A 68217-nucleotide genomic window follows, 5' to 3' on the forward strand; every position below is an offset into this window, starting at 1 on the left:
TTTCACATCCAGCGCCTGACGCCGAATAGGAGAGGAGGGCGATTCAACTTCCCCGGTCAGACATGTCCGGATCCTCTGATAGCGCTTTCCCGGAGAGCGTCCGCAGTCGACAATTCAGATTCTCCGGACAGCTTAGCTCGTCAGACACTCGCGATTCGCCGGATCCATTTCCGCCCAAAATTTTTTGCTCCTCTTGATTTTAATAGGCATGAATGATTTTTTCATAATTCCGGAATAATGGAATCTGTGATATTAATTCATGCAAAATAAATGGGTTTTGGTGGGAGCTCGACATATGTGACTTTATGATTGATTGATTGATTGTTTGCTTTGATTATCATACATGATTGATTTACCCTACTCTCTAACATACATGCGATTATTCCTAAATTGTGCACTAACCCTCTCTATTGATAGCTCATGATGGCTCGTTGCCCAGGTATGTACCCATTTTCCTTTAATCGTTGTTTATGCATGTCTCGACTTTTATATGTGCATGATCATTCATGATATTCATTGATTTACTCGTCAATTGCCACGTCAGTTTCATTTTATTAGTAGAGACCCATTTCTAGGGACTTAGAGGGGTGCTACGGTTTTTACCGTACCTTCCCAATAAGTAACCTGACCCCCGAACCCGATCCGATTTTTCACAAACCACATTTTCCAAAATAAGGAGTCACACTTAAGGTTTTTCTTTCTTATTTTATTTACCTTTTAAAAAATAAAACAAAATTAAGTGGCGACTCCAAGTTATTTTCAAATAATCAATAAAAATCATTTTTTCGAATAAAAATCGAGCTCGCCATCGAATGGAAAACGTATGAGCCGAAATACGGGGTCCACATTATTATAAATATTTTACTAGAAAAAAATTAAAATATTTAATTTTTCTAAATAAAAAAAATAATATATTGATTATTTTTTACTTTTTAATATTTAATAGAAATAAAATACTATAAAAACAAACAACTTAATATTTAATACTATTAAATATTAAATTTTTATTTAAAATTAAGTAAAAAAATAAACGCCCCCTCAAAATTTTTTATCTTCTCAAAGTTTTATAGTTTTTCCCATTGATCTTTTCAAAATTTTAATATGAGCTATCGTTTTCACATACATTTTGAGTTATAGATGGGATTCATACCTAATAAATTTTGTAACTTAGTCAAATGTTTCTGTTAAATTTTTATATTTTTTATATTTTTATTTTATAAATTATACGTGTCGAGAGGATTCAATGTCGGCTCAGAGACTTCAATGCCATTGCCACCACGGCCATTCGTCCAACTGACGCACCCTTGAAGGCCACCTGCCAGTACCATTTTCCGATGCCCACCTTCAGGCTTCACCCTTTAATTAATATAGAATGTTCCATGATCCATTTCCTCCATTTAAAACGACGTCGTTTAGTCAACATTGCCATTCACTCCCGTCGCCATTGTTGCACCCTCCAGGCCTCCGCTATAGAGGTGTGTGCCTCGCATGGGACATCAGAAATCTAGCATGCCACCCACCCCACCCCTTACGATGCACCCCTCCTTCCTCAGCACGCCACGCCATAATTCCCCTTCCCCATTCTAGCCACGTGGCATTCCACTGACCGGACACAGAGGCCCACGATAAATCCGGGGGAATCATCTCTACAGTTGAAAAAGGCGCGAGTATCCCCAAACTACCCCTCATCTCAGATTTGGCATCAACTCCAAAGCCCATTAAATGTGAGTGGCATTTTCGCAGTTTTTTTGACACCCATAGGGCAAAATCCTCACTCCCCTTCTTGAACACTCGGTTCAGAGCCACGCTTCTCTAGCTTCTTCTTCACTCGTTTTATACATCGATTCTCTCTGCTTTTACGAAAGAGCTAAAGCGATTCATCCTTCGCAGGTAAGCGAAAGGCTCTTCTTCCTCTCTGGAACCGGAATTTTCCCGAGAAAACTGAATATTTATCTTTCTTGGGGTGATCGGCTCCGTTTTTCTAGTCTAGGTTGGTTGTGTTTGTCCATGAATTTCTCATTTGACTGAACTTTGCGGTTGCTTGATCGCGTGTTCATGGAGTTTGATATGTGGTTTATGGTAGCTTGATCTTGAGCTTGCTGTAAATTGAATTCATCGTACATGAAGGAGATGCCCTTGCTTGCATCTGGATTTGGTCGCTGGTTCGTCGTTTGTTGCAATCGACGAATTAGGGTTTGTGTAGGACTGTAGTTTCTGATTGTTCTGGAGTTTCATACTTTTGTGACGATCATTGAATTACCGAGTAAAATTGGAGTTTTGTGTCATGAAAAATGTGAGGAAGATGATCATTTGTTCTCTTTATATCACGTGTTATTAGGGGAAGAAAAAGAAGAGGCGACCGAGCTCAATATTAATTTGCATAAAGTCGTTTTGATCTAAAAATGAAGGCCAAGAGAGTCGATTATTATATTAATTTTCTTTTATTACGTTGTCAACTCCAATATACCTTTCCTAGATTTTGATTCTTATTGGGACTTTTGAGTAAATATCAGGGCCTGCTAAGGGAAGGCAATTGCAGAAGCTCTCAGATTCCTTCTATTTCTCTAATGAGAGTTTCAGTGTTTTTTTAGCATTAGTATATTCACATTTTGCATATTGAAGATGCTATGACCCTGCTGTAGCGATGCTCTGTATCACCTATGTGTCACGATTATTTTTTATCATTTGAATTGTAATTGCTCACTCTATCTTCAAATCCTATTGACAATTATGCTTTTGATGTATTTTGGTTCTGGATAGAATGTTATTGTTGATGCTGGTATGATTTGATGTAATTTTCGCATCCATGTAAAAGCTTTTGGTTGTTTCTTTGCATCAATCACGCTTTTTAACACTGGAAAATTCCACATTGAATTTCTGATCATGTCACTAATAATATTTCTTTGTGATTTCAGGTCCTGTTTTGAAAACGAATGGTATATATAGTCATATAAAAATATACGATGGGGGATTCTGAGGGAGGCTTTTCAAACCCATCAATTCTGGAAAACCTAGTATATGGGGTTGTTGGTGCAGTCGTCTTTGGCGTACTTGTGCCTTCATTGTTTTCCATAATTCTGGTGGGAAAGAAAAAGGTGAAACAAAGAGGGGTTCCAGTAGAAGTTGGTGATGAGCTGGGCTTTGCAATGCGCAACAGTAGATATACTGAACTGGTTGAAGTTCCTTGGGAAGGAGCAACAACTATTGCCGCTCTATTCGAGCAATCTTGTGGAAAGCATTCACGAGATCCATTTCTTGGAACAAGAAAGCTAATCAATAGGGAATTTATCACAGCTGGTGATGGAAAGAAGTTTGAGAAGGTACACTTGGGAGAGTATCAATGGGAAACATATGAAGAGATTTTTAACCGTGCTTGCAACTTTGCATCTGGACTTATTAAATTAGGCCATAATGTAGATAGCCATGTTGCCATTTTTTCTGACACTCAGGCAGAATGGCTCATTGCCTTTCAGGTAGCCTTACTGATTGTGATCTTTTTTAGTACTTTTCTCTGCTATGTGGTTTAAACATGTGAATGCAGACATAATGCTACCCTTATGTGTTTCTAAAATCAGGGGTGCTTCCGGCAGAATATCACCATTGTTACCATCTACGCTTCCCTGGGGGAGGATGCACTTATCCACTCACTGAATGAGGTGGGAATATCATTTTCATGTCTATTTTTATAATATTAATTTAGATAGGATTTAGATCTTAACACATGAATAATTGCATTTTGGACACTATAACTCAGATCATGGATAATCTTCACTCCTTTTTTACAGACCCAAATATCGACCTTGATCTGTGATTCTAAGCAACTGAAAAAGTTGGCTTCGATAAGTTCACGCTTGGAAATGATAAAAAATGTTATTTACTTTGATAATGCCGCAAGTGATTCTGACTTCTCTGGAGATATGAGCAATTGGACAGTCTCAACTTTTTCTGAAGTTGAGAAACTTGGGAAAGAAAATCCTGTTCATCCAAGACTGCCTTCCAAGACTGACATTGCTGTTGTCATGTATACAAGCGGCAGTACCGGTCTGCCAAAGGTTTGTTCTAGATTTTAGTTTCAGTGTCTTGCATATTAGTTATTTACATATTCCAAGCATCAACTCAAATATAAAACATTGTGAGCTTGCTAATTGGCCTTGTGTTGAGCAACTATGAACTTACACTCATGTCTACCAATGCCCAAATAAAAGGGCATCAGATGTGTTGAGTATATGCTTATGCAGCTGTCATTGGAATTTCATTGAACTGAAAAGGAAACATGATTATCTTAATAACTACATCTTTGTGAGTTTTAATGTATATGCTCACATTGATGCTTCTAGGCCACTGCTGACTTGTGAATATTTGCTTACATGAATGTTGCATTGGTAATTGTACTCTTAACATGGTGCTATGTGTGACAATCTAGGGAGTTATGATGACTCATGGGAATATTGTAGCTACCGCAGCAGCAGTTATGACAGTGATACCAGAACTGGGTAGCAAAGATATTTACTTGGCATACCTGCCTCTAGCTCATGTTTTTGAACTGGCAGCTGAGGTACAGTTCCATTGAATTCTTCTGGTTTCCTGCAGTAGTGACAATTACTCTAATAAGTGTAAATATATTATGGTTTCCAGACTGTGATGATGTCTGCGGGTTGTGCAATTGGTTATGGTTCAGCCTTGACTTTGACAGACACGTCTAATAAAATTCAGAAAGGAACAAAAGGAGACGCTTCTATGTTGAAGCCCACTCTCATGGCAACAGTTCCAGCTATTTTAGATCGTGTTCGAGATGGAGTTCTGAAACAGGTTTGATCCGCATCGACATAATTTGTTCTCATAGTTGGTTTTGTGGCTTGGTGTTTGATGCATCTCTGTAGGTTTGAGGAAAGTAGATAAACTATTAGTTCCACTCTTACCTAATTATTTTCTCATGCTACAGGTTGAGGCCAAGGGAGGTTTAGCAAAGAAACTTTTCAACATTGGATATAAGCGACGACTGGCAGCTGTAGAAGGAAGTTGTTTTGGAGCTTGGGGACTGGAGAGAGTTTTCTGGGATGCCATTGTTTTCAAAAAGATCCGCTCTTTACTTGGGGGACACATCCGATTCATGCTCTGTGGTGGAGCTCCTTTATCTGGAGATACACAACGGTTTATCAACATCTGCATGGGGGCTCCTAATGGTTCTGTCATCTGAATTAGCTTGGTAGTTGGAAGATTTTTTCTGTTTTCTTCTTTTTTTGTTTATATTAATGTGGATGTTGGGATGGGGTTCCTATTGATAATGATGGTGAAAGGTTTAAGTTTCAGGCTAAATTTAAGAGTAAGATGTGCATTGGAGGAGCTCAATAGTCAAAATGATTCTAATTGTTCTCGATTTTGGTAGAGCCTTATAAAAATGGAAATGATTGAATGTAGACATTTCTAGAAAATTTTATGAAAAGATATTTTTGTTAGACAATCTATTTTCCTAAAAGTTTAAGCTTGTAGGATTTGGGCTTATAATGTATATCATGTATTCCAACACTCTCCCTCATGTGCGACCTGATACCACACAGGTCTGCAAACAAACAAACCACAAACAGCCTCTTTTGGGCTTCATAAAGTGGGGAAATAAACATGGGGTGAGGTTCAAATACATGACCTCCCACCAAATGAGGCTTTGATACCATGTTAGACAACTAATTTTCCTAAAAGGTTTTGTCTAACATTTCTACTTGGGGTAATTAAATTGATAACTTGTTACTTCTCCCCCCCCCCCCCCCCCCCCCCCGCCTGCAAAAAAAAAAAAAAAAGGAAAAAGAAAAAGCAAAGCTTGTGACAAATTATGCTGTCAGGCCATGTGGTCTCTGAACTATTTTAGGATGTCTGTCTCTGACATGATTTTTCTGGGTGCCATGCTAGTTAATAATTAAATGTAAATGGTCACTTGACAAAGACTCATGAATTTGTATCTAAAAGGAGCATTATTTTATGGTTCAGTGTGATGGAAGCTATCTAGAAGTTTAGACCTATACTAGGTAATTGTCTACCTCTAACAATGGGTATGTGGTTTATATTCTGTATGAATGCTCTTAGGGCTCCTATCGGTCAAGGATATGGTTTGACAGAAACATGTGCTGGAGCTACTTTTACAGAGCCAGATGACCCAAATGTGGGGCATGTTGGACCGCCCCTTCCTTGTGCCTATATCAAGGTATGCCATGGTGCTAATTATGATGAAAAAGATGACTGCGTTTCACTATCAGATAACTGTAAATTTCTTAAAGAAGATTATGATTGTCTTTTGGTACCTCTGAATGAGTGGACTTGGATTGCCTATTATTTCCTTTGTAAGTGGTTCCGGTTTGATGAAAACTTGATAATTTCAAGGAAATCAACAGCTTTTAGCAACTTCACTGAACAAAAATTGTACGTTATGTAGATTAGGTTACTCAGTTCCATTACACGCACAATCATGTGCTTGTATATATCGCAAAATGGGAAAAATATTTTTTATTTTACAAATTCCTATATATTTCTTTATGATGGAACTCTGAAATCACCCCCTACTACTTTTTTGTAAAACAAGTGAAACCTAAAAATTGTTTTTATGGTTCCTGCTATATTCATGAATATCTTAAAAACAAAAAACATTTTGGTGTTTATCAGGTGCATTAAACAGAAGTTATATATTTTGAAAACTTATCAAAACGAAAAAAAGAAGTTATATATTTTGAAAGCTACACTGATGCTTTTGTTTAATTTAATTGATTATATATATATAAAAGAAGAAAATACACTTGGAATCTATGCTATCAGCATTTTTAGTTTTTGTACGCATTCAAGCACAGTAGTGTTTCCAGTTAGAATAATTCGAGGATTGAGAACCATTTTTCTCAATGGACATGTTTGGTTTGACATTGCAGCTTGTTTCTTGGGAAGAAGGTGGGTATAAGACATCTGACAAACCAATGCCCCGAGGAGAGGTTGTAGTCGGGGGGTATAGTATAACTGCTGGCTACTTTAACAATGAAGAAAAAACAAAGGAGGCGTACAAGGTAATAAGTAACTTCTTTTTGTGGATAGGTGCCTGTGTTGGCATTTGTATTTACTTTTTGTGTATTTATATATATATATATATGTGTGTGTATGGGCATTTGTATTTACTTTTTGTGTATTTATATATATATATATATAGATGTGTGTGTATGTATATATACATACACAATACATATATACTTTCTTATAGTGCAACACTTCAACTTGTGAATAGCTGCGTTGGTGACATATCATCTGCCACAGGTTGATGAGAGGGGCATGCGCTGGTTTTATACTGGTGACATTGGACAGTTTCAACCTAATGGTTGCCTTGAAATAATTGACAGGAAGAAGGATATTGTTAAACTACAGCATGGAGAATATATCTCCCTTGGGAAGGTTTGTACTGGATTTGACTAGTACTTCTTGATTGAGGATACCCCTCCCTTTTTGGAAGTCACTCTTTATGTTTGTCCATGCTTTGCAGGTTGAGGCAGCACTGATGGGAAGTAACTATGTGGATAACATAATGGCATACGCAGATCCCTTGCACAATTATTGTGTAGCTCTGGTGGTCCCTTCACATCAGGTCCTCGAGAAGTGGGCTGAAGCAGCTGGCATCAAATACAAAGATTTTTCTGAGTTGTGTAACAAAGAAGAAACAGTTGGTGAAGTTCAACAATCCCTTTCCAAGGTTAGTCCATTTTCACTGAACCATGGGGATGTGTTCTGGAAACAGCATCATGAGTCCAGAGTTTTCATCCCTTTTTAACATAGATTTCAGAGACGTTGAACCCCCATTACTGTTTTTAGAGGAGGGCATGTGGACCTATACTGACAACTATAGTTCTGCTATTGTCCAGAGTAAAAAAGATAAGATTGTTTTGGCAGAAAATTGTTTCCGTTTTATGCCCTTGATGGGCTGGTCTAGTTCACTTGTATCATGCCATTAGTTGAAATGCATCAGCATCCATATTTATTATTTACCACCAGAGTGATACAACTCTCACCTGTAGCGTGGAGTTGGTGAAACATACTTCTTCCTATCTTTTGATATAGACAGGTCCTTTATGGGAAAACAATTTTCATGTCTATTGGATAATTCTTAATGGTTTTTCCAGGTGTAATTTGTAAAGGATATCAAGGGTGATGATTATAATGTATGCTGAAAAATATAACATAAGCACATTGTTTTCTGATTCAGTAAGTTTGTTGCCGAGTGCTGTTTTGTGATTCTGCAAATTCTTTATCACACTTATGTCCATGCAGGTGGCAAAAGCAGCAAAACTCGACAAGTTTGAAACCCCTGCAAAGATCAAGTTGGTGGCAGAGCAATGGACACCCGAGTCTGGGTTAGTTACTGCTGCTCTCAAATTAAAGAGGGAACAAATTAAGACCAAGTTCAAGGATGACCTTGTAAAGTTGTATGAACGAAGCATGTAATGGCTTGATGAGTTTTGCCACCTTTATTTACTTTAGTATTTCTCTGAAAACTGATATTTGTCACACTGAAGTACTTCCTTTCCCATAAAATGACTTATTTGTATGCTTGTACCATTGCCTCTCGTTGAAGCTTGTTTTTCAATGCTAGTTGGTTCACTCTAAATCTGTGTTTGATACAAGTTTAACAATGGGATTTCAAAATTTTCCTGATCAACTTCAATCGCACCCTTCTCGTGGTGGGAATGGGAGCCTTGATTCCTTCACTGTGCTGCACACTGGTCTGCAAATACGAAGTTCATTTTTGCTCGGATGAACTTGGGCTCAGTGAAACAGGCATTGCAGACAATGATGGCCGGAGGAGAAGATACAAAGCAGGACCCAAGAATGGAACCAGTGATAAGGGAAGAAGCCAAGAACCTTTGTCATACCTGCAAAGAGACTAAGTGAATATCGTGCCAAAGATTTGCTAAATTTATGTAAGTATTATGCACTTGGTTCTGGTAACTTACCATTTTCGAGCAGTCATATCATTGTACACCCAGAAAGGAGCGAATGCAGACAGCAGAGTGAAATCAAGGCTCGTGATATGAATCTACCATATAGCAGTTCAATTTGGGTAAGTTTCAGTTGATTGCAAAATCACTCCATTTATCAAATCATGCACATACACAAACAAGCCTATCGATGAAGAAAATATACACTAGACCTCAAATCTGCTGAATGATTAAACCTTGACAATACTTACAAATTTGCTTTCCCTGTAGTACTGGTAAAACTCCTTCCAGTCGTCCCCGCTAGCTAGTCCTGCATAAATTATAATTCCTAGTCCTGCAGCCAGCGATATCTGATGTGTAATGGCGTTAACTTGCATTTTCTCAAGTAGAGAAATCTATTTCAGAGACAGATTCATGATTCATGATATAGTATAGTGTTGGAGCCCCTAGTTTCAACAGGTCTTTTCTTAACAGCCCCTAGTATAGTTCAGATCTTTCCCCAAAAGGCATTGAATAGGCAACCTATTTGCTTTTCAAATCAATTCAACTGTGAAATGGCTAGAAGTAATTAAACAGAATCTCAAGCATCATATTGAATGTTGACATGAGGGTGTCTTCTCAGGTATGATGTGCTTTATGGTGTTACAAGTAATAATTACTTAAAAAGGGTCTAACAAGGGAGACAGTTCCATTTTCAGTGAACAGTTTCTTACCCCAGCAGTTATTTTGGATTCGAGAAAATTTAATGGCCATCTTCTGAGCTCGGTTTCTTCAACTGGAGGTGGTGGTGGACGCCAAAGGACAAAGTAAGGAAGAAGAGCATATACGCCCCCGAAAAATGAAAATGTCAGGAATGGCCAGACAGGGACTTTGCTTTTTGAGCTGCAGATATTAGGATTGGAATCAGGTATACAACTCCATAACTTCAACAGACATTCATATGAATGTTTTTAAGAACAGTTGTAAAAAAGTAGTTTTTGGTAAGCGTTTAAAAAATCTTTATTAATTATTTTTGGAATAAATTTGTACGAAAAGTGAAAGTATCATACACTAAATATAGAATGCAATTTTTAGAAGTATTTTTTATATTTTTAATTATTATTTAAAATATAATTCAAAACACTTAAACTTTGTGCTAAAAATTATCTGTTTTCACAATAAATTATTTTTTGCCAAGTTTGTAAAATGTGTTTTTTGAGTTACAAAACTTTTTTATTTTATTTTAAGGAAAATAAAACTGTTTTCAATAACAATTTCCTGAATAAAGTGTCCTATGCTTCATGACCAAAAATGAAAATATCCATGATATTTTCAACATTTCCATTGAAATATCAAATATCCATAGGTTGGGGCACTGATATTGAAGAAGGGGTCCGATATTTTGCTCATATCTGATTATCCTCCGGTATAAATATCATATAGAATTTTGAATATTTCACTCATATATGAATATCCTCCTACACAAATATATATGGAATTTCAAATGTGACACAAAGAGAAATCTAGTAATTTCTTATTCATAATAAGTACTCGTAAAATCCAATCATTCTTTTCTTCAAAACTGATATTTTCATTTATAAAGAACCTTTCCACAAGAAGGTAGTTGGACAACAAGTACTCGGCTTGCTTCTTTGGCTGTTGCCCTTACACAATTGCAGTCCAAAATAAAGCCCATTCTAAACTGACCCTATCATTTTGCTAGAGAAAACATGTATCAATCAACAGATTAGGGGGTCATGGGATTAATGATCAGTGTGCGGAAGGTACCTTCTACCGGTTGGAAGCAGTAGCATGCTATACACCAAGGGCCACAAACCCATGATGTACCACAGAGACACAAGCACATCATTCATCCTGAACCCATCATCTCCCTTCAAGTTCAGCAGCTTTTTCAAGAAATACACATCCCTTGACTGACAGAGGCACAAAACAGCGTGTTACAGTCTTCTTAGAGTGATCAAATTGTGGGGAAGAAAAACGAAAAATAACATATGGAGCAGGTATATTCATTTCCTCCATCAATTATACCTCAATGTGTCCCATATAAAATAACTGGTACCATAGAAGTATGACTAGAATTTGAAATGGGTTTCTAGCCCTAGTGCTCATCAGGATTTTCCAAATTAATGAATAAGCACAAGAAGAAGAAGAAGAAAACCATATCCCATCAAATTAAACAAACACAAAAGCAAAACAAAAGCACTTCTCTATAGTATGAAATGGTTGCAGTCCATGGTACCGGAGTCTGGTCAGGAGTGAGGTTGAAAACATAGTAGATGAGTCCAACCCACAACACGAAAAGCAGAGCCGATGTTGTCCAGTCTCCTCCATCCCCACCATCTCCGTTCTCACTCTCCGATTTAGCTCCTTTTTCAGCAGCTGGGTCTTCTGGATTCTGAGTGTTGAAGGAGCTCTGACAGATTTGAAGGCCACCCCTTCTCTGAAATGTAGAAATTGGGTGTTTGGGTTTGCTGAGAATTGGAGGGTTTGGGTTTAGGTTTGGGGTTCTGATAAATGAGATTCTGGAGTTGGGGTTGCGGGTTTTGAGAGAAAGGAATGGGAGAGCAGAGAAGTTGCAGGAGATGAGGGTGGTGCTGGCCAACATGCTGGGCCAAGGGTATGGTGAAATTCACACAATATTGATATATACAGAGTGGTCACTGGTGGCCCATCTAAACGGTGTCGTTTCAGCAACGGTCAAAACCACCAAAAGTAGTTGGAATTTGGAAAAAAATCCTCTCCCTGCACTATCTTGCATTGGGCTTCAAGCAGATAAGATTTTAAGAGCTCTCTTTCTCTCCACAGTGGCATCCATGGCCGAAGCTTATAGAATGTTCCACACAGCTCTGACACTCACACTCCCTCCTTCTTTCTCTCAAACCCCATCTCGTCACTCTAAGCCCATCCCCCGGAGACACCCAATTCGGTGCTCAATATCCACCACCGACACCACCAAAACCTCCGTGACCCAGAAGATCCCCTGGGGCTGCGGGGTGGATTCGTTGGAAAACGCAGCCTTGCTGCAGAAATGGTTGTCGGACTCGGGCCTCCCGCCCCAGAAAATGGGTATTGAAAGAGTTGAAGTCGGGGAGAGGGGGTTAGTTGCTCTCAAGAACATCAGGAAGGGGGAGAAACTGCTCTTTGTGCCTCCCTCACTCGTCATTACTGCAGACTCGGTCAGTTTTTCTAGCAAAATTGCTGTGTTTCTTCTTGGGAAAATTTATGAACGTGGATTCTGCAATGTCACACTGCCAATTGCGTCATATATTTTTGGTAGAAATCTACCTTTTGTAGAGTGAAAGGAAGAGTGGTATTGAGTGAATTGAATAGGGTTTTTATGCTCTCTTCTCAAGTTTCTGCAATCTAAATTCCTTAATTAAAGGTCCCAATTCAAGGTCCACAGTTTGGTTGCTTCATATGCAAATAGGTTTGGCATTCAATTTAAATTTTGCAGTCCTACATCCACAGAAACCATTCCCTAGTGAAACAAACTGAATTCCACAGAGATGGTGTTCCAAATTGAAGGCAATTCCATGCACTAAACAAGTCTAAGAAAATTGTAACAATAGTTTCAAATTTATTTATGGGGTTTGGTATTGTAATGCCAGGAGTGGAGCTGCACAGAGGCTGGTGAAGTGTTGAAACGGAGTTCAGTACCAGATTGGCCATTGCTGGCAACCTACCTCATTGGTGAAGCAAGCCTCATGCAATCTTCAAGATGGAGCAATTATATCTCTGCCTTGCCTCGGCAGCCCTATTCACTTCTATACTGGTAAGCTTTTGGTCCTTCACTGCTTGGGGTCAAGTTGGCAGGACATTTCAGGAGTTTTTCTTGTCTTATCATGGAAAGGGTCTACTCTCAGTTCTTTTCCCTACAGCGTTTCTATATCATTTCAGGACACGTGCTGAACTAGATAAGTATTTAGAAGCCTCGCAGATAAGAGAGCGTGCAATTGAAAGGATTAATGATGTTACTGGAACGTATGGTTTGTTCTCCTCATTTTGTTTGCATTTTTTAAGCCTTGTGGTTTCCATGTTTGTGCTATTCTGATGATTGCAAAGCTTATGTTATGCTGTGGATGTGGTCTCATAACTTAGTAATTGTTGAAAACGGATTTCAACATCTTGCAGATACAATGATTTAAGGCTCAGGATATTTTCCAAGCATCCCCATTTATTTCCTGAAGAGGTACTTATTTTATATTACATGACAATGGCTCTTAACACTTGAGCAAGTTAGGACAAAAAACTCCAATCTTCTTGACCTAGTCAAGGACTCAAAATTGATACTTTAGAAATTCCTAGTGTTTTTTACTTCCTGATAAAGTTTTGGGTTTACATTGCCCACTTTTGGAGCTGTCCTTACAAGACAAGGTAGCTCCTTCATAGATCGCCCTAATCTCACCAAAAGTCAGAAGTAAGAATGTCTCTATGACAAATATTATAAATTAGTTGATCCTTATTCCTTCTTATATTTCTTCCTTTCTTAAATTCCACCTGTGGATCTTTTCTTTTCTTTTTGGTCCTTAAATTTGCCCATGAGATTTGTATAAAATCTTCCTTAGCTTTTGGTCCAGTATGCATGATATGTTGTTCATCCTATTCAGCAAGTTCGGATAATGCCTATATGTATCAATCATTTTGTTTTATTTTGCAATATTTAACTTACAGGTATTCAATATGGAGACTTTCAAATGGTCATTTGGCATTCTTTTCTCACGATTGGTGAGTAGACTTCTTTAGTAGTTTCATGATCAGTCTTTTGCATTTATATAAATGTAACCACACCAACTGTAAAAATTTGTTATCCAAATGAAGTCATCACCCCAATGTTTAAAAAATGCCACAGTATATTGAAATCCTAAAATCCCTTGCAATCTGCTTTACTCCTTGTACTAATCCTTGCACCCTTGACCTTGAGAACATTTCCCACATGCTTAACCATGGAGCTAGAAAAAGGATCATTCTAGAATCCCTTATTTAATTAGTTTTAAGGAAAGCAATTAAATTTATCTCTAGATATATTGAGGTAAAAAATGAATATGGCAATCCTTGATTGTTATCCAACTTCTCTCTCATTTGATAACTCCCATCCTCATTTTCTTTGAAGCTTAAATTTGGGTGTTCAAAATGGACCTTTGAAACAAATAATTGCTTCTAAGAACATGTAATACTGATGACTTTTTCCTTAAATAGGTTCGTTTGCCCTCAATGGATGAAAAGATTGCCTTGGTTCCCTGGGCAGATATGCTGAATCATAGTTGTGAGGTATCCATTATCTCCTTTCAGGATATCTGTTGTTAGAAGCATTTTCTCCTTTTTACATTAAGATATGTAATTTAAACTCTAACTATGTACCCTTTTTTAATTAAACTGTTCCAGGTTGAAACTTTTTTGGATTATGACAAATCATCACAGGGAGTTGTCTTTACAACTGACCGGACATATCAGCCAAGTGAACAGGTAAAGAAAATATTATTATTCTCAGGATTTCAACTAAACAAGACATTACAAATTTCAAAGGTTTCTTCTCAGAAGGCAATACAGAAAAAATTTCCAGAATGTTTCTGCTGTTTTATATGCATACACGTCTTTAGAGAATCTCTAGGAAAATTAAGAGGTTTTCTGAAGAAGACTTTTTTTTGGCTATTTGTATAATTGATGTATGAATCTTCATGGAGTACATGCAAAAGTTCCAAGTTGCTGCAGCTAACTGCAGGCAAGAACCCCTTGAAGCCAAATGTATTTGCACTTTGGTATGGTATGGTATAGAATAGAGGCTATATATCTTCATTTTTTTCTTCTTTGACTTGCAGAAAAGAAAATTTGTCCAAATTGACTAGTCCCTGTTGATTGTGAATCTTTAGCATTTGTATTATCATTGACAGTATTTGACCAACTGTAAACCCTCTGGTTACATCACTTTATATGCAGGTTTTTATATCATATGGCAAGAAATCTAATGGAGAGTTGTTGCTATCATATGGATTCGTTCCAAGGGAAGGCACCAACCCTAATGATAAAGTTGAGTTGCTGTTGTCACTTAAGAAATCTGATAAATGTTATAAGGAGAAGTCGGAAGCTATGAAGAAGCATGGATTGTCAACGTGAGTGACTGATAGTTGATCCCTTAATGGAGTCTTCTTAAGTTGGTTTTCAGCAGTGTTAGATTTATATTTGGTCATTGAACCATTTTGAACTCATATTCTATTAAATCATAAAAAAACTGTATAGCTTTGGCAAGAGTATGGTAGAATTCTCAAGTTGTTTCATCTTATTCCTAATTTTACTGAATTTTCAGACAAGATTCAATGGCCTGGTTACCCATCATTACCCCCTGAGAATGTTGAATCCTCATATATGAATATATAATATGCACCTCCCTCTTTTGAAAAATGATATTTTCTGTTTATTCTCTTTTCTGGCAGATCTCAATGTTTCCCTATACAGATCACTGGTTGGCCTTTGGAGTTAATGGCCTATGCTTATTTAGTAGTCAGCCCCCCAAGTATGAGCCAACATTTTGAAGAGGTTTGACAGTAATTAACTTCTTACTGTGAAATTTGGTTTTTTGATATCTTATGAGGTATCTCACAGATCTTCATTCCAGATTGCTGCTGTGGCATCAAATAAAACTACATCCAAAAAGGATATCAGGTATCCTGAACTAGAGGAACAAGCACTGCAATTTATACTGGATAGTTGTGAAGCAAGCATATCAAAGTACAGCAAGTTCCTGCAGGTAAAGGAATTTCTCTTGTAAGAAGTTATTTAAACCTGCAATTTGTTTTTGTTGATTTACTGGCATGAAGTCAGATCCAATTAGCCAACTTGCTTCAACTACCATGTTCTCAAATCATACTGAGAATTTGAACTTATAATTCTTCCTCCCTTAACCCTTCAGGAAAGTGGGTCTATGGATTTGGATGTAACATCTCCAAAGCAGCTAAACAGAAGAGCGTTTTTAAAACAGCTAGCTGTAGATTTGTGTACCAGTGAGCGGAGGATACTATTCCGCACCCAATATGTAAGGATACATCATACATCTCTTTTGTGTTTGCTGGTTGATTATTTCTCTGAGCTTCTGCCACACATCATACAACCATTACTCAACTACCTCCAACTTTAGGTTCCCTGCCGGGGAATCCGAAATTTCATCAATAGTCTGCTTCTGCATACAGTTTACTAGTATTATGGCTTCTCTCCCTTTAGTGCTTTTCAGATTGTATGGCTAGCAATCACAGTACTCCACATTATGGTACACAGTTCTCCATCTGATTATGCTTATGTGAATTGTTACCAGATACTCAGGAGGAGATTAAGAGACATAAGAAGTGGTGAACTGAGAGCTCTCAGAATCTTCGATGGCTTCAGGAAGCTCTTCAAATGAGTCTTTCAGGGTCTCAGACAACAAAACCCTCTTGTGATTCCCACGAAGGAACTTGGATCTGTGAAAGCTAATTCAATAGAAATGTGTTCCTGTTCTTAACATTACATAAAAACAGAGGATAACAGAAGATGAATAAAGCTGTTGTTCCACTAAAGAAACTTCTCCTGGGGCTTGAATAAAACGAGTTCTCCTGCACAATGGCTTTGAGTTTCCAGCATCATTTTCAGTGTATACTTTTTCATCAAGTGGGATGCCCAAAATTAATCAGATTTTCTCAAAAAACGAAAAACACGATTTCCCATGACAAACACGTGGGTTTTCACCAACCAACAGCCGCCACTTGGCCACATGAATAATTGAAACTTCTTCCATGAAAACCCACATGATTCTCACCAATATGAATATTAGAAAACAGGAGGATACCAGACTATGTATGAGTATAATTCTGAATATGGAAAAAGATCTCAGCAATTATATTGAAAATTACCACGTGTCCTTTTGAATTCTCTTTAATTAGGAAAATTAGCAATGATAAATCATCCTTGAAGATTTTATCAGATTTTTCTCTTGAAAGGACACCAGCAATAATCTCTCCTATATTTTATTGAAAATAATGAAATTCCTAGGTGGGCTGTATTTAAGTAAATATCAAATCATACCTGACCAACCCAACGGACAGCTGTTCACCGTTCCTTAAATAACAGCCCAATCCCCTTTCAGTCGCCATTTTTATTTTCTGGGTTTCTATTCTTCACTGGAATAAGAATTGGAAGCAAATGGAGGGGTTGTTTTCATTGAGAGCAACGCCTAGGGTTTTGGTTCCGACCGTTTCGGCTCCAAATCACAAACCCAAGTTCTCGATTTCAGGGACTCGTATGGAAGTGCAGAAAAGCAAGAAACTTTCTGTTGCCTGTGTTCGTGCTCAGCAGGTTCCCAATTGAACCCCTTTGGGTTTTTGTTGTTTTCTCGTTGATTTTTATGCGGGGTATTTGGGTTTTTTTTTGTTGACTTTCTGATTTGATTTTGTTTTTTTGGATTCTGTTTTTCAATTTTGTTGTTCCTGTTCAGCTGCATTTTCTTGTATGCTCTAGTTGATGGCTATGGTTTTTTCTCGTTTGGTTTTTTAGTCAAACAAATGGATGTTCTTCAAGGTAGGTTTTATCGATGTTTGAAACTGGTTCTAGTCTAGATTCAGTGTACGTTTGGCAGGACAGAAATGGCATTACAATTCTGAGAAACTCAGAAAATCTCACCTTTTTGTGGGTTTTCTTCCCTTGGGTCGGCGTGAAGGCAATTGATTTCAACTCCAAATCCATTGGTGTGTGAAGCAATGATACTGTGGATTTGGAGTTGCTGGCCTCTCAGTAAATTGAGTAAAGAGTTTATTGAATCTGCAATGTTTGAGTGTTAAACCAATTTTTTTGGAACTAGAATCTATTCTTATTCTGATGGGTTTTTTGTAGTCTGAATCCAAGGATGGATCCGCCACGGTTTCCCCACTGAGTGATTCACAGGAAAATGCTCTCAAAATTAAGGAGTGGGAAGTGGGGAGGTTCCAAGATGAAATAGCAGCTACCCAGGGTATAAGAATCAGGAGAAGACCACCAACTGGTCCACCATTGCATTATGTGGGCCCTTTTGAGTTTCGGTTACAGAATGAGGGTAACACTCCTCGTAACATTTTGGAAGAAATTGTATGGAACAAGGACAAGGAAGTCTCACAGGTTCTCTTTCTCTGTTTCTCAAACCTTTTGTTATTTGTTTTTTTGTGATGTATTTTGATGTGCGCCCTCTAATGCCCTTGAATTTTGATTTTCAGTTGAAAGAGAGAAAGCCTCTCGGTATGCTGAAGAAAGCTCTTGAGAATGCCCCTCCCAATAGAGATTTCATTGCAGCTCTCAGGGCTTCCAATCTCCGGACTGGGTTTCCTGGTTTAATTGCTGAAGTGAAAAAGGCTTCTCCAAGCAGAGGAATCCTGAGAGAGGATTTTGATCCGGTAAATATGCTCCTTGTCATCCTATATCAGTGGGCTCAGGACTAAATTAGTTTTGTAGAACATATCTATTACAACATGCCAACATCTTAAAATGTTGCAGTGTATTGTTTATTGTTCCGTATAATTCCTCTAGCAGCCAGAAGATTGATTTCTGTATCTTGATCTTTAGACAGTTTGTTTTTCTGTACTGGAACTCATGTAAAAATCGATAGGCTAGTAGTACTCAACTAGAACTACAGTGTAATGAGCCTCAGAGGAGAATCAAATCTTGAAAACTACAACTCTTATTCTATAACATCTGAGAGGTGGTGAATTCTATTTATGTTATTTAATTCATCGATTAGTTCAGTAGCATTCCTGTCCATTGGAAGGCTTCATAGAAGAAGTTGACTACCATATCCAGGGTCTATGATGGTTGTTTCCCCCTTAATTCATTTATATCTCCTTTTCTCTATTGTCCTGTGGGTTTGTCATTTTTCTTAATATTTGTTGTGATAGGTTGAAATTGCCCGAGCCTATGAGAAAGGTGGAGCAGCTTGTCTTAGTGTTTTGACTGATGAGAAGTATTTTAAGGTAATAATTTGGCAGTTCTCTTTCTGACTTAATATCACCAGATTTCATTACCTTATTGGTGGTAAGCAGTTGGATATTGGATATAGAAGTAAGTTTTTTTCCCTAACCACCTTTATTTTCTTTTGCTTTATGTTATTCAAGGGAAGCTTTGAAAATCTGGAGTTGATACGAAATGCCGGAGTAAAGGTCTGCTCTTCTAAATTGTTCTCCACTCCTCAATCTATTATTTATAATTTATCCACATGCTTCTATAGAATGGTTTTCTTAAAGTTGTGCTTCTAACACAAGGCTCAAATGTAGTGCCCTCTGCTGTGCAAAGAATTTGTCGTAGATGCATGGCAAATCTACTATGCTCGAACCAAAGGGGCAGATGCAATTCTTCTAATTGCTGCTGTTTTACCTGATCTTGACATCAGATACATGACTAAGATTTGCAAGATGCTTGGGTTGACAGCACTTGTTGAGGTATGAATGCTACTTCTGTCTTAGTTGTTATTTCCATAACGAGTCTAATGACTGCAGAAACTGAAAATGTATGAAATGAAACATATTTGTTTAGTTAATGCCAAGGTTTTAGATACTTGTTTTTAAAATTTTGGACTCTAATTGGTCTAGTCTTTTTCCCATCTTTTTTCAGTCCTAGTTCCGTTCCATTTTTATTAGTTTAGATTGAAATTTAGAAAAACTTGTGGTTGCAACCACTCTTGATCTGGATTATTTTATATCTAGTTGTCATTTCTGTACTTGATCCCCTCAAGGTACATGATGAGAGAGAAATGGATCGTGTTCTTGGAATAGAAGGGATTGAACTTATTGGCATCAACAACCGTAACCTTGGTAAGGCCACCCTAGCTTTTATAAAGAATGGCTGACTGTATGAAACTTGCCTTTTGTTTAAATATATGATTGTGTGTTACTTTGCTTCTAATTTGTGTCTTCTCCTTATTTATTTGTTTTTTTCATCTAAATTTTACGGGGTGAAGACTAGTTCTTCTTTTCTCCTGCTTTAAGCACAGCACTTTGCAAAATGTGCTTCCTGTTAATCCAAAAGTGCTGAAGATTTTTATTAGATTATTTTCCGCATGAAAGTTGATGCATTCACATTGCTAAGGAGAAATTGATTGATTGTTCCTTCTTTAGAGGGGATGCAGAATGTATGTTCCCTTTGTGGAGTGATACTATTACCATCTTAGCTACGTAGGCAACAGGAAATAAAAAAAAAAATGAGGGTCTTGGTTGTGTTTGGTTTGTTGGTTTGTGCTGGCTGGGCAGGGCAGCAAATAAAGCCTGCACCTGCCACCCATATGCCTTGCTTCAATCATTATAAATGACCGACGAGTTTTGTGTTTGCTTTGTGCACCAGCAACATTTGAGGTTGATATTAGCAACACAAAGAAGCTTCTTGAAGGAGAACGTGGTGAAATAATCCGTCAAAAAGATATAATTGTGAGTGACTTTCTTTTATTCATAATCATCCAGTAAACCGTATACATTATTTGCTTGTGCATGCTATGCTTCTTGTGTGAAGGAAAGAATTCATCATGTTCCCTTCACTTAGTTTTAAATCCGGATCTTCAGGTTGTCGGGGAGTCTGGGCTGTTTACTCCTGCAGATGTTGCTTATGTACAAGAAGCTGGTGTTAAAGCAGTAAGTTTCTTATCTCTGCTAAATGAAAAGAGATTTTTAATTTTGAATGGAAAACATAAATCTTACTGGAAAGTGATTTCTCATTTCAATATCAAAAACCTAACAAGATAATACGGTCTTCTGTATGAGCATGTCCATGAAACAATCACCCTTTCTTCTGATGATCAGTTTGAAAAAGAGATCACGCATGAAATCTTTACTGCAAACATGTGCTTCTCTTAAAAACCCAACAAGATAATTAGGTCTTCTGTGGATTTTGAGTTTGTTATTTTTGACATGGACCCATCCAATTCCATTGCAAGTCTTATTTTGAGGTGGAACCAAGCCAAGCTGATTTGGATAAATTGCATCTCGTGCCATGCATGCTTACACAAGCTAAAAACACATACACCTATGCTTCTCTGTGTTTATAATGGATTCTAACGCTAACGACATGGGCATTTCATAATCCACCCTTGCAGATTTTGGTCGGGGAATCGATTGTCAAACAGAAGGACCCCAGGAGTGGCATAACTGGACTTTTCGGTAAAGATATCTCTGTATGAGTTCATGAGAGCCTCCTTCTTGTAACTGGCAGCAGATGAAGTTAACTAGTATCACAGCCATATGATCCTCCTTCCCTTAACTCCTTTTCGAGTTTATTATACAGTAAGGTTTTGTGTCCAAACCTGCACTGGAGTGGATCACTGTATTCAATAAAATTCTTAAGCATGAAGATGTTGAGTGGATAATGAGGTTAAATTAAGCTGTTTACACATGGGTCTTGAATGATGTTGAGATTTGTAGTGGCTACTCCTAGTCAAATTGTTTGGCAAGAAGGATTTGGGTCAGATTTCTGGACTTCACGGTGGGAATGTTTTGATGTTGGTCTTAGCTTGTTGTGGGCTTGGCTTGATTCTCATTTACAGTGGACGGCCCATCAATATCATACTTGGGCCATGGCCAGGTCCGATTAAACAATTTTTTTTTTCCCAAAAAAAAGTTCTTTTTTTTAATGGGCATGAAGCCATAAGATGAATGCAATTAATATTAATTTTTCTATTTCTCTTATTTTCCCAATTTATTATAAGAAACCAAAATAAAAATAAAAAATTCATTTCACGTTTGGTTTTTGAAAAGCATTTAAGAAAATAAAAAAATATGTTAAAAAAACAATCTTCTTGCCATAAAATAATGTGAAAAAAATGATTAAATTACATTTGGTAGTAGGAAAGTACTAAAAAATATGAAGAAAAATGATATATATATATTATGTTGGGTATTATTAAAAAAAATTAGAATATGATCAAAAATTAAAAATTTAATTTTTTTAAATCACTTAATGCTTATATTTTCTTCTCTCTTTTTTCTATCACTCTCTGCCAGCAGTCTCTCTCTCTAACAGTTTACAAGCACCAAATAGCGCCAAACCTTTGAAATTCCCTTTCTGAAAGAACCTTTGCTTGGCTTCTATTCTTCTGTGAGAGAATGGCCTCCTCAAACCCTAGCTCCGTTGTTGCTCCACCTCCCTCCAAATTCGAATTCCAGGCCGACGACGGTGCCTGGTACAACGTGCTGTTGGAGCTTAACGGTGACGCTCTCACCGTCAACTACTGCCTCTTATCCTCCGACGACCACGAAGTCTTCAAGCCCACTCACTTCACGACTCTTGACGACCTCGAAAGTTTCGCGCGGCGGTTTCGCCCGTCGTCTCTGCAGCTTCAGGACGACGAGTGTCAGAAGGTTGTGCCATGCATGAGGGTTTTAGCTGCTTGTCGCTCGGGATACGATGATGTCCGATTCTACGAGGCCATCATCGAAGAGGTTGTTTCAATCTCTCGGCATTGTCTCGCTTTTTGACCTTCTTCTAATTCCCTGTTTGGTTGCCGAGAAATCACAGCAATAAAAGAAAGGCTTTTATCTGTATCGTTTCGTTTTCTTCGCTAGATTTTTTTATTACAAAGCTGATTCAATTTTTGTCTGAAAATTTGTTTGAGAAAATGAGTCTTTGCGCTGGTAGTGATATTTCTTTCACCGCACTGCAAGGATAGTACTGATGAAAACGCCCGACATTTTCATTACTGATAGGTCTATTAGGTCTAAATCTTGCATTTTCTGTTTAAGAATAACGTATTATATTACCAAAAAAAAAATGATTTTTGAAATAATCACCTATGAAGTGATTGTAATTACTTGAAATGATTTTCTGGATTCTTAAAAGTGAAAACACTAGTCAAGCATTAGAAAGCTCTTTTCCCCGTTCTCAAATGTTCTCTAAGAACGAGGTAATTGGTCTAATTTGACAACTGCTTGGCCTGGTGTTGTATGAAACTTGTATTTTGAGCAGTTCGACGCCCAAACTTTCTATTTTTGAGAAAACTTCATGTTTTGAGTATTTGTTTTTAATTGATATATTTCCTCTTTTGTGACTTCATTTTCGGTTTGTTTGATAGGTGGAGCGTCAAGATCACACATTTGAAAATGGAATAGAGGTATGCTGCTGCAACTTTTTGCTTCACTGGCTGCATGGTCCCAGTGCAGGGAATTTGACATGTTGCAGAGCTGCAGACGTTTGCCTCCTCCAATTTACTGCAGACACTGATCCAAAAGTGGATTCTTTCCTGGAGAGGTCAATGGAGATAATTGGAAAGACCTCATTTTGTCCTGCTTCAACTTCTAGACATGATGCTGCAGCAGGTGCAGGTGATACAGGTCAAAGTAGAATCCATTTCTTGAATCCGGGTGTGTCACCGCTTTGTGAACAGAGACTCAAGGTATAGGATATGTTGTTACATGCTGTGAAAAGTTTGAACCAAACTGCAGATGGTTTTGTTTGTATAATACTGTAGCATTTATACTTCCTCTGCCTGTTTGTAGGAAACTCGTTATTTGCAGCAGTGTGAAAACAAGGGAGGTTCTTTTGAAGGTTTGTTCCTGCATGCGATAAATTAATCTTCAATCCTAGAGAGCTTTAAGCCCGACAACTTGGGTTGCTCGTCTCCTTGATTTTTTTCCTTTTCTCTTCTTCCGCCTATTATTTATACATCATCATTGTATATCTTTGGCTCACTGATCCTGACCTTTAAAATCCTTAATATTGTCTAGGTCTCTACCTTTCATTTCTTTATGCTGGCCAGTTCATACAGGTCTTTTTGTTCTATCATACATGCATGGCACCTAGCTTGTGATGCAGGTCATATTAAGCCTTGGATTTAGCCTCATGTACTCTTTCCTTATATTCCTTTTAGGCAATTTATCATTATATTTTAAAGCTTTTCCTATTCATGCATATCTGTTAATTAGTTCAATTAGTTACACACAAAAACAGCAAGCAGAAATTATTTTATCATATTACAATGCTACAAGATTTCATGGCCTAGTTTTAATTATCTATATTTTTTCTCATTTTTTCTTCCTCCTTTCCTTAATATCAGGGAGGATTAGCAATCTTCACAAAGTGATTGATGATAAATATCTGGTGGGGAGTTCTTTTATGAGAAATATCGAAGAAATTGGCAATCTCGGGAATGCTCTCAATAGCATGGAAGAACTTTTTGGACAATATGTTATAGTAATTGAAAATTTGGAGGAAGAATTATCGTCAGCAAATATTGCAGGCTTCATACGTGAAAAAATACATATATCACCTGAAGTGTACATTTATCAGAGTTTGTTATTACAGTCGTATACATGGGCAGTTGTCATGGGAAATGACAAAGAAGAACTTAAGAAGTTAAGGGATTTTTTGTGTGATCCTAATCAAATCATTATATCCTCAAGAGGAAGGTATATGTTTGCTGCACCTGTGTCTTATTTATGCATCACAATATTACTATTTCTAATCTTGGAAGGGTTTTAATTGTTGGTTTAGAGCTTAATGTTTTTTCAAGGAATTGATTGTCTCATCTACATTGGTTTTTGATCAAATTGAATGGAAGCCGTACTCATCACTCACCAGATGTATGTTTTGGATTGCTTTATTTTGATGCCCTTCAATTCATTAAAACTTTAACCCTTTTGTATTAGTTATATCTTCTTTTGTCCATCATACTAACACTTCTTGAGCTAATCTATTGATTGAGGTGTATTGTTCTCATGCATGTATTGGTGCTCTCCATGTCAGTTTCTGTACATATTCTACAATTCATTACCGTTTCCTGCTCGTATATGTAACTTGCTTGCTTCACTTTTTCAATGACTCTTCTTGAATTTAAAGGTGCCACCTACCTCTTCTTATAACCAATTTGCTTTTTTGTTGCTTCATCTTAGATTAATGAGTACTTGTCGTTTCCTTCTTGTTCTGTTTGATTATAGCTGAGAAAAATTTACTTGAAATAATTTTCCTATTATAAATTTTCCTCGTTTTCTATACTAGCTATAGAAATTCTTTATATAGTTTTCCATCATCAAATTTTCTTCATATCAAAAAACAAAATAAGTGTTTAGTTCTAGATGAAAGAAATAGAAGTATATGGGGCTTGATGTTTTAGCTAAAGTTGACAGAGTTGGTTATATATTGCCCTTCCATGTTTCTTTTTCTCAGACACTATATCATTGCTGTACACTTCTGTATCAGGGATTATTTTAAGAAAAAAAATTAGTTACTCATTATAGTACTGGGGAGAAGGTTTAGGCTATGCATATTAGATGAACTGAATTCACTATTGTTTGAGAATTGTAGATATGTTCAGTTTAGCATTTAAGACATATTTTTCCGAATTAGTTGTGGTTTTAGAATCTTATGTCACTCTCCTACCACAGTGTTGAGTGTTTTAGCTTCTACAAGTGGCTCATACTTGCACTTTTGATCCTTCTGATAATAAACTGCCTATGATTTAGCTTTTCCAATCAATTTAACACTTTGTTCATTGTCTTCAGGCCATGGGTGATAACTGATAAAGTACCAAGATTGGGAACATTGACCAGGCTCTTGCTACCAAGATCTGGGGTAAGTTCTGTATCATTATATTATTCTTAATTTGTAGTAGGTGAAGGGTTAAAGTTGTATTGATAGAGGAAATCCTAGCTGTGCTGTTGCATTCCCATTGTACTGCATCTTTTGGTATTACCTTGTTGCTCATCATCATAGGCCATGGTTTACCACTGTCCTAGATTAGCTGTATAATGAAATGGACAGCATGTTTACCCTTGGCTATGTGTTCTTATTTGCTCTTCAGGACTGGCCTCACTTGCAGAGCCAGCATGTGCCCAGATGGGGCAAGTGCCCCCCCTGAAAAAATGAAACAATATGTTACTTCAAGTTATGTTTGAACCCAGGCTCTCTGATCTAAAGGCAAAAAAGGCCTAATCATGAAGCTAAATTTTCATTTCAGATAGACAATTGCCCCTAGCTCACCTCCCCCCCCAAAAAATAATTATAATAAATTTGTTCTATTTTGCCTTTGCCTCTGCCACTGACTGGCCTGGATGAAGATAAAATGTTATTGGCTCCTCCAGAAAACTCTTTTAATGTCTATGCTAAACAAATTCCATTCTTTTTATTCTAACACTTTTTCAATTAAATATTTCTGGTCACCACTTAATTGGGTTTTGCATTAGTCTCAATGGTCGACCTCAACCTCTATTTCATCAGTCACTAATTTTGACATATACAATTTGCAGAATAGAAATATTAGAAGAGGCATTGGGTTAAAGATTGTCCATTCGAGTAGTGATGAATACCAGAGAGCTAAGCAGCTCAGGGATTCATTCATGGAATTCAAAAACAGTCAAGAGAAAATGAAAAATCACCTAGCTTTGGAGGAAGAAAATTCTGAGCTGTTTGGCTCAGCTGCGAGCTGCAAGCTGCAAGTGAAAGATTAAACATTTCAAGTTTTGTCTTAACCAAACGTTCCTGCATTGAGGTAATTGCTCATTTTCTGTTTGGTTTAACAACTGCTGTAATATGGTACTTCCAATCAAGTTAGCACGTGTTCATTGGATTCTCTCTGTTGTGTCTCTTAATACTTGTTCTGCTCATGTTGTGGGATACACAAAAAAGGTGTCTGAGTTCTCGCTGATCCTCTTGGATTGGCAACATGCACTGGATCCAGGAGTCATGTTTTATCAGGGAAAGTATGAAGGGAAAGAGAAACAAGGGAAGTATCTTTTATGTGTATAAGTAGTGAGAGAAATCTCAGGCTCTGGCTCTCCCCTACTCCACAATCAACATGTTGAGAGTAATTGCGCTTGGATTTTGACTAAGGGTACTATATAAGATCACTTGTATAATTAGATATATTACAATTTTACCTAGTACATCTAAACTTGCAAAACCACACTCAATTTGATTTCTTTTTTGTTTTATCACCCTTGTTAGTTTCCTATGTCTCACCATAAACTAAATCAATTTATTCCTCTTCCTGTCATCTCGTCAACTCATATGTTATTATTGCATTTGCTACCACTTTTGTTGTTCTTTTTTGCTTGGCACAATGACCCACAAAGCTAGCTTGCTCCCTCCAAGGACCCCCTTTTCTTGGGGGCTAGACCAAGAGTGAAAATGTCGATATCAATGCAAATATATATATTTTTTGATAGGTAAGAAAAGATCTAATATAAAAAGAGGCGCCAAAAAAGCGACTCAAGGTATACAAAACCTATACACCCACCGCCAAAACGGCCAAAAAAGATATCAATGCAAATATTGATATCGATATTGATGTTGATAAAAAATATGAAAGATTTTGACCTCAAAATATGAAATTTTGGATAAAATTTTGAAATAAATAATGAAACAATCAATAACATATAAATTAAAATTCATTTTTTTTTCACTAAAATAAGATATACTAATAAAGTTAATGTGATTGGTTAATAATATAATGTGCCATAATCACAATTATGAATTTCAAAGTGAATATTAAATATTAATATGGAAGTAAAACTTGTAAAATGCATCTTAATATGGTATGTTATATGATATGATAACTAGATTGTTATGCAATAAATTGAATGAAGTAAAATAATAAAAACAAATGTTATATAATCAGTCAATTAAGATTAGAAGATTAGTAACTTTTTGAGTGGGTGAGAGAGAGAGGAAGATGAAAAGAATTAAGAGGAAAACTAGGCAAGGAAGCCAAATGGGGGAAACATGAGAAATGAGAGTTAAATGAGAGAAGAATAAGAGAGGGGCTTTATTTATATGAATTTGGGCGTCAAAATCAGCTGTTGGATGTCAAATTAAGAGGTTAAACTAGCCATTGAATGTCATACTAGTCATTGGAGGACAAATTGGCTGTTGGATGTCAAACTAGCCATTGAAGATCAAAAGTTACCGCCGTAAACAATACTAGTAAGTTCCAATAGTCATGTTGATATTTTCCTTAAATATGTTTGAGGGTTTTTCAATGATGTTTTGTGGAGATTTTGATGATTTTTATCCCTTTTTATATATCATACCTCCATGTTATATATCTATATTTTGGTTAGAATATTAGGGGTATTGTAATTTTGTCATCCTTGGGCTAGGGGTTGGATATTATAGAATAGGTATGTTTACCTTAATGCTCTCAATTATTTTCACTAAAGTTTGCAAATCTCATTCTGAATGTAATTTTCTTGTTCTCTTTTATATCATTGCTATTGTCGCTTTCCCAAATCTCACTCCAAATTTAAGTTTCATCTTATCCAAATTTATAGATATGTTTACCTTTTCTATTGTTATTTTTGTTGCATGTACTACCATTATCATTATTGTTCTCTTTGTTTAATTGATAAAAAAAGAGGAGATCGTTTTTCCTTTTAATTGTTTGGGATGGGAATGAGAAATGCTAATTTGGCTTGCTCAATTTTAGATTGAAAAATGGATAATTTTCTATCAAGGTTTGGAAGGGTCCAATCTCTTGTATTATTGAAGCAATTAAATAATTATCTCAATGAAATTTTCATTTTCATTATTTCTAAAAAGATTTAGCTTCTCATTTAGTACACCGCTAATTTAATTCTATGATTTAAATATCTTTAAATACAATCTACATAATCCATGTCATTATTGTGCATATTTGGTAAAGCTTCAAAGAAGGAACAAACAAACAAACAAAAACTTTCCATTAATCTCTCTCTTCCTCTTTCTCTCCCAGGTTTTGCCCCCTCTTCATCTTTCTCCCTCTTAGTATATACAAAATGGCACCTCGAAAATCTACCTCCACCCTATCTTCACAGCAATTCCCCCATGAATTTCAAGCTGATGATGATGCTGGGTATGCCATCGGTTTACTCCTCCATGGTAAAACTCTGACATCATGTATGAGCACTTTTCTGCTGACTACGATGATGTCTTCAAGGCTGCTGAATTTAAGAATCTTGACGATGTTGAGAGCTTTGGACGGCGATTCCGAAAGGTGTCCCTACAGCTTCAGGACAATGAGTGCAATAAGGTTGTGGGGCGCATGACAATTTGTGCTTCTCATGCCTTTGCAGGGGATGATCTTTGCTTCTACGACGCCATTGTGAAAAAGGTATATATGAAGTCTTTGTAGGAAATAAGGACAAAAAGATGATGAAAAGAATCCCTAAGAATCCTAATTTAGAGGGCATTATGGGGTTAATTAACCCTTAATTTCATATTTTCTAAGCTTAATTTTTTGGTAATTTTCTATCATAGGTACAACATAAAGAGCACTCATTTGAGAGTGGAGAGGAGGAATGCTTGTGCAACTTCATTTTAAACTGGCAACATGGTCCCAATGTTGGGAACCTGACATCTGCTACAGTAGAAAACATATGCTTGATCCAACATACTACCGGTATTGATCCGAAGGTGGCCTCTTTCCTGAAGAAATCAAGGGACAAAATTGAGATGGCCTACATTATAACTCAACTTCCCAAGGTGGGGATGGAGCCAAAGCACAAGGAATATAGCCATGAGATGTACAGCACTTCATCTATTAATTTGTTTGTAGCATATGTTATTGTCTTGCCTCATCTGTGTTTGTAGGAAACAAATTTTGATAGGCATCTTTCCATTCAATTCTTTGTGTTGGGTAATGATTGGGACTGGAACACCCCTCATTGGGCTTGAGGAAATCATCCATGATAATGTTTTCATGGTTTTAGATTTTAACAATTGCTTCCAATGTATCACCGGTCTCTCATTTTAGATATTGTTTATTAAGTTTCAAAATGGAAACTGTAATTTTAAATATGATGACTCGTAAGTCTCAGTATAGAATGGAAGATAAATTTTATAGTGATGTACAACTTTTAAGATGAAGATTGATAACTTTTAAATGTAGTAGTAATAAATAACTTCTTTAAGTTGGAAAGGAAAAAAAAAGAAGAGAGAGAGAGAGAGAGAGAGGAAGAGAAAAGGACACTCCTTCAACTCAGCTTTCCCTCGGTGTCTCTCTCCGTATCATCTCTGCAAAATGCCACCTCAAGAGCCCACCTCCGCCGCCCCTCCGCAGCAGTTTGCCCTGGAATTTCGGGGCGAAGATGACGCCTGGTACGCCGTCCGTTTAGTCCTTCGCGGTGAAACTCTCAAGGTCGAGTACGAAGACTTCTCCTCCGACTACAGCGACGTCTTCAAGGCAGGGGAATTCACCACTCTCGCCGACGTCGAGAGCTTCGGACGAAGGTTCCGGCGGGTGTCCTTGCAGCTTCAGGACAGCCAGTGCGGCAAGGTCATCGAGTGCATGACCGTTTGTGCTTCTCATGCCTTCAACGACGACGATATCCGCTTCTACGACGCTGTTGTGGAAGAGGTTCCCCCGAAATCCCTGTTTGTCTGCCGAGAAATGCTAGGAAAAAAAAAACAAAGATGAAAACAGCATCTGGGGTTTGCATTTATTTATTTATTTCCTCATGCAGCACCAAATTAAAAAGTCCATCAGGTGGAAAATCGATACAGAATCCCCAACCACTGCATCATACCGAGCATTTCAGTGTCTACTGTCAAGTATTAGTCAATTTCCTCTTTTCTGAGCTCATCTTCTGGGTTTGTTTGGATAGGTAGAAAACAACGAGCATTCATTCAAAGACGGTGAAGAGGAGTGCTTCTGCAACTTTATTCTCTTCTGGAAAGACGGTCCCAATGCTGGGAATTTAACATCTGCCAGAGTCGAAAACATTTGCTTGATTCAACACAGTGACCTTACAGATCCCACGTTGGCCTCTTTCATGAAGAAATCAAGGGAAAAGATTAAGACGCCTTCAATAAATTCAGCTTCTGAAGGTGGAGAAAAAAGAACCATGGTATACAATAACGTGTTAGAATTTTACATATAAGCAATGAAGAAAGCTTAAGTTATACTAACTTCTCATCCTTCCTCTTTCTGTTTGCAGGAAACAAGTTCTGCGAATCAGGCCTTAAGTGTGGATGGGACATATGAAGGTCTGTTCTTAACAAACTCTGAAAAGCTTTAATCCCAACAACTCGAGTTATGTTTAGTTCAGAAAGTACTATGGGAAGGAAAAAATTGTTGAGGATCAGTATTTTCTTATGTTTGTTGTTGATTGTAAGATGTAAAATACAAATATATATATATATATATATATATATATATATATATATATATATATATATATATAAAATTAAAATTAATTAAAAATTTATATGTTTTTAAATGATTTAATCTTTATACAAATGAGTTAAAAAAAGTGAAATGAATTTAAAAGAGTATATAGAAATAACTCATTGACCTTAAATGTGTTTTTTATTTTCCTTCATTTTTTTTATATTTTCTTTCTTTCGTATTTTCCCTCACATTTTCCAAGAATCAAACATAGCCTTGGGGTTTTTCCTCCAAAACACCTTTGCTTTATGCATATCATCCTCCTCCTCAAATAAAACCTAGTGATCCTATCATCTAAAACCATCAAGATTATCTAGCACTAACATGTCAATATCCCTTTATCCTCACCATGAATTGTACCTGGCTGAGGTTTAAGTTTATGCATTTTTTTTGAGAGATTTTCTTATTTATGCATAAAAGTGATAGTGTCTCAAATTTTTAATTGGTATATATATATATATTCCTTTTTATAAAGAAAAATTCAAATTATGATGGGTTCAAGAAGACTACACTTAGTAGATAGAGATGTGAGGAAAAGGGGTAGACATCCAGTTGAACGAAGGCTTGTTGTTCAGGGTGTTGAAACAAAACATGAAATGTTTTGGCATAGTTGGCTAAATCACGTTAAAATCTCTTATACCTTTATGTGTGGATTATCTTATTTTTGTGTTCTTGCACTAACATGTTATAATTAAAATTTTCACATACATGACATGTTTTGTAATTTGCATGCTGAGCTTTTGATGTTTTTTTTTCTTCATCCTTTCCTGAATGGCAGGGAGACTGAACAATCATCCTGAAGTGACTGAACCAGATCGAGGGAATATCACTGATACCTATATTGAGGAATTTGATAGACAACAATATCAGATAATAATTGAGAATATGGAGAAAGATTTAGGTTCATTAACAATTGTCCAATTCATATATGAGCAAATTCATTTAACTCCTGAAGTGTACATTGTACCAAGTTTCTTAACTCATTTCCATCCCAGTGGAATTGTCATTGTGAATGGTAGAGAGGAGCTTAAGAAGTTGAGCAGTTTCTTGAGCAACCCTGATCACATGATCATCTCCCCAAGAGGAAGGTATTTTATGTATATATATATATATATATTTGTTGATGCAGAAAATAGTCCCATTACTAGTTAAACTAGCAAAGGTTTTAAATGTTGCTTAGGATCAATGTTTTCATGTACAATGGGATTCTACTGAAATTGGATATTCCTGTACCTGACTGCCCACAACCAGGATGTGAATTTTGGGATTGTTATGTTGTAGAGCTCTTGGATTCCTTAAAAAACATTATAACTCTTTCCTGGCAATTTTATTTTTCGTTTGTGCCAACCATATTTAGAAATCCTTACTGATCGAGGTAAGTTGTTTGTCTTGGTGTAGGCAATTGTTTTGTGATGATCATTCTAATGAAGAAATATCTCAATCCATTGAATCATAAGATGAATGTAGCTGATACTATATAATATATATATATTTTATTTTAATTTTTGTGAACCCTTTTGCCGATTGATCATGTAGTTCTGATTGATCAAAGGATTAAGTATTAGCGAGAACAAGCTTGAGGCTGCAACTAGCAAGCTAGATAAACTGAATTTGTGGTAGTTGGACTTTGATCAAACTGATGTTATGTTTTTGTTACTTGTACTTTGATCATTATCTGCAGGCCATGGGTAATGGCTGAAGAACCAAGAAGCATAAAAGAAAAACCATTCATGAACTGGACTCCATTCCCTCAGGTAAGTTGTATTACATTTGTTACTAATTTGGAATAGTGGGAGAAAGGTTTTACATTATAGCGATAAAAGAGGAAATCCCAGATTCTGCATGGAGGAAAATGAAAAGGAAAAAGAACTTTCATGTTTCACTTGCAATTTGCAGGGAGGCAATGCAGTGAAGGTTGTCCATTCAGGTACTGAAGAGTACAAAAGAGCTAAACGGCTTTGGGATCTTTACATGGAGTACAGAAAGCAGGTGGCTTTGGAGCACAGGAATTATGAGCGGCTCGTTCAGCGAGTGGCAGCAACTGATTCAGGTTCTTGTGTTAGACAACTGTAGTTTAGGATTTTTCTTCATTGATGACACCTACACTGTGAACTTGAAGTTAGCAACCAAGCATGGGTTTCAATCAAGGTATAGTTTGTAACTTCATATGATCCTATCTTCCTAACAATCAGATCTTGTCCAGATAACAATGAGGGCTGTTGCAGAGTAAGCACATGAATTTGTGAAGAAGAGACAGCTACAGAAGCATAATGCATGAAAATTTTTGTCATGGGCAGTTTCAGGCAGCCAAGTTTTTTTTTTTTTTTTTTGTCATATCATTGTGTGTCCCTCACATGGCTATATATATAATTTGAAGGGGATTAGACTGTTTTCAATATGATGCTCTCTTAGAACATCAAACCAAAAAATAAAAAACCCTTATTCTAAATTATCCCTTTTTCCTCTTGTATGGTTTGTCTAAGAGCATACCTACAAGTTATGAAAGAAAAAGTTCTATGAATATTTGTTTTGAAAATTGATTGTTTTTTTGCAATAGATTTTAAATGTTTTAGTTATTCTTTGTAAAGTGCTTTTAGGGAGAATAAACAAAAAAAAAGTTATTTTTCATATTTAAGTTTTCAAATAAGATTTTATTCCAAGCAATAAAAGATGATAACTAATGATTTTTGGGTAAACTCTTAAATGGCTTTAAATGTTTTATTACCATTTATTTTTTGAATTTAGACGTGATACTAAACTTGTGATTTTAGAGTGTGTTTGGGAGTGATTTTGGAAAACGTTTCTTGTATTTATAATACTTGAATCATAAAAAATTTTAAGTACTAGAAATATTAAAAGCGTTTTCTAAAATTATTACCAAACAAACTTTAAGTTATTGGAGTGTTACTGAAATATGGATGGATCATTGAATGAATGAAGGTATAAACACAATGTGTATCTATTGAACTAAGGTACAAACCGGTACCTAATATAAACCTAGGTTGGAAGTTGGAACCATTTGCCACTATTCATACTTGAAATACAAATAATAGGATCTAATAGATTAGATATATGATAGTTTTGTCAAACCCTATAATTTTTTCTCTTAATAACTCAAATGAATAATTTTACTTGATTTCAATGACAGTCTTAAATTAATTTTTCATCTAAATTTAGAGAAAACCAGACTTATAATATAACAATGATTAATGAAGTGGATTATGTATACTTATTTCCATTGTTGAAGAAACGACGTCGTTTAGAGAACAACAAGTGGGCTTCAACTCAGATCGAAACCCAAAAACCTACAAAAATGGGAAGCGGATAGTCACGTTGTCTTGGTCAAGACACTTCCAAAAATTTATAATCAAGTCTCCAACTTTTTTTCACCTGTGGCTGTAATCAATAAACATACATTCTCAGATTTGCCAAATCCTAAAGGTAAAAATTTTTCTGTGATGGAATTTGATTTTATGTGATCATTCATTGAATGGGAATGTTGTTGGAGTTGCAGAGAGATGGATTTGAGAGATGCAGTGGTAATTGGAATCGGAATTGTGGTGATGTTATTACTATCGGATCTGCAAGGAGTGGTTGGGATTAGGTTCGTGATGGACAGAGAAGACTGCTTCTCCCACGATGTTCAATACGAAGGCGACACTGTTCATGTCTCCTTCGTCGTTATTAAAGCCGATGCCAATTGGCATTACGCCGAAGATGGTGTCGATCTCGTCGTAAGTCTTTTCTTTTCTTTTGCTGCTGTCCATTTTGTTTCGATAGAAAGTAATTTTGTGGAAAAGTTTTCAGTTTTTTTCCAATGGGGAAAGGTATTTTCCTGGAAATGATGCTTCTTGTATGTTTGGGTATTGCGAATTTTTCTGAATCTGGTGACGGGTTTGCCTTGGACTTGAATTTTGCAGCTTCATGAGCTGGTTATTTGCAGCTATATTTGGACATAGTTATGGTTTTGTGTATTGATCTCAGCCACTATATGAAGAATTCTTGCTAGAACTCGGTTATCAATATTGATATTATGAATTGTAATACCCAAAAATAGAATTTTGTTTCTCAAGAAAAGGAGGAAGGTAAGATGTTATCAAAATTCTCGCTGAAGCAATGAAATGGGGAAGAGAAATAGCTTATTGCATAGTGTGTATGATCAAAACCTTCGCTTTGGTATGTGAAACTACACTTTTGAATAGGCACTTAGTAGAGAAACATGAACACTGAGTTACATTTATATCTTTTCCATGAGAAGCCTCAGTCTTATACCACGGATTGTGGCTTCTTGAAAATTCAAACACTAAGCCAAAAAAAGGAACCATTTTAATGCAGAATGTGAATGTATAGCTTATGAGGCTAGACGACAAAAAAGGACTCCAAGTCATGTTTTAAATCTTAAATGAATTTGATCCACTTCTTGAGTTATCTGTGTCAGTTTCCTATATCTTGGTAGGACACATAACGCTGATGGTATGTTACCTGTATTAGTGTCAGGGTCCAAGTTCAACAGGGGTGTGATTTTTTCCTTTTTAGATAGATTTAAAGTAACTGGTTTATAACTCGAGATTGAAGTCTAAACACCCTGTTTATTTTATTTTGAATCAGAAGGCAGCAGAAAGCATACTAGCCTTCCTTTTGCAAATTCATTTTCTTGTTCTGCTTCTTTCTTGACTGTGTGATCTAATGTTGATCCCACAATAATGTTGTGGTGATCAGATAAAGGGACCTTCTGGCGACCAGATTCATGATTTCCGTGACAAGACTAGTGAGAAGTTTGAGTTTGTGGCACAGAAGAAAGGACTTCACCGCTTCTGCTTCACCAACAAGTCTCCTTATCAAGAAACCATAGACTTTGATGTGCATGTGGGGCATTTCACATATTATGATCAGCATGCAAAAGATGGTAAACTTCCATCTAGTGCTTCTTCTACTCATTCCCCTCCTCTTCCTGATGAATTGAATGGAATACTGAAAGTTTTATCAACATTTTGCAGAGCATTTCAACCCGCTGCTGGAACAGATTGCAAAGTTGGAGGAAGCTCTTTACAACATCCAGTTTGAACAGCATTGGTTAGAGGCTCAGACTGACCGCCAGGCAATAGGTACTGTTTTGAAGAATCAAGTTGCCTTTTTAGTCTTTTCCCACTAAATGTTTAGTTTCCCAATTTTAAATGGAAAGGAAGACTTGCATGGCTTGAATTCCTTTCTCTATAAGGTTGAACTGTCAAGAATCTCCAAAATGGACTCTAATTTTTCCTGAATGCTTGTCTTATCCTGTGAAATTAGCTTTAGGACTTCAGCTCTCTGAGATCTCATTTAAGTGTGTTTTGCATGTAATTCTGATAATGCTTGGGCTGCAATGTGAAAAAATATCTTGAATAACTTTCTTTTTTAATCTTTTCCCCCTAAATTTTCAGTTCCTAATTTGAATGGAAACAAAGACTTGCATGGCTTGAATTCATTTCCCTATGTGGTTGACCTGTCAGGACTTCCAAAATGGACCCCTGATTTTTGTTGGCTACTATTATTTGTCTTGTGATGTATTTAACTTTTGAAGTAACAATTAACTTTAGGAATTGATTTCATTTATTTGTCTTTTGCTCATAATTCTGATAATGCTATAAGCTGCCATAATAATGGTATCATTCTATTGCAACCTAGCTAACTCATTTTGCATGCCTGCTCAGCTCGAGTTTTATGCATACTCAGTTCATAATAGGTTGGTTAATCCAACTTCTCACAACACATGAGTAGACCAGGGTGCTATCTGTGTCCATGTGAACACAAAGGTGCGTGCACATGCACATATGTGCCCATACTCATACACTCGCACAACCCAGTGTTGTAAAAACGAGGCAACTTCTCTGATGGTCAGGAAGGGTCCTCAAGGTAGATTAGAAAGGACTCTTCAGTTGGTGAGGAAATATCTTTGAGCTCCACAGAAGATTATGCTTTAAGGAAGTTAATAGCTTTCAACAAATTTATACTTTTGTTTTCCTTTTTCCTTTTTCCTTTTTCCTTTTTCTATATCCAGTGAAAATGGGTAACAAATTTCCAGCGAAGTTCATTAATCTTGTCTTGTATGTTCTTCCAACTGGCATGCAGTGAATGAAGGAATGAGCCAGAGAGCAGTCCACAAGGCTATGTTTGAATCTGTAGCATTAGTGGGAGCTAGCGTCCTCCAAATCTACCTCCTGCAACGCCTGTTTGAACGGAAGCTTGGGATATCCAGAGTTTAGATGTACTGCTGCCATGGATATTTATTGTTTGTATGATTTACTAACTGAAATCTCGACTTGGGCATTCAATTTTATTTTATCTACAATAATGTTGTAGCTCATTTCACTAATTCATTTGCTCAGCATGAAAATGTGTACTGCAAAATATTGCCTAGTGGTTTGTCAAAGATGCTAGCATGCAAAGCCATTTGCCACTGAAACTAAAGATGCTGTCCATCACTTTTGTTCTTCAGCTGCCTACATGCCTCTAGCAGGGTTCATCGACCTCTTGAAAATTCATATTACCTTATTATGTGCTTGGTTTACATCTTGATGAGCTTTTACATCCTAGCAGCCCTGCCCCAGAATCATGAAATGGATGCGCCACACCTTCATGTGCCACTCCGTAGTAAGCCAGTTGCATGTTCAAGTCCAACTACTCAACTGTAAAAGACGCTGGCTTTGGCTTTATGCTAATAGCTTTCTACAAGAACTAGAGTTCATTTTCTTAATTTTGCCTGGTGGATAAGCATCCAACCTATTAACCTCAGAATGAGACAAGAAAAGTTTAGGTGCATTTTTTTGTTGGCTGAGTTTATTATTTTGGTGATGTTTTCGAAAATAGTTTCCAGAAAAACTTTCCAAACAGGCCTTTGCAAAAACACAACCACCTCTCCCAATGAAGCCGGGGTTAGACCTTTTGATAAACTCTGGTGTTCAGGTTACTGATTCAATCGTATGACCAACTAATCAGCCAGCACAGAACTAGCAGAGCCATCCCAGCCTGAGATAAATGAGTGGACTACCCTTTGGTGAAACATCGACTCATTTTTGAGAGAGGAGACGCCTATAGGTCAGAAGTAAGCTGGTACACAAGAAATTAAATGCACTTCAAACATCACAGAAAATAGAATGTGATAAACAAGCTGCAGGTCATAGTAAAAGATTTAACAGAAGAGAGTAACAGAGTACAACCAACAACACACAGCAGTATACATACAACAAAAGATATATATATTTTTTCATAATACTCTTCATAAAGCTCACATTGTCATCAAGTTCAAAATCACACCAAACAGATTCCAGCAAGACCCATCACAGCTTCAGACTATAGCTCCAGTCCTCTGGAAAATATGTTGAGCCAGGAGCAGACCCGAATAATGCTTCCTGTTAAGAGCTCGCTACCAGGTGCAAGCAGCCTCAGGACTCAGCATAGGTTGATTGCATGCAGCAAAACCATTTTTTCTACAAAATCAAAGCATTCTTAACATCAAAATGAAGCAAATCTGTCTGCCCATTTGAAATGAAACATATCTAATCTCAGAATTTTTCTCCCAAAGATCCCAAGAAGGTCAATGAGATGCATGGCTACAATTCAATCATATTAAGCCTAGTTAAAAGTAATCTCTTAGTTGAGATCCTAAGTGATGAAGCCCAATGTGAGAATTTGGGCCAAGTCACGACCATAAAGTGCATCTTGAACCAAAAGCAACCTAAATGGGGAATTCCTCTCTGTTAGCTGATAGTTCTGTTTTTATTAAAAATAATCCTAAGACCACAAAACTGCACTGTTGACAAACAAAGTATTCGATAACTTAACAAAATGAAAAATATATGCCAGCAAAAAGCTGTATCCAAACTCTTGGGAGTCAACAACACAACTCCTTTTTGACCATCCAACTCTATCTAGCGTCACATCTTCTGTGACCCCACAAAAGATTATATGAATTCATGTTCATAGAGGCCAGGCTGAAGGTTACATGCTATCAGTTAGCTGAACACAAGCCTCTTTTCTCTGGCATCACGGCATGATATCTGCTGTGTGAAACTGAGAGGCTAACAATGATTCTGCAGGAGTCTTTAAGCAAACTGAAGTAGTTAAATAAGCACAAATCGGAGTTTCAACTTACAGACTGAGGCTTTCCAAGATCTGCTCCATGCTTAAATGCGGAGTCCTCTTTTGCAGGTGAGTCAGGCTTGCCCCCCGTCTTTTTTTCATCCCTAGCTTTGTTGAAGATCATTGTGAACCCATCAGCTGAAGTTGGGTCATTAACGTCCCAGTCACCAAATTTTGGTAATGGTTGACCTTTTTCCTGTGGAAACAAAACATTTTCTTGAGGATTCTTGTAGTTGTCTTAAGGCAGAAAACAGCCACAATTAAAAAAAAATTAAGAACGAATTTCCATATATATGGTCCATTGACAAAGTAAAAATGCATAGAACTTTATAGCAGGTGAAAATTTCATACACTCCTGTATCCTGAGTTTTGATGCTTCCATGCTAAAGAAAGCAAACATGGTAGGCCCAAGGTCATGTTTCAAGTACAGTTCAATTAGATATGCATAACAATAAATTTATAGACTTATTATGCCTCATTTCACTCAGGAGATTATTGGATGTTTCCAATAGTGACAACATGAAAAAGGTTGTGATATGTAGAAAATCAAAGTTGGATCCTTGTAAGTCAAGAACAGTTTGATCAGACTCAATCAGCCTCTTCCTATAGGTGGGAACTCAGCCACGTTTTTTATGGTAACAAATATATATGGGCATACGTTAAAGAATTATCTTGTACCAAACCTGCAGCTCAATGTAATACTAAAGGTCATCACATAAGTTTGTAATTACTAAGGTTGCAACCACAAATGATAGCATCTCGAAATCAGTAAACAGAGCCTGATAAAACAAAATAAATGCCCAGAAAGGCTGGCTTAAGAAGATTCTATAGAGAATGAGAAGTTCATGATGAAAGAAGAAGAACCGATTCTGTTATATTTAAAGGGGTAATCACCTTCTAAATAAGGAAAAGAAGGATGATTAATCCTGGACAAGTGGGTCAAACTGATCTTTATTTCAGACTAGGGGTACAAATTACGAAATAATGTGTGGTAAAAGTGCTGGCTACTGTTTCAAAGTACAGCTTATGAAACAGAACTGATATACAACCTGGAGAAGATCCAATACACTGGGAGCTGGATGCAGCCAGATGGCATGCACTCAAGTTCCAAGAACCTTTAGGACCAGTGAACCTGAATCTTACCCGAAAAGCTGTGAAAAAACTAAGATATTTCTAGCTGCTTAGTAAAATGTTGATAGAAACTAGTTGATGTAAAAGCAATTAATAATATATGACATTACACCAGAAAATACGTTGTATTAATTTCTATCACCATGTGTTTTTGATGCCTGGATGAGCTGAAATCAAATAAATTGGCAACTAAACTGAATTCAGGAGACTTATTTCCTTCCTCCTCCTCCTCCTCCACTCCAATATTTCAATGTTGAAAGAAACTATAAGAGAATAACTAGTACCTTGGGGTTTCTTTGTAATTTGATGACCACATGAGCTTCTGAGCAGCATGGCACTCATGAAAATCATGGGCCCTTTTTCATTCATTGATGGTTACACAGGCCTTCATTTTTCTTTGGGTTCTCACCATAAATTTCTCTCCATCACAAACCCATGATCTTCCCTTAAAAGAAACTACCAATGGCCATCAATAACTAGAAACTGTAGCTATATCTTGACAGGCCACCCAACAGGCACTCTCAATAACACAAAAACCCTCCTCAAAATGTTCCAACAACAGTTAATAATAAAAATGGAGACACTAGAAATAAATCAGGTTACAATATATATATATATATATATATATATATATATATATATATATATATATATATATTTAAGAAAAAATAGAACATCACACATCTAGCAAGTGTAGCACCTATTATTAGCCCTCCTTCGACCTCCAACAATATTAAACCCTTTCACCCACAAGAGACATCCAACACTGAACCTTGTGCAGCTGCCCTAAAATCACCCAAATTTTAATAAAAATTTGCAAAACAATTACCACCCCTTTCCATGCCCTAAACTGGGCAGAACTGTAGCCCTTACTATTAGCTCTCTCCCCACCTCCAACAAAATTAAACACTTTGACCCACAAAAGACACCCAGTACATAATCTCATTCACCCACCCAAAAACCCCAAATTTTGATAAAATTTCGCAAACAGGTACACCCTATCTCCAGGCCATAAACTGGGCAGAAACTATTTCCTTATTATCAGCTCTCCCTCCACCTCCAACAAAATAGAACACTTTGACCCACAAAAGACATACATCCATCACCCAATCAATCTCATTCACCAACCCCCAAACCCCCAAAACTTGGATAAAATCTCTGCCAAAAAAATCGCACCCCATTTCCATTCCATAACTAGTAAATCCACCACACATAATAAATATCCAAACAAACAGTCGACCAGTAAGCAAGCCATACATTCATTTCGGACAAACCCCTGAAAGAGCAAAACCAATCAACAACAATCCAAAACCCTTAACCATATCAAGCATAAAAAAACACAACTGATAAAAAAATCCAAGTTCTTAGGGCTCAACAATACCATAAATCAAAAGAAAAATAAAAACACATGAAGATGAATATAGAAATTGAAGAGCAAAAGAGTAGAGAGACAGATGAGGATTGAAGTCCGTACCGACATGATAGAGAGAGAGATAGAGAGAGAGAGTGATGTCGCGGTCGTCTGTGTTTTGATTCCTTTCTCCTGTGTGCGTAGGCTATACAAGGGAGAGAGAGAGAGAGAGAGAGGAGGTGGAGAGGAGAAGAGAGGAGAGAGAGAGAGAATGGGGAATTGGGCCAATTGGGCCGCTCAGACATGGCATGTGAGACAGTGGGAGTTGGGGCCCACTACAAAACGGCTTAACGGCGCTATCGTAATCCAGCGAAGCGCAAGCCTTTGCCTAGCTGGACCCTGCCTCTCTCTCTCACCCACCCACCAAACTCCCCCATCCAATGCCCTTTCATTTTCTTCCCCTTCTTTAATTTTTAAATCATTTTTGTTTTCTACTCATTTAATTATTTTCTGAACTCCCATCACTTTTTCCCCTTCTTTTTTCTTTTTCCTTTTAGTTGATAATTGACCCCATATTTGACGACAAATTATAAAATTATCAAACCCAAAAGCATCATCTCAATCTTTAACAAAAATATATATATATATATCTATAAACCGTATCATAATTACTAAATTATTTTATGAAATAAAATCTCTTTTTATTCTCTCTCCAAGGCTGGTTGGTTGACCAAATGTTTCCCATGATTGTGAAGTTTCTGACATAATCATTTACAAAAATTATAATATTTACGCCAATCATCACACGATTGATATTAAAGTCAATCCACAAATTAGAAATTCGGAGATTTTAACTAACGGAAAGTTGTAATTTCTAAAAGCAATATGATTAAGGAAATGGGTCATTTCTAGCATATCATAATCTAAATTGTCTTTTCAAACCTAAGAAAATCTAACAAGTGGTCGGGTCAACAAATTTTACAGTAAGACGCTACCACAGGTGGTTTCAAATTTTAGCACTCTGTTTTGGGTATTTATGGCATTTCTCCGGTGAGAAGCTACCTCTTCAACCACCATTCCATCACCAGGCATCAGGCATAGCTTATGGCTTTATCTTTGATTCTTCTAAAGTACTACAGAAATTATTTTCTTATGTTCAGATATCATGAAAAAAGATTAAAAAAAAAATTTCCTTCCCATTTTCTTAACATAGACATATATACATATACATATATATATATATATATATAGAAATACATGAATTACCATAGTTTTTTTTTATATTATATAAGGTTTTTTGCCAAGTACTAAGGAGAGGAAAAATAGTACCATAAAAAAGTTCATTATCTTGTGTCTAGATGATATAAAAGAAAAGGGAAAAAAATAAAAATAAAATATATATTTAAAGATTTTTCTCTTTATTTTTCTGAAAAAATAAAAGAATAAAATTAAAATACACTTACTAAAAATTTAGCACACCAGAGCCCAAAGGGCAAGGGACCGTGCTCATTTTTCTTTTCTAACCTTTCCAAGCACAATCACAAAAATTTTATTTTTTCCTTAATTTTTTGCTTTTTTTTTTCTCTCACACAAACATGGCCTTGATGTCTTGTTATTTTGTCCTCTAGCGCCTCTCACAATCACAAAAACTTTAAGGTAAGCTGCTCCTTTGAGTCGTGCTTGGACCATCAATGATCAGCCAAATAATTTCGGTGGTCATCGCTTTCCAAACATAATTTCAGATAATTAGTCGGACGGTTTCCTTTTCAACCAGTGATACACACACACACATATATATACATGGAGATAGAGAGAGAGAGAGACGGAAGAACAGTTATTATTCTATTTTCTTCTGAAGCTAAGTACATTTTATTTCTCAGACGACAAACACAAAAAGGAAAAAAGGGAAAAGAAACCGAGATTAAGTTGCACTTCGTCTAACTAGGCAGGTGATGGAGATTCATCTCTCCCAGGCTCCTGCACTCATAACCGGCCTGCAGCAAACACGGCTATTAGGCATTATTAGTAGATGAAGTATTAACAGCTAGGTTAAGATAAGGTGTTCAATAAATGGTTTCAAACCCAAATATTTTAACTGAAATAAATGGAGAAGTTAATTTTCTGATTACCCTAACCAAGTAGATCTCATCCATTTCCATGTTATTGAAAAAAAAGGCCCTATTTGGCAATATTTTTAAAACTGTTATCAAAAACAGTATTTGACAACCGTTCTTACAAACAATTATCAATTGTTTTTATGACTAAAATTCTGTTTAGGAACTCAAATCGGGAAAATGATTTCCTCTTTATGATCCATGGAGGTGCTATACACTTACAATACAAAAGTTCCTAAAGTATTCTCGTTGCTCGTAATACATTAAAAAATGTGTAAAAATATCTCAAATTTGTTCTAAAATAACAATCTGTTTTGAGAACAATTCCCAAAAAACTGTCCCCTGTCAAAAATTTATCAACTGTATATTCTAAATTAGAAATTTGTTTTCAAGAATAGTTCCCAAGCATGATTATATTCCTTTCCAACATATAGAGACCAAAGATTTATTTTCCATAATCCAACAAATGGCTGGAGGTAACAAGAACAGAAAAAAAAGCTGTTTTTATGCCTAGAATGATATGTCCATCCATGATGCAAATTGTTAACTGACAGTACTAGGCTGGAGACTCACCAAATATAACAAGGCTTACACAAGCTCTACAACTAGTGCTGAGGCACCACCTCCACCATTGCAAACACCACCAACTCCATATTTCCCATCTTTCTGCCTCAGTGCCTGCGACACCATTGTAGTATGAGTATGAGAGTAAAAAATAAGAAGAGGTTCTCCTCTATCAAAAAAACAAAATAAAATAACGGGTTATAGCACAAATACACCCAATACATCTGTATGCAAAATCCTAAGGCCGTCCACTTAAATGGTTCTGAAGCAAAAATGGGAAGCTAGAGACAGAGAAACTAATGTAGTGATGCTTTTTTTGACAATTTAACTCAGTTGATATTACAGAGCATGGAAAGGTTTCAGCACAAATATACCCCCAAAAGTGTGACCAAGATTCGGGCTCCACTGCAACCTAGAGGGTGTCCCAAGGATACAGCACCACCATGCACATTAACTTTTTCCTGCAAGCAAATGGGGCAGGTACTTGTAAAACAAGGTACTGATAGAAATTAAACAATAAGGTGAGGAGTACATGCATGTGACACACACACACACACACAGATTTAAGAACTCACGGGACTAAGTCCAAGCAGTTTCTGATTTGCAAGAGCCACAACCTGCAGATCCAATGTGACAAAATAAGATTGTGAATTCATAGATTGAACAAATGAGTTTGTGATTGTGTTGAAGATCAACGCAAAAAAACTTACAGCAAAGGCTTCATTTATTTCATAGTAATCAATTTGAGAAGCCTCCAAGCCTGCATTTGAAATAGCTTTTGGAATTGCAAGGGCTGGAGCTGTAGTAAATAATTCTGGTGCCTGCAATGCCAATCTTGTATGAATGCCAAGACAAATTACTGGAAACAAACATGAACCATGACATAAAGGCCTTTTTTTCTGACACTTAACAGAGGTCCTACCAACATTTTTTTTTTTAATTTTTTGAGTTTATAATTGGGTAAGTACCTGAGCAGCATCAGCATATCCTGCAATCTTAGCAATGACTGACAGCCCAAGTTGAAGTGCCTTTTCTCCACTTACCAAAACTAAAGCAGCAGCACCATCACTGTCGATGAGCAATTTCACTTTTCAGTATAAGACAGATAACCAAAATGGATGTCAACCCACATACTTAAATGGAATGATTTTCAATTACAATTTTAATTTATTTTTTTGACAAGTATCAGGACATTTGCAAGAACTATAAAACCAAAACCAAAAAATCTAAGCATTTTATGAGAAAGATTAGAAAACAAAATTATGATGAGTGGATGATGTAATAAGAAAATAAGTTTCTTATGAGAATTAATTGAGATGCTATGAAAGAGTCTTCATTCCATGGTGATTCTTGCTAGATTCATAGTGAGTTTATACCGGCAACAAGGACCATAAACACAAGAAGGTACTGGCATCAAACAATAAGTAAATAAAGATGAACAGAAGTATAAATAAGATAATATACCTTATGCTAGAAGCATTGCCTGCAGTGACAGAACCTCCATTCTCCTTAAAACTGGGTCGGAGCTTCTTTAATTTCACAGGGTCAAACTAGCAAAAAGCACAAGAGCAATAGACATTAATGTATATTAACAAAGAAGGTAATATTGATTGATTCTGTATCTATATATTTATTTTCTCAAAGAACTAAAATGTGATCTAAAGATTAAAATAAAAGCTTGATACCAAAAGGAGCAGAAATTAATAATTGATTCCATGCATGACATGAAAAAAAAAATATTGATAAGTTTCCCTCTCCTTTTGTGAGTGCAATATTAGCAATTCAATTTTCAAAAAATAAAGATGGCCAAGTTTTCAAGAAAAATAAGATCTCTGATCTAAAAAGAGAAAATTTATGGTGCTATAAAAATTGAAACTGCATAAAGATACTTATATGCACTTACTTTTCCTAGACCTTCATCCTTGTCAACAATAGTTGATGGTCTCCCTCTTCCCCCAGAAACTTCAACCTGGATGGTATCAAATTAAGATATAGGTTGGCAATTTACAACAAAACACATGGGTTGCATGAATTATCTTAGAACCAGATGTCTAACCGGAACAATTTCCCATGCAAAGGCACCACCATCTTGGGCAGCAATACCACGCTCAAAGCTATGAATAGCATAAGCATCCTGTGGCAAATGTGCAGGAACAAGTCACAAAAAATTGTAGGTGTTACTAAAAGCAGATTTAAGATAACGATTATTTTCACAAATGAATTGCAATATGCATGAATAGGGAGGAACTACTGGAAGTTGAAGTGTAAGGTTTCTTCTGAAATTGTTTGCAACACAATATATGGGCACAAAATGATACCTGCTCCTCCCTTGATATTACATGATTATCTGCACATAATTCAGCACAAACACCCATCCCTGTATCACTGTAAACATCCCACAGCCCATCCTTCAGCATTCCATCAACAAGAGAATCATGTCCAAATCGAGATCCCTTCCTGCAATTTTTAGACAATAGAATAAGCACCAGTAAAGTTCTTGCTTCTGAAGCAATTGAGAACTGATTATGAGTTATACTCGTGTCAGTATGGTTGGGTAATAAGACTAAAAAATTACTAAGCCTAGTATGCTGTCAAAAAAGTAAGTAAAAGATACACAAGAACATCAATTAGAAACCTACGTCACATTTCCATGGGCATGGATATTAGATACCAAATTCCATATAGGTAGAGTGTCAGATTTGAAAAATCTGAAAATTAGGATTTATGACCCATACCATGGCAGGTTACTAAATTTTACCCAAAAAAAAGGAAGGGGAAAAAGAGAGAGAGAGAGCATGAACAGAAACATTTAAAAGCAATGCACTATACGAAATGGTTGTAGGCACCAACATAGTGCATACTCAATGGTAGATCATAGTTACTGGTGATTAATTGAAGAAAATTCAGGTATCTATAAGATTCTATGACTCCAATTTTTGATGCCCACTACATGTATAGTTTGTGTTCAATGCATGCTTGGGAGTCTTCAATGAAAGTTCGACATAGGTATATCTCTCATTTGGGAGTGTTTATGAAACACAGTCAGGAGCGCACCTGCATGAATAACTCAAAACCTAGCATCTTTTGTATAAATTAATCTTGTAATGCAAAATATACTTTCATTTACCTGCTTGCCTATATATAATGTAAACATATATATCTACATCAAGAACAGATTGAACCCCTTCAACAAAATCTATTACCAAAAGAATCTATTCTATGAGCCAAGAACAGATTGAACTCCTTCAACAAAATCTATTACCAAAAGAATCTATTCTATGAACCTCTTATACTCATACAACAGTACAGAAATCATAAAAAATATAGTATAATTTGGTTTTTCAAACTCCAGCCTTGAGCTGGTTTTACGACTTCATCTAGGCAGACAGAAAAAGAAAACAGGCAGGGCTGCTTCCTGTCCCAAACCCCTTGATATTCACTCATCATGGATTTGTTGGTTCTCACTTAATCTTCTAGAGCAAAGAAAGGCTCTCACAAAGATGAAGAATTAGATTCCATTCATTAAAAGCAATAGATCTCCACTTAAATAGTTTTACTGTTTTTCAGGAAGATGAACAGGAAATAGATCCTCAATCCAAAAATGAAGATGGGTGTTAAAATTGGATGAGTATCACCCATCAATATCCACCTCTCTTCTGTCATTTAATATTAACATCCCATTTTGAAGCATCTAAAAAAAACAAAAAACAATCTGTGGGCAAGTCATGATTTGAATTAATAAAAATTTTAATATAATTAACCATGAATAAGTGGGGAATATTAACCTTGCTTCTGCTAGGTATTTAGGCACATTAGACATGCTTTCCATACCACCAGACACAACAATATCATTGACACCCAACTGGATACTCTGTGCTGCGAGCATTGTGGCTGCAATTACCAGCATTAAAAGAACCATGATATTACACTTTAGTGTCAGTTTTGGGGAAAGAGGAAAAGATGCTGTTTCTGATGATAGAGTGGCACCTTTCATTCCTGATGCACAAACTTTGTTGATGGTGGTACAGACCACTGAATTAGGTATTCCTGCACCTAATGCAGCTTGTCTAGCAGGAGCCTGTCCTAAATTTGCACTGAGAACATTTCCAAAGAAAACTTCTTGTACAAGTGATGCATCAACATTTGCCCTTTTAAGAGCGGCTACAAGTTGACACAAAACAACATTTAAGAATTCCTGCTTTTATAATTAATTTGAGTCCCAAATTGGATGGGGGCAAATGCCTATGAAAATATCAAAACCCATAAATTTTGAAGCAAAAGAGAATAAACCAATGGGGATAAACAAACAAACAAAAAAAGGAGGTTGACTGACCTTCAATGGCTATAGATCCAAGCTTGGTAGCTGATAAAGATGAAAGTGTACCCAAAAAGCCACCCATTGGCGTACGTGCAACACCAACAATGCAAACATCTGTTCATAAACCAAGAAAGCTGAGAAACCCAGGAGCAATTTGGAATTTTAATTTTTGATACATGCAAAGCTTGATGACCCTGTATCCTGAAATCATTACATGTTCCTACCAGGGTAACTAGAACATCCATAGAGTAATCATTAGCTCAATAACGTTTGTATAACTCATATGAAACAAGAAGGAAAGGAAATTACTGAATATAAAGCTCTGGAATAGACTCAGTAAAGTCACTACAATTTACATCACTGGAACTTTACTTGTTTTAAATTAAGATGGACAAATTGAAATCTTGAGATACAAACATAAACGGCTTCAAGTTGTGCCACACAAGCATACGTAACACAGAAAAATACAAAGCCCTGCTGCAAATTTTGGCTTGACAAAAAACTAGAGACAGCATTGTTCAAACTACAGCATATTTCTTCCAAAGAACTTTAACACTTTGGACATAACAAATTAAAGAAAACTGAAGAAAACTGCAACTATATGAAAAGTCTATAACAACTATTACAAATGATGCACCTATCCCATATTAGCACCATCTAAGCTTTGCATGAATTTTTGGATTTGTAAAATAGGCAAAAATAAAACACCTCTAGGATTTATTGAAGCTGCTGCTGCCGGAGCCATCCTACAAAAATGGGGATCTGCAGCATTGTAAAAAGGCAAAATTAGGTTTGAGTTGATATAAAATAAAAAAAGGCAGTACCTAATACATACAGAGCATGCTCAAGAAGTGACCCACACAAAAAGGTCAAAATATTGCTTTTCTTTCAGTTCATAACAAAACCATGAGCTCCTTGACATCAAATTCAAATAGTAACCTTACCTAATTTCAGTCAAATAAAAAAATAAATGAATTGTTAGGCAACTAAGCGTTTTTTGTGTTCTCTCCTTCTTTTGGACGTCTTTTTTTTTGTGTTCTCTCACTCTTTGCAATAAGCAAACATAGAAGAGTCTCTGACTATGAAATCAACAACAACATGACCACACACATGCCTGTGGGTACAAACAGAAATGAAGGATAAAGCTGGAAGCAGAAGGATCAAACAAAAGATATGCACTAGGGGAAACGGCAAAGCTAACTCTTTGACATAACTAAAAGCTTTCAATCATATATACTACAAGCTTTTCCTAGTTGTGGTCCAAAATTTCTAATTGATGATTTAAACAAACAATTAACAAGCCAGTAAATATAACCGCCCCAGGTCCTGGATATAGATGCCGGAATTACACTAACTTTCAAAAACCGATCAAACACACTCCGTTCGGCTGCAGAGGAAATCAAAAGAAAAGAAGAAATAACTTCACATCTCAGATTTTCAACGTTTCAACTGAGCCTAATACAACTAGAAGTCGAGTGAGCTAAGCAATAATTTTCTCGGACCAACAAAACACAAAAGATAAAATTAAAAAATTTTCTCCTCCCAGTTTTCTCAGCAACCAAAGATTAAAGAAAAAACAAAAGCTAGATCTAACGTGACTAGGTAATCACACATACAACGAACACTCAATCATCACTTTTCCGTCCATCGCTACTGATAATTACAGATCCAATCGATACGAATAGCGTATTAGATCTCAACAACACCAAATCATTGCGAGAACGAAATTACACTAATCGGAAGTCAAAGAGTGAGATTGTGTGAGGAAACTTTGAGAGAATCGCCGAGAAAATGAGACGGAAACAGAGAGAAAATTTACCTCTTCCTACGCTACTGCGAGATGAAAGAGAAATGTCAAGGAAAGGAGATAGTCAGCACAGCAGAAAACCGAAGTGTGATTCACGAAATATATAGCCGCGCAGAGTGTTAAATTGCCGAAAAGCCCCTCACTCCAACTTGATTTACTGGGACCTCCTTCCCATTTCTCTTATTCTTATTTTATTTCAAACTTAGAAGGAATAAAAATGTGAATATTTTTATTAATTTCTTAATTGTATAATTTCTCGAAAAAATAATATTTAAAAATCGTTCACATATATTTAGTTATTTTCATGAACAAATTTTTTATTAAAAATATAATATAAAAAATAATAATATTTAAATAAAAAATACAACTTTTCTTACAATTTTCATACATATAAAAAATAATATTATTTAAAATTTTATATATAAAAATTAAATATTTTTTATAGTATAATAAGTCTAAAACCAAAATCATAATGTTTTCCTTTTTTTTAGAAAAAAAAAATTTGGATAACCAAACGTAATCATGTCAAACAAAATTTGAGATTAAAAAAAAAAAGAAATAGAACGAAAGAGATAACGTTATTGAGAAAATTGAGATGAAATTAGGGATGATTATTGGATAAGTTCAAGATGGATCATTCCCATACAAATCATATACCGTTTATTTAAAATAATTCTCATTTTTGTCCAATTTTAAAAATTAAATGAGATAGGATGGGCCAGGACATGTATGAGAAATTCTCATACCCATCCCGCATATTTAACTTCTTTTATTTTAAAGTTACTTTTACATTTTTTTAATTACATTAAAATAAATATATTTTATAAATAATTAAATTATTATATTTTTATGACTTATTTTATTTAAAATATTTTATTATTATCTATATATTAATAATAATAAAATAAAAGTTAAATTAAAATAATTTTAAAAATTAATTTTATATATAATCGAGTAGGGCAGGGTAATGCCCAAACTCGTCTTAAGTTTTAAAAAAATCTTCAAACCATTCCAAACCTTGGTTAAAATTGAAACTCGTCTCATTCAAAATAGAACGGGTACCAAAAAATACCCACCCTATTACTATCTCTTTATCAAATCAGTAATGAGTTTGTGTACTAGTGGGTTGGGAAGTCAAATAGAGAGTGTGAAATGAGAGGGTATAAATGTACTATACTTCTTGCAAAATATCAGTCAACTTAGGACAGCTAACCATCTTGTGTGCGGGAGGTGGGCACCCACTAGATGCTGTCACATGACCATTTTTCCAATGTCCCATTTCTCAAAAGTTGGCCAAATGCTTGAAACCCAAATGCCAAAATTGGTCAGCATTTGCCTCCTCTCTTCCCATTCCCACAAAACAAGCGATGAAGGTGATTCCCATTCATGGACTCTTCCCTTTGCCTTCTCCACTTTAAAATTGATTGTTGGTCCAATAAATGGTGCGAGAGTTCATCATCATGAATCAGGTTATTCAATAACGTCGATTATTCAATAAATGATTATTTAAATAAGGTTATTCAACAAATTCATTTATTTTTTGGATCTAACTTGTGATGTTTCATATTGGATATGAGAGAATGTTCCTGACACTATATATGTATAAACTCCTTTTAACCAAGTAAACGTGTTTTAAAGTCGTGAGGACCCCTTTGGGTCAAAAGCGGACAATATCTACACGGTTGGGAGCGAATCGTTACAAATGGTATCAGAGCCGATCCTTGACCCCGGTGTGGGGGTTTGTTTGACTCCGTAAGGGGTATTTGTCTGTTTGGTTCCATAATCACATGGGACACAACGAGGACGTTGTATCTGCATGGGGTGTGTTTGTGACGTCCCATATCGGATATGGGAGAATGTTCCTAACACTATATATGTAGAAACTCCTCTTAATCAAGTAGACGCGTTTTAAAACCGTAAGGACCTCTTTGGGTCCAAAACAGACAATACCTACACGATTGGAAGCGAGTTGTTACATAACTTGATTTAAGATCACATTTATAACTTGATTTAAGATCACATTTATTCTCCAAATTATATCAATTTCAGAATTTTATATGATCACATTTAAAGTCGTTGAAAATCGATTGATTTTAAATGAGACGACTAAAGCCTTTGTCCTAACTCTAATATCTCCGTTCTATTTAATTTCCTTTTAGGTGCGAGACAAGGGAATTGGTACTTGATGTTGATGCTTGTTTGATTTGGTTAGTTTTCCATTCCAATTTCCAACGGGATGCCAAAAACACATGGCTTGAAGGCGTGAAATGCGTGAAATGGTTGATTGGACGTACGCCTCTTCCCCCATTGAATATGAAAGTTGAGTCACGGCCGCTCCACTCAAATCAATATGATCTTGGGGAGCCTTTTCTCGTCTTCAATTATTTTATGTGCCACAAAACTGGACTCCTTGGGAAGTGGAGTTCTTTTTATCTTGGTTTAAAAATGATTTTTTTCCATTAGCATATCAATGAGGATTAGTGTGAATCACGAAGTACTTAGAAAAGAGAAAATCGTGGGCCAAGTAGCTTGACAACAACATTCGCAGCAATCACTTCAAAAAATAATGTATTTCAACTACCATTCATGACCAACAAGTGCTTCTATTAACCCATCACCCATCAAAAATTTTAGAGTATGTAAAATATGAAATTTTTAGTTAAATTAGCATTGCTCAAATAAAATATAAGTAATATGCATTATTTTAAAAATACGTTTGGTACTAATTTTAGGAAGTGTTTTTAGACTTTCTTACATTTTAAAATTTTTATTTTTTAAATATAAAAAAAACAAAAAACACTTTCTAAAATTGTTACCAAACACATTAAATTATTGTTCAAAAAAACTATGTTTAGCTATTTTTCTTTTTTCATTTCATTAATTTACAACGTGTTTGTCAAATAATTGGGTCTTGTTTGTTAGCAGTTTTCATGAACACTTTGTTGTTCTAACAAAAAAAAAAAAAAAAAAAAAAGCAGAAAATTGTTTTATATTTTTTGTTTTTAAAATATGGTATTTTTAATTACCATGTTTTAATTATTTTCACTTGTTTTTAGGATTGTTTTAAAAAAATAATTATACAAATATGAAAAATATAGATAACATTAAAGCATTAAATATAAAATTTATTTTAAAACATTAAAAATAAGTTAAAAATATATCAAATTTCATAACAAACTTTCATCCTACAAAACCTCGTAAAATAATTTAAAAAAATTATTATTAAAACAATATTGTAAAACTAATTTTTAAAACAATTATCAAATAAGACCCGATTTTTCTTTAAAAATAATTTTTATGTTACAAATACTTTATAAAAACACTATCACTTTTAATTTACGATTTCAAATAACACATTTAAACCATAATTTTAAAATATAATTTCCAAATTTATATTAAAAATCATAATTTTAAGATGTAGCTTCAAATAAATTTTTGAACAAAAAAACCCCGACAGAAGTACCATTTTAAATAAATGTTTAAAAAGGGAAGGTGGTGGAATTTTAACACGGTGACGTGCAGAGCCAGCGGAGCAGCTGAGTGGCAGCAGCCACCACCAACCCCCAACCAACTCAAGTTCAAAACTATAAAAATGGTATAATGTGTGGGCGAATGACGTGGGATGCTTCATTCCAACGGTCTTTATACGCAGCCAAAATCGCCTTCTTTCTCTCCACCTCGGCTGTATCTTGCTAAGGTCATCATCCAACGATATCATTGGAAAGTAAGATTCATGTTTTATTATTTAGGGTGTCCCCATAAATGGGGATTTTTGATAATTATAAGTTAAATTTAAAATTAATTTTTAAAAATGTAGTACATTGAAAAATATTTTCAAATTTACAGCACTTTTTGTCACTTGGAAATGTGTCTCTTAAAAAAACATCTTCCGTCATTTTTATATCAGTGATACACGTTATAAAAAATTGGATTTATATTAAAAGTGTTTTTTCAAGAGACATCTTCCATAATTTTTATATCAATAATATACGTTAAAAAAAATTTGAATTTACATTAAAAGTGTCTTTTCAAGAGATATTTTTTACAATTCCACAAAATCAAATTTATATTAAATGTCTTTTAAAGAAACACTTTTCATAATTTTCATATTAGTTGCATAATGAAAAAAATTGAATTTATACTAAAGATATCTTTTTAAGAGACACTTTCAACAATTTCATAAAATTAAATTTATATTAAAGGTGTTTCTTAAAGAGATGTCTTAAACAATTCTTGTATCAGTCATCCATTAAAATAATTGAATTTATATTAAAAATGTCTTTTCAAAAGATACATTCCACAACTCCATATAATTAAATTTATATTGAAAAGTTTTCCTTCAAGAGACACTTTTAGTATAAATTTAATTTTTTCGATAGGTGACTAATATAAAAATTGTGGAAAGTGTTTCTTCAAAAGACACATTTAGTATAAATTCAATTTTGTGGAATTGTGAGACTCAATGTAAATTCGATTTTTTTTCATTGTGTGATTGATATGAAAATTGTGCAAGATGTCTAGTCAAGAGACACATTTAGTATAAATTTGATTTAATGGTATTGTGGAAATGATATTTATTTAGTATAAATTCAATTTTTTTTTAAATATGTATAACTAATAAAAAAATTTATGGAAAAGTGTCTTCAAGAAACACCTTTCAAAGTGGCAAAAAATGCTGTAAATTTATCAATAGTTTTGTAACTACCATATTTTAAGAATGTTTTTTTCAAAGTACCATTTTTTAAGAATTATTTTTTAAAATAGCCGTAAAAAAGTTCCCATAAATGGCCATGTGACAATTTTGATAGGAAATGGAAATTTATTTGACCTTTTTTTTCCTCCTCAAAATGCTTGATTGGATTGCATTTATGTTTCCCCATAATGAAATTTGTTTGGTCCAAAAAGAATTTTCACCACATTATTTTCTTGTTTTGACTAGGATGGTGCATAGGTTATTTCATGATAAATAGATAATATAAGAGATGAGATAACATATTGTAGACCCTTTTTTTGGACCTGGAAGAGCTAGGTTTTTTTTGTTTTCATTTGGAGGAGTGGGTGACGACCCCCACAAGTGTTCAGAGCTGCATGGGACGTGTGACAAAGACATGACTACCTTGCCATGGTAGTAGTTGAGCGAGACTTTTTTTTTTTTTTTTTTTCTGAACGGGAAGCAGTGGAATTGGTGGAAGTTGGGAGAGAGGGTGAAAACATGGAGAAAAAGCATATGAGAGGGAGTTTTAGAGAGGGGAGGAGGCCTGAGCAGAGAGTAAGAAAGGAGGAGGGGAGAGGAATTCATTAGCCGACATCTTCTAGGAGGTAAGTTCTTCACTATAAAATATATGCTCCTTTCTACATTTCTTTAATTTGCTATTGTTGAGACTTGTTGGATGCTTTGGTAGCCATCAAAGGCCTATATTGCTTGTCGTTGATTTTTGGTTTGCTTGGGATAGGTTATAGTGTGTTTGTATTTCATTTTCGTTTGGTTTTGTTGAGATTGGTTTGAACTCTATTTTTTTTTTAAAGCTTCATGATAATATCTGGAGACCCTTCCCACCCATCCTTAATATAAGTCTGTTGCTTCTCTATTTATGGAACATGGCTGGGTGATTACTCTACATTTCTCTCGTCTTCCTCCTTGTTCGTGTTTACTTTGTTTTTTTGTTTCAACTCTAGTCTGGTCTTCCCTATGTCCTGCGTTTTTGGTACTGCACACCAAGTATGCAGATTTCTCATGCTCAACTAGAATCATAAGGGTAAGCAAGATGCCACAACACCATTGCTTTCTCCAATGACTATTTTTGTATCCTAAAGGAGAAGGGTTTGTCGGCTTTGCCATTGGTTTTCTCATGGGTATAATATTTGAGTTTTGACTGTTGTTGTTTCATTGTTCATGGAAATGCTGGGTTTTTCTTCTACCAAGAGGTGGTGACATCCGTCCCGGGGTATTAATGTTATTTCATGTCTGTTGATGGTTCATGCATCTATGCTACTAGAGCTTAATGAGGGTGATCACCAAAATGGATTATAGCTCAGGAAATTGAATCGGGAACTTCTTCCTGGGAGATGAATCTGAGGGTATGTGAATTGATGAATGCATTTCAGAATGTAATCCATGTCTCCAGTAAAGAAAAGAAGAAGGTTGGCCTACTCCACCATAACACTCCAAAATAAACTTTAGAGGCAAAATAGTAAATTATAAATTAATTAATTAATTAATTAAACTCATTACTGGTAAAAAAGTCTTTTTACAATTAATAATCCTTGGTATAAATTAAATTTTCCTCTTGTCTTTTTTATTAAAAAAACTTTATTAACAAAAAATAAGAGAATTTGAGAATGTAGGGCTAAAAGTTTGAAAATTTAGAGTTTGAAGTTCAGATTTTTTTCAGGTAAGATTCTAACCCTAAATTAATATATTATATTCGATAGTTAGTTTTGAATATATTAAATATTCTTTAGAAAATTTTAATTTAGATTAGGGTTAGTTTAGTTAATTTATTTTAAGATTAAAAAATTGAAATTATGAATATAGGTTGTTTCATTGATGAAAATAGGAAAATTTGAAATTTTTTTTAGATGAATAGATCTAAACAATGAAATTTTAAAAATTAAATGAGTAAATAAATATATGATTATATGTGGCTTAAGGGATTGGAAAATAATAAGAAGAAGAATTGCATGTTTCTAGATTTTGGATTTGAGGCATTGTGTTAGAGTGACAAAAAAAAAAAAAAATAATTAATATGTAACTGTGAGAGGCAAAGGGTGGTAGTGGAATAAATTAAAATAATAATAATGAGTAGAGTTGGTGGGGTTTTTGGAGTTGTTAAAAGTACATGGGGTATTTTGTTAAGTAAGAGAGGACATTGAGATTAATAAGAATAATGATATTAATAATAATAATAATAATAATAGTAAGAATTGTATGATTTGGATGCTCGTAAGTGACCTAAGAATAATAAGAATAATAATAATAATAGTTGGGATTAATAAGAATAATGATAATAATGATAATAATAATAATAATAATAATAATAATAATAATAATAATAGTAAGAATTATGTGATTAGGATGCTTGTGAGTGACGTACAATAGGGTTGTTTGGATGTTACGGGGTATCGAAAAATATAGTAATAATAATAATAATAATAATTGTTTTTAATAAAAGTTTTAATTTGGTTCAAGTATACAAAAGAAAAAAATGGTTAGAATAAGATTTGGAAGAAATATGAGTTTATAAAAAATTTGGAAATTCATTAAATTATATTATTATTGTTTAAGAAGTTGAAAATAATATTAGGTAGTAATAATATTAGCATGAGAAATTAATTAGGATCCCTAATACTAAATAAAATATTTTTAAGATTGTCAAATTTTTACCTTTAGATAATTGTGTATGATATTATGTTAGGTGATGAGTAAATTCGTTAAGCTAAATACTTCAAGTTTTTGAGCGCTTCTTTAAGGTAAGGGAAATTAATGCAAATTTTTATAAAAGAAAATAATTTTATTTTTATATTGTATTTTGAAATGTATAAAAATATTAATTTTATCTTTACGCATGGATCAAATATATGTTTTGTATGGAAAATATATTTGAGCATTTTCTTTGTTTAAGAAAAATGAAAAATTGAGGAGATATGATATTTTGTTTTGTAAGTTTGAATTAATGAAATAAAATGTTTGACTCTGGATTATATGACCGTAGTCAACGGGTTATAATTGTTGACATTTGGTTTTGTTCACCTTACATGGAACAAATTTGAAACTAGTTACTCAATTGTGAAGTCCACTTGATTGGGCACCATTTGTCATACGATAACTAGAGTAAAGATATTTTGAATGTATTCGATTTGGTTTTGATGAGAAATTGTTTTGAAATGGATATGAGAAAGTTTTGTTGAAAAGTTTGAATATATTAGCATTTTGAACTCAAAAGTTTTTATGAAAATAAGTATATGTTATATCTCCTTTTTGCAAACATGATTGAAAATGTTTTATCCATGAAACTGTATTAATGTTCCTTATTGGGCTTTGAGTTCATCCTCCTTTGTTGATAATTTTTCAGACAACCTCAGTTCGGGCGAGGAGTGACCGTTAGGATGGAAATTTGGCTTTATTAAGACATTTGTTTAAACTCTCTTTATCTTGGACATTGTTTAAATGTTAAAACTTAATTCTCGTTTGAATTATTTTGAGTTTGAAGTTATTTGGACAATAACACTTTGGTTGAAGTATTAGTTTTTTTTTAAAGTTGATACTTGGAAATTTTAGAATTTTGTCCTACTGCTTTGAACAAGAATTTCGTAATTGGTAAATTTCAAGTTACAATACGAATGTTTGTATCATTTCCACTTTGAGCCTTTAGGCTTGAGGTGTGAAATGATTGTCATGCCCTTGGAGGGGGTTTTGGGGCGTGATAGTATTGTTTGTCTTGCATGAAGATAAGTTAGGTGGCTTGGGTTATTTTGGTTGCTCTACAACTGATGATTGTCTACACATAGGTTTCTTTCTTCAAATCCTATGCATAGTTGGAATTACAAGTCAATGGAATTGAAAGCAAACATTATCTCTAAGCTCGTTTACTATTCACAAGATTGTACAAGTGACCTGGACCTACACTGTCATTTCTAATGTGGAATAACTTGTGATAAAGTTGTGTTTGTAGATGACTATTTGAAAGTAATATGAAAATCAAACTCCAATCAACTGGAATATGAGATTTGACCGTGAAAGGGGAAAATATTATCTTTCTGATGCACTCTTTCTTGACTCCATTTTATGTTCCTAGATTGCCCCTCCATGCCTCCATGTCAGTTGCAACCTTATCTCCACATTACCAGGAAGCCCTCCATGTCACATGAGATACTAAAAATTTATAAAACAGAAAAATTTGAATTTTAAACCTATGAAAAATCACTCAACCCAACAACCAGTTGTAATTTTCCTAATCTGAAACTTTTCTTCCCTTTGATTTGGGAACATTTCTCTCTCTCTCTCTTTCTCTTTCTCTTTCTCTTGGTTTCATCACCCACACGATCTTGAGACCCATTTTAAAATTCCTAAAAATTGTCTTATTTGAGAGAAAAATACCAAAACTCCGACCTGCATGTTTCTCTCTTGTCCACATAAAAGTGCAATGAAATTGAGCATTCCATCCTAAAAACGTCCGGTTAAAAGACGGCTTTAAGAGGCGCATCTATGATTGTGAATTTACTACAACAACGCGTATTATAACAGAAAGGTGGAATCCAAAATATTGGCTTTGTGAACAAGATATCTCGTCCTGTCATTAAGTGGCATTTTGCCCTAACCCCAAACCGAAATCTGAAGGTAAATAATTTTCATTTATTGTTTTTTAGTTCATTTATTTGAAATGGAGCACATCAATGATTTTGGCGTCGTTGGTGGACTTGAACTTTTGTGTTGGGTTATGGGAACCATATTATTCCTAAATAACCATATGACCCACAAGTTGTATTGAATCTAGATGAAACTTACAACATATTTGGTTGGAAGTCGCATTGTTATTTTGGGGACTGTATCATAGGTACTACTTTAATAGCCCTTAGGTACCATCTTAATTTACTTTAGGTACTACCTTAACCGACCTTAGGTACTACCTTAGTTAAAGTTGGGTACTACCTATTCAAAGCCTTAGACCTTCCTTTGTGACCCTTAGAGCATACCATTATGTGATTCTTTTGTATGTTCAATTGGCTCATTTTTGGTTTTTTGTGGATTGTATCTTAGATACTATCTTAATAGCCCTTAGGTACCACCTTAATCTGCCTTAGGTACTACCTTAACCGACCTTAGGTACTACCTAGTTAAAGTTGGGTACTGCCTATATAATGCCTCGGACCTTCATTTGTGACCCTTAGAGCATGCCATTATGTGATTGTTTTGTGTGGTCAAATGGTTCACCTTTGGTTTTTGGGGTCTGTACTTTAACTAACCTTAGGTGCTACCTTAGTTAAAGTTGGGTTCTACCTATGTGAGGCCTCAGACTTTCCTTTGTAACCCTTAGAGCATGTTATTATGTGATTATTTTGTGTGTTCAATTGGTCCTCCTTTGTTTTTTTGCGGACTATACCTTAGGTACTATCTTAATAGCCCTTAGGTACCACCTTAATCTACCTTAGGTACTACCTTAATCGATCTTAGGTACTATCTTAGTTAAAGTTGGGTACTATCTATGCGAAGCCTCGGACCTTGAATCCCAGACATTACTTGTTATATTTTTAATTTTATAGTTAAACATCACTGTTATTATCCTAAAATGTGGTATATATGTGTGAATTATAGACATTTCGTACTACATTTTCAATAGTTATCACTTGATTGATTATAAAAAAATAACCAACAACAATTATGTCATTAGATGACGAACATGCAAACATACTATGTAGTGTTTGTGGGTCGTAGACATGGAATGCACGATTCTTGGGTTGAATGTCAAAAGAATGTGCTCCTTTATAAGGAGAGTGTTTACAAAATATATACTTCTAGAGAGGAAGCTGTTCGAGCTTGAATGTTTTATGCACCAAGATGGAAGAAAAGTGATGGATGTTCATCAGCTGGCAAACCAAAGTTTTAACTTGCAGTTGATAATCAACATTCCTTGAAAGATATTTCATATACATATGTAATAAGTTTCTTTGTTGGCTTCTTTGTAGCATGTGATTTGCTTATTGTAATATCTAGTTTAACATAGGTTGTGGAAATGTGTTATTAATATCAATGTCTAGTAATGTATTAGTTGTAGTGTTCATAGGTACTATGTGATTATTATTATCAACTTCATTAAACTGAAAATGATCACTCAAACGTTTGGAGTATAAGACAATTTGTTTGTTAAAGGTTACAACATAAGAGAAATTGAGAATTTTTGACACATCATAAGCTTTGGAATAAATTTTAGTTGAGATGAAAAGCTAACAACTATATATAGGGAAATTAAATTTTAGCATTTTTCAAATTTAAATTAAAACTAATATGTACAAATTTTGTCAATATAAGCTAAAATAAATTTCTAATATTTAAATTATGTTTGTTTTTATTTATTTATAGAAATTATATTTGGATAATGCAAAATTAATTAATTAAAAATTATAAAAAGAGAGAATAAGGGCTAAGAAATTTTCTGCATCTATAATTTAATCATGGACAATAAAATGATAGGAATTCTTTTTTCTTTATTATTTTTGTGTGAAAATTTTCAAAACCTTAAAAAAAAAACCCTTTATTGGGAACTTAAATAATGAAAAAACAATTTTATTGACTTATTTTCCCTAAAAGAAACTATACATTTATACAACACACAAATTCTCATCTCATTCTTTATCTTCTAAAAAAATTTATTATACATATTTTCTAAGTAAAAATACTATTTTAAATAATAAGAACTTATTATATAAACAATTTGCATACAAATCCTTAATCTTTCTCGGTGACCTTCACGGGTTAAGGTTTTTTTTTTCTTCAACTCTTATTTGATATCTCGTCTCCTTGGATCTAGTATTGCATCTATGTTTGGTTCCCAAGAAAGGGAAAGAAAAAAATTTTGAATTTTTGTTTTGCGTTACATAAAAATGGGTCAACCAAGCTAGACTTGTTTGTATTAGTCACTGATGACTTAAGATTCTAGCCTTTCGTGTGCTAGTGAAAATTAATGATTTGGAGTTCTGTTTTTATTTTTTATTTTAAATGATTTTCATATATTGTGCAACTAAACAAAGGATTGCTTTGAATAGTGGGTCATGGTTTTTTTTTTTTTTTTTTTTTTTGCTTCAATCATCATTTCATAGCTTCTGTTTGGTTGCTGAGAAAACAAAGGAAAAGAAAGAGAAAGAAAAGTCTTGAATCTTGTATATTGTGTTGCTTTTGTTTTATTGGAGAAAGTGAACAACTGAACTTTGCTAAACCGTTTTTGTTACTCCCAGTTGATTGAGGATTAGTGTGGATAGTTATGATTTTTAGATGGAAGTGATTAACTAGTAGTGATAATTGATTTATTACTTAATGTTAGGCGAAATGTTACGATCCTGATGTTGTATGCATATTTGGGACTACAATGGGATTAGAATGTGCGTTGTGCTTTTAATTTGGTAGATATGCTTGATAGAAATAACTTGATGTGATATTTCATTTTCATCTCTATTTTGAATTTTTTTGTAATGAAAATTAACCTTTTAAGTTTATGTTCCAAAATTGCATTGGTTTTCAGAAAATTAAAAAATTGGTCTCAATAAAGGCAAATAGCAGATTTAATGGGCCTAGTTGAATTGAGGTTTTTGTTTCCTCAAGATCTAGATAAGCAAAAATCTGGTGATAAAAGATCTTGTTATCAAAATCTTATGACTGTCATTTCCATTTCATATTTCAACTTTCCAAGCATTCTCTAAGGCATCTCCTCTGACATTCCAGTCATTCTTCAAAACATCTTCTTGTATAGCCTACATTTTTATGGTTCGCAGAAAGTTCTCTTTGTTTGATTGTCCATGAAAATGTCTCAAAAATAGAAAATTACATTTTCTAGGATATTTTTAAAGGACAATGGGAATAAAATAAACTAGAATAAAATACAAAATATTTTCCTTCCTCTTCCTGTCTTCAATATTTTTTTCACCTTTCTCCATAGGGACCATACTAACATTCATCTAAACATGCTACAAAAAACAAAATAGAGTCATCTTGTCCTGAAGAAAGAAAACATAAACAATATACAGAACAACCAAAAAGTTCTTCATTCATGCTTTTCGTCCCACCTTCTCTTACTGTGTGTATTTGTCCCATGTATTAGCTATTCCAATTGCATCATTATAACTGGTATGAGTTGCTTGGTACAAAAATCATTAGGCTTATTATCACTGATCCACCCACAGAAACATGTGCACCTTTGCATTAGAGGCTATCTATTGGTGCCGAGGAGCTGATCAAGTGTGGAGGAGAATGAAGAGGGTTTTGGTCCAAACTGATGTTTCTCTCATTGGTTCTTTCTTCTTCAGCTGGTAGATTACAATCTTCACTTCTTGCAAAACAATTGCTCAGACTGTAGTAAAAAATGATGGTCATGAGGGTGTTTGAACTTTGGATGCAATATTTTCAGTTTTTATTTTCAAGGAAATGCATTTTTGTCAAAGATGTTAACTTTTGTTGTTTGGTTGAGTACAAGAAAATTGAAAACAAGGATGTTAACATTCTTATCAAAGATCCAAACCAATAAAGATTACAAGGGCTACATCAACTGCAGATAAAATTTAACACAATTACTTGAAAAGATGAGCATATAGTCCAAATTACCTATTTCATTGGTTTGTGATGCTAGGTCTGCAACTCCAGTCCAGGGCATAGCAACATATGACGTGACATTATCATCTCTTTCATTGGCTTTTGATTAATCACCTTCAAAAGTGAATCATTCAACCAAAAAGTAAATGTTAGCTAGGTTTGAGGAGTTTCTACTTATGCTTCCATAGAGAATATAGGATTCAACATAAAGTCTTTAAGAAAATAGAACAGAGAAATGAAACCTCCAAAGCTTGCCTATATGTCTTTGTTGGTTATAGTAAAATATTGTATATTCTTCATTTTGTACATGCTCCTGAACTGTCTACACTTCATTTCACTATGGTGCCTTGTGTCAAAATAGTTCTATTTGTAAATCAAATGCTTCTATTTAGCTTTACTTTACATCATTTTTTATTTTGTTCTACATCATATGGTCATCATCAAATGTCCTTTGATCTCTACTACATGTTACTAATAATGGATCGATAATGAAACCATGTATCACCTTATTATTGGTCTATCTACAACAAGGATTGGTCATTGAAATAAGAATCTAAAATTGATAAAGAAAGTTTCACAGTTAAAACAATAAATTGTACTACATTGGATTTCAGTTTTTTAGCAAAGTTATAGCACAAGAGAAACATAAAATTAATGAGTTTATATCTTGTTTTCATTCTTATCAAAGTACCAAGAATCCATTCCGATGACCTTCCTTTAGTTCTATGTGCTATTTTACTTTTTTTCCTATGGTAAAGAAAGAGCCTAATAAAATGGGTTGCAAACAAAAACAAGGGAAGTGTACAAGACACACCAAAGGCAAAATAAAAAAAAAGTATGATCTTCCAGTGGCCAAACACATACCGAAACCCAATCCAACAACAAAGCCAATAAAGCAAAGATTAGTATTCTTGATTGAACTGTTGAGATTTAATACGGAAATTAACACACAATAATCCAGATCATTGAATTCAAACTCATCTCTGATAATAAAATAATAAAAAACATTAATTCATAAAAATAAATTACATACCGTTTGAAGAACACGCAGCCATGAGAGATTTCCCTTCAGTTTATAGATCTTAAATCCTTGATCTCTTCTTTTCCTTATCAAACCTTAATACATAGAAATGTTTTCTGTAATTGATGGAAGAGAGCACATACCGCACATGAAGGGGTTTCTGTATATATATCTTATTGATAGGAGAAGAAGGCCAAGAAAACACGTTCAAAAACCGTTCTAAACGTGTTATTCGAATAACTGTTTTCTATTCTAAATAATAATATTATAATTATTATAATTTACCCACTCCATCAAGGGTAAATATCTTTATAACAGTTTAAAGATATTGAGTATTCTTTTAATTGGCTAAATACTAGGTTAGTGGGCCACCCACTTAATTTTAATGTGGAAATAACGTTCTCCCACTTGGCCCACTAAACCGATTATGAAAACTATAATATATATAGTTTATATGTAAAATATATACTGGAAAATAAATTTGACACGTGATCACGATTTCAATAAACTTAGCCAATACGTCCAAAATCATATACCATAATACTGAATAGTTTAGATCATAAATGCGAGTCATGGCGGTCACATGACCATAATGTCATGTTTCCTTCCATGCACCATACATCAATAACCCTTACTAATCCAGTCCTTAATGCCAAATAGCCCCTGTAATTTGTCTTGTCAGGACAATTCTTGTTTATCAAACAATAAAACGTGCACCCATAATTGAAAACAAGAATAAACAAAAACAATTTTAATGCGCAAATTGTCAATTACATAACCACCATTCATTATCATACATATTATAGATTACTCAAAAGGCCCATCCTTATAACATGTTCCAAATATGCCTTTGGAGGTAATCCTTTAGTTAATGGATCAACAACCATAAGTGTGGTCCTAATATTTTCAATTGACACTTGTTGTTTCTGGACTCTTTCTTTAACAACTAAATACTTTAAATCCATGTGTTTTGATCCACTAGAATATTTGCCATTCTTAGAGAAGAAAACAGCTGCGGTGTTATCACAATATATTCTCAAAGGTTTAGCAATAGAGTCGACAACACCAAGCCCTGAGATAAAATTCCGCAACCATAAAGCATAACTTGAAGCTTCAAAACAGGCAACAAACTCGGCCTCCATCGTGGATGAAGCAGTAATTGATTGTTTTTCACTCTTCCACGAGATTGCCCCATTTGCTAACATAAAAACAAATCCTGAAGTTGACTTTAAGCTATCGAGACAACCACCATAATCAGAATCCGAGTAACCGACAACCTCTAATTGTTCTGATCTTTTATATGTGAGCATATAATCCTTTGTCCCTTGTAAGTACCTCATCACCTTCTTTGCAGCTTTCTAATGTTCGAATCTTAGATCACTTTGGTATCTTCCTAACATACCTACAACAAAGCTGATATCCGGTCTTGTACATGTTTGAGTGTACATCAAACTCCCTACAATTGATGCATAAGGAATTTTCTTCATTTGCTCCCTTTCCATGTTATTCCTTAGGCACTGCATTTTACTTAATTTGTCACCTTTCAACATAGGTGCAATACCCGATGAACATGACTGCATATTAAATCTCTCTAAAACCCGATCAATATATCCTTTATGAGATGAACCTAGCACTCCTCGAGATTGATCCCTAAAGATCTCGATGCCAATAACATAGTTTGCCTCACCCATATCAACCATATGAAAGTTTTTAGAGAGATATTCCTTGGTTTCACGTAATAAACCAAGATCACTGCTAGCAAGCAAAATATCATCCACATACAGTATCAGAAATATAAACTTGCTCCCACTAACTTTCAGATATATACACTGATCAACAATGTTCTCTTTAAATCCGAAAGATGTAATGGTATTATTGAACTTAATATACCATTGTCTGGAAGCTTGTTTAAGACCGTAAATGGATTTCTTTAATTTGCAAACTAGGTGTTCATTTCCTTTCTTTGCGAACCCTTCAGGTTGTTCCATGTAGATATCTTCATCCAAATTCCCATTTAAGAATGCAGTTTTCACACCCATTTGATGTAACTCTAAATCAAAATGAGCTACAAGTGCCATGATGATTCTAAGCGAATATTTCTTGGAAACCGGAGAGAAGGTATCTTTGTAATCAATACCTTCCTTTTGAGTGAAACCTTTGGCCACAAGTCTGGCCTTAAATCGTTCGATATTGCCTTTAGCGTCGCGCTTTGCCTTAAAGACCCATTTACAGCCGACGGGTTTACAACTATTAGGCAATTCGATGAGATCCCAGACACCATTATGGGCCATAGATTTCAACTCTTCATTCATAGTTTCCATCCATTTACTAGAATCATCACTTTCCATGGCTTGTGAAAACGAAACCGGATCCTTCCTTATCCCAATATCAAAATCAGATTCCTGTAGATACACCACATAATCATCTGTAATGGCAGGTCTCCTTTCTCTTTGAGATCTCCTCAAAGGTGCCGGTTGTGGTGGCTCTACAACATTTTCAATGGCAATATTTTCTGGTGGTAATGAACCATCTCTATTATGTTGCTCATTTTCCTCAACTTGTTGAACAGGTTGAGGGACAATAATTTCTTGAGGTAAAAAAGGTGGTGGGATATCCACTCTTATCTCCTCAATATCTACCTTTCTTGATTCATTACTCTCACTGATTTCGCCATTCTCTAAGAATCTGGCATTACCGGTTTCAACTATTCTCACATTGTGGTTAGGACAATAAAATCTGTACCCTTTCGATTTATCCGGATAGCTAATGAAATATCCAGATATCATTCTTGAATCAAGCTTTTTCTCATGTGGGTTATAGATTCTTGCCTCCGCTGGACATCCCCATATATGTATATGTCTCAAGCTAGGTTTCCTACCAGTCCATAACTCGAAAGGAGTTTTTGGAACTGACTTACTAGGAACTCTGTTCAAGATATACATTGCGGTTTTTAAGGCTTCACCCCACAATGAAATAGGTACAGAAGAGTAACTCATCATACTCCTAACCATTTCCATTAATGTGCGATTACGCCTTTCAGCAACACCATTTTGCTGTGGCGTACCAGGCATTGTGTACTGAGCACGAATGCCACGCTTTTTAAGGAATTTGGTAAAATGACCAGGATTTTGTCCTGATTCATCATATCTGCCATAATATTCACCGCCTCGATCTGATCTCACAATTTTAATCTTTTTATCTAATTGTCTCTCGACCTCTATTATGAACATCTCGAAGATGTCAATGGCCTGAGACTTTTCATGCATTAGATAAACATAACCATAACGAGATAGATCATCTATAAAGGTGATAAAATATTTCTCTCCTGTAAAACATGGAACAGAGAGTGGTCCACAAATATCTGTATGAATTATCTCAAGGAGCTCATTAGTTCTTGTGGCACATTTCTTTGTATGTTTAGTTTGCTTTCCCTTTAT

The 68217-nt window shown here is 35.1% G+C and overlaps 10 protein-coding genes across 15 annotated transcripts; 7 read left to right on the plus strand and 3 right to left on the minus strand.

Moving 5' to 3' along the window:
• The first annotated feature begins 1763 nt into the window (after window positions 1–1763).
• On the plus strand, window positions 1764–8577 carry LOC117926468 (long chain acyl-CoA synthetase 8). 2 transcript variants are annotated; one of them, XM_034845562.1, is made up of 12 exons: window positions 1764–1890; window positions 2916–3473; window positions 3576–3656; window positions 3786–4052; window positions 4424–4555; window positions 4636–4809; window positions 4943–5172; window positions 6079–6196; window positions 6909–7040; window positions 7285–7419; window positions 7508–7714; window positions 8290–8577. In XM_034845562.1, exons 2-12 carry the CDS (start codon window positions 2964–2966, stop codon window positions 8461–8463), a joined length of 2160 nt encoding a protein of 719 aa, XP_034701453.1. In that variant the 5' UTR covers window positions 1764–1890; window positions 2916–2963; the 3' UTR covers window positions 8464–8577. The 2 variants fall into 2 exon arrangements, with proteins under 2 accessions (XP_034701453.1, XP_034701454.1); XM_034845563.1 differs by lacking the exon at window positions 1764–1890 and adding an exon at window positions 1930–1990.
• On the minus strand, window positions 8443–11584 carry LOC117926474. Its single transcript, XM_034845570.1, has 6 exons — window positions 11197–11584; window positions 10725–10870; window positions 9671–9839; window positions 9209–9307; window positions 8973–9055; window positions 8443–8891 (listed from the first exon to the last, which is right to left on the minus strand). The coding sequence occupies exons 1-6, from the start codon at window positions 11560–11562 to the stop codon at window positions 8759–8761; spliced, it is 996 nt and encodes a 331-aa protein (XP_034701461.1). The 5' UTR covers window positions 11563–11584; the 3' UTR covers window positions 8443–8758.
• On the plus strand, window positions 11523–16561 carry LOC117926471 (ribulose-1,5 bisphosphate carboxylase/oxygenase large subunit N-methyltransferase, chloroplastic). The gene is made up of 12 exons (XM_034845567.1): window positions 11523–12133; window positions 12566–12729; window positions 12855–12938; window positions 13089–13146; window positions 13629–13682; window positions 14154–14225; window positions 14340–14420; window positions 14892–15064; window positions 15386–15488; window positions 15568–15699; window positions 15862–15984; window positions 16261–16561. Exons 1-12 carry the CDS (start codon window positions 11540–11542, stop codon window positions 16345–16347), a joined length of 1725 nt encoding a protein of 574 aa, XP_034701458.1. The 5' UTR covers window positions 11523–11539; the 3' UTR covers window positions 16348–16561.
• A 418-nt stretch (window positions 16562–16979) lies between these two features.
• Window positions 16980–21334, plus strand: LOC117926472 (indole-3-glycerol phosphate synthase, chloroplastic-like). Its single transcript, XM_034845568.1, has 10 exons — window positions 16980–17276; window positions 17811–18071; window positions 18167–18343; window positions 18842–18916; window positions 19058–19102; window positions 19217–19381; window positions 19675–19753; window positions 20280–20362; window positions 20495–20563; window positions 21025–21334. Exons 1-10 carry the CDS (start codon window positions 17124–17126, stop codon window positions 21106–21108), a joined length of 1191 nt encoding a protein of 396 aa, XP_034701459.1. The 5' UTR covers window positions 16980–17123; the 3' UTR covers window positions 21109–21334.
• Window positions 21335–21446: 112 nt separating this feature from the next.
• On the plus strand, window positions 21447–28713 carry LOC117926469. Of its 4 annotated transcripts, none has more exons than XR_004653133.1 (8): window positions 21447–21509; window positions 21932–22366; window positions 22996–23316; window positions 23420–23468; window positions 23977–24328; window positions 24414–24502; window positions 25421–25490; window positions 26165–26186. XR_004653133.1 is itself a non-coding variant. In XM_034845565.1 (8 exons), exons 2-7 carry the CDS (start codon window positions 22031–22033, stop codon window positions 26363–26365), a joined length of 1329 nt encoding a protein of 442 aa, XP_034701456.1. In that variant the 5' UTR covers window positions 21447–21509; window positions 21932–22030; the 3' UTR covers window positions 26366–26406; window positions 28627–28713. The 4 variants fall into 4 exon arrangements, 3 of the variants coding, with proteins under 3 accessions (XP_034701456.1, XP_034701457.1, XP_034701455.1); XM_034845565.1 differs by lacking the exon at window positions 24414–24502 and adding an exon at window positions 28627–28713 and having other exon boundaries at window positions 26165–26406; XM_034845566.1 differs by lacking the exon at window positions 24414–24502 and adding an exon at window positions 26544–26910 and having other exon boundaries at window positions 26165–26406.
• A 50-nt stretch (window positions 28714–28763) lies between these two features.
• On the plus strand, window positions 28764–29712 carry LOC117926475. Its single transcript, XM_034845571.1, has 2 exons — window positions 28764–29004; window positions 29151–29712. Exons 1-2 carry the CDS (start codon window positions 28789–28791, stop codon window positions 29481–29483), a joined length of 549 nt encoding a protein of 182 aa, XP_034701462.1. The 5' UTR covers window positions 28764–28788; the 3' UTR covers window positions 29484–29712.
• A 27-nt stretch (window positions 29713–29739) lies between these two features.
• Window positions 29740–33455, plus strand: LOC117926473. Its single transcript, XM_034845569.1, has 6 exons — window positions 29740–30249; window positions 30497–30739; window positions 30830–30878; window positions 31838–32147; window positions 32741–32813; window positions 32956–33455. Exons 1-6 carry the CDS (start codon window positions 29914–29916, stop codon window positions 33130–33132), a joined length of 1188 nt encoding a protein of 395 aa, XP_034701460.1. The 5' UTR covers window positions 29740–29913; the 3' UTR covers window positions 33133–33455.
• A 900-nt stretch (window positions 33456–34355) lies between these two features.
• Window positions 34356–37533, plus strand: LOC117926921 (transmembrane emp24 domain-containing protein p24beta2). The gene is made up of 5 exons (XM_034846242.1): window positions 34356–34500; window positions 34574–34793; window positions 35779–35965; window positions 36057–36164; window positions 37168–37533. Exons 2-5 carry the CDS (start codon window positions 34578–34580, stop codon window positions 37299–37301), a joined length of 645 nt encoding a protein of 214 aa, XP_034702133.1. The 5' UTR covers window positions 34356–34500; window positions 34574–34577; the 3' UTR covers window positions 37302–37533.
• A 645-nt stretch (window positions 37534–38178) lies between these two features.
• On the minus strand, window positions 38179–41929 carry LOC117926922 (protein NOI4-like). The gene is made up of 3 exons (XM_034846243.1): window positions 41783–41929; window positions 39191–39373; window positions 38179–38525 (listed from the first exon to the last, which is right to left on the minus strand). The coding sequence occupies exons 1-3, from the start codon at window positions 41786–41788 to the stop codon at window positions 38481–38483; spliced, it is 234 nt and encodes a 77-aa protein (XP_034702134.1). The 5' UTR covers window positions 41789–41929; the 3' UTR covers window positions 38179–38480.
• Window positions 41930–43395: 1466 nt separating this feature from the next.
• LOC117927036 (acetyl-CoA acetyltransferase, cytosolic 1) lies at window positions 43396–50547 on the minus strand. 2 transcript variants are annotated; one of them, XM_034846402.1, is made up of 15 exons: window positions 50475–50547; window positions 49364–49417; window positions 48671–48769; window positions 48325–48498; window positions 48123–48228; window positions 46656–46794; window positions 46394–46471; window positions 46241–46306; window positions 45802–45887; window positions 45306–45405; window positions 45048–45158; window positions 44913–44954; window positions 44712–44798; window positions 44347–44451; window positions 43396–43653 (listed from the first exon to the last, which is right to left on the minus strand). In XM_034846402.1, the coding sequence occupies exons 2-14, from the start codon at window positions 49398–49400 to the stop codon at window positions 44362–44364; spliced, it is 1215 nt and encodes a 404-aa protein (XP_034702293.1). In that variant the 5' UTR covers window positions 49401–49417; window positions 50475–50547; the 3' UTR covers window positions 43396–43653; window positions 44347–44361. The 2 variants fall into 2 exon arrangements, with proteins under 2 accessions (XP_034702293.1, XP_034702294.1); XM_034846403.1 differs by having other exon boundaries at window positions 43396–43668.
• Window positions 50548–68217: the final 17670 nt, after the last annotated feature.

This window comes from Vitis riparia, chromosome 12 (assembly GCF_004353265.1).
Source record: "Vitis riparia cultivar Riparia Gloire de Montpellier isolate 1030 chromosome 12, EGFV_Vit.rip_1.0, whole genome shotgun sequence".
NCBI classification, from domain to species: domain Eukaryota; kingdom Viridiplantae; phylum Streptophyta; class Magnoliopsida; order Vitales; family Vitaceae; genus Vitis; species Vitis riparia.

Excerpts from the sequence above, each read along its gene's own strand:
- LOC117926468 (XM_034845562.1), top strand. The coding sequence starts at position 2,964 with ATGGGGGATTCTGAGGGAGGCTTTTCAAACCCATCAATTCTGGAAAAC. Across the intron at positions 3,474-3,575 it reads AATGGCTCATTGCCTTTCAG|GGGTGCTTCCGGCAGAATAT; the intron begins GTAGCCTTACTG and ends TTCTAAAATCAG. Across the intron at positions 6,197-6,908 it reads TTCCTTGTGCCTATATCAAG|CTTGTTTCTTGGGAAGAAGG; the intron begins GTATGCCATGGT and ends TTGACATTGCAG.
- LOC117926471 (XM_034845567.1), top strand. The coding sequence starts at position 11,540 with ATGAGGGTGGTGCTGGCCAACATGCTGGGCCAAGGGTATGGTGAAATT. Across the intron at positions 15,700-15,861 it reads AGTACAGCAAGTTCCTGCAG|GAAAGTGGGTCTATGGATTT; the intron begins GTAAAGGAATTT and ends TTAACCCTTCAG. Across the intron at positions 15,985-16,260 it reads TACTATTCCGCACCCAATAT|ATACTCAGGAGGAGATTAAG; the intron begins GTAAGGATACAT and ends AATTGTTACCAG.
- LOC117926474 (XM_034845570.1), bottom strand. The coding sequence starts at position 11,562 with ATGTTGGCCAGCACCACCCTCATCTCCTGCAACTTCTCTGCTCTCCCA. Across the intron at positions 10,871-11,196 it reads TCACTCCTGACCAGACTCCG|TCAAGGGATGTGTATTTCTT; the intron begins GTACCATGGACT and ends TGCCTCTGTCAG. Across the intron at positions 8,892-8,972 it reads GATATGACTGCTCGAAAATG|GTATGACAAAGGTTCTTGGC; the intron begins GTAAGTTACCAG and ends GTCTCTTTGCAG.
- LOC117926472 (XM_034845568.1), top strand. The coding sequence starts at position 17,124 with ATGGAGGGGTTGTTTTCATTGAGAGCAACGCCTAGGGTTTTGGTTCCG. Across the intron at positions 19,103-19,216 it reads TACGAAATGCCGGAGTAAAG|TGCCCTCTGCTGTGCAAAGA; the intron begins GTCTGCTCTTCT and ends GCTCAAATGTAG. Across the intron at positions 19,382-19,674 it reads GGTTGACAGCACTTGTTGAG|GTACATGATGAGAGAGAAAT; the intron begins GTATGAATGCTA and ends GATCCCCTCAAG.
- LOC117926469 (XM_034845565.1), top strand. The coding sequence starts at position 22,031 with ATGGCCTCCTCAAACCCTAGCTCCGTTGTTGCTCCACCTCCCTCCAAA. Across the intron at positions 23,317-23,419 it reads TTTGTGAACAGAGACTCAAG|GAAACTCGTTATTTGCAGCA; the intron begins GTATAGGATATG and ends GCCTGTTTGTAG. Across the intron at positions 25,491-26,164 it reads TCTTGCTACCAAGATCTGGG|AATAGAAATATTAGAAGAGG; the intron begins GTAAGTTCTGTA and ends TACAATTTGCAG.
- LOC117926475 (XM_034845571.1), top strand. The coding sequence starts at position 28,789 with ATGTATGAGCACTTTTCTGCTGACTACGATGATGTCTTCAAGGCTGCT. Across the intron at positions 29,005-29,150 it reads ACGACGCCATTGTGAAAAAG|GTACAACATAAAGAGCACTC; the intron begins GTATATATGAAG and ends TTTCTATCATAG.
- LOC117926473 (XM_034845569.1), top strand. The coding sequence starts at position 29,914 with ATGCCACCTCAAGAGCCCACCTCCGCCGCCCCTCCGCAGCAGTTTGCC. Across the intron at positions 30,250-30,496 it reads ACGACGCTGTTGTGGAAGAG|GTAGAAAACAACGAGCATTC; the intron begins GTTCCCCCGAAA and ends TTGTTTGGATAG. Across the intron at positions 30,879-31,837 it reads TGTGGATGGGACATATGAAG|GGAGACTGAACAATCATCCT; the intron begins GTCTGTTCTTAA and ends CCTGAATGGCAG.
- LOC117926921 (XM_034846242.1), top strand. The coding sequence starts at position 34,578 with ATGGATTTGAGAGATGCAGTGGTAATTGGAATCGGAATTGTGGTGATG. Across the intron at positions 34,794-35,778 it reads AAGATGGTGTCGATCTCGTC|ATAAAGGGACCTTCTGGCGA; the intron begins GTAAGTCTTTTC and ends TGTGGTGATCAG. Across the intron at positions 36,165-37,167 it reads GACTGACCGCCAGGCAATAG|TGAATGAAGGAATGAGCCAG; the intron begins GTACTGTTTTGA and ends ACTGGCATGCAG.
- LOC117926922 (XM_034846243.1), bottom strand. Across the intron at positions 38,526-39,190 it reads ATCTTGGAAAGCCTCAGTCT|AAAAAATGGTTTTGCTGCAT; the intron begins GTAAGTTGAAAC and ends TTGATTTTGTAG.
- LOC117927036 (XM_034846402.1), bottom strand. The coding sequence starts at position 49,400 with ATGGCTCCGGCAGCAGCAGCTTCAATAAATCCTAGAG. Across the intron at positions 48,770-49,363 it reads AGCTTCAATAAATCCTAGAG|ATGTTTGCATTGTTGGTGTT; the intron begins GTGTTTTATTTT and ends GTTTATGAACAG. Across the intron at positions 45,888-46,240 it reads AGGATGAAGGTCTAGGAAAA|TTTGACCCTGTGAAATTAAA; the intron begins GTAAGTGCATAT and ends GCTTTTTGCTAG.